General features: G+C 44.4%; 2 protein-coding genes across 5 annotated transcripts; one reads left to right on the top strand and one right to left on the bottom strand.

Moving 5' to 3' along the window:
- Positions 1 to 15492: 15492 nt before the first annotated feature.
- Positions 15493 to 46280, bottom strand: LYRM7 (LYR motif containing 7). Of its 4 annotated transcripts, none has more exons than XM_070076088.1 (7): positions 46116 to 46280; positions 40552 to 40680; positions 39971 to 40228; positions 30344 to 30416; positions 27317 to 27387; positions 24268 to 24349; positions 15493 to 16297 (listed from the first exon to the last, which is right to left on the bottom strand). In XM_070076088.1, the coding sequence occupies exons 3-7, from the start codon at positions 39986 to 39988 to the stop codon at positions 16227 to 16229; spliced, it is 315 nt and encodes a 104-aa protein (XP_069932189.1). In that variant the 5' UTR covers positions 39989 to 40228; positions 40552 to 40680; positions 46116 to 46280; the 3' UTR covers positions 15493 to 16226. The 4 variants fall into 4 exon arrangements, 3 of the variants coding, with proteins under 3 accessions (XP_069932189.1, XP_051700153.1, XP_069932190.1); XM_051844193.2 differs by lacking the exon at positions 46116 to 46280 and adding an exon at positions 42200 to 42359 and having other exon boundaries at positions 27317 to 27380; positions 30340 to 30416; XR_011389713.1 differs by lacking the exons at positions 40552 to 40680; positions 46116 to 46280 and having other exon boundaries at positions 15493 to 15731; positions 15883 to 16297; positions 39971 to 40195.
- Positions 46281 to 46373: 93 nt separating this feature from the next.
- On the top strand, positions 46374 to 59239 carry HINT1 (histidine triad nucleotide binding protein 1). The gene is given in 3 exon segments (NM_001082623.1): positions 46374 to 46542; positions 48780 to 48884; positions 59062 to 59239. Coding segments are annotated over 3 exon segments (381 nt in total). The 5' UTR covers positions 46374 to 46431; the 3' UTR covers positions 59227 to 59239.
- The last annotated feature ends 12324 nt before the right edge of the window (positions 59240 to 71563 follow it).

Raw genomic sequence — 71563 nt, 5'->3', positions numbered from 1 at the left:
GAGACCAAGTCAGCCAGACACTGAGAAGAAACAGCCAGAAAGTCAAAGGAAAACCCAGACTGTGCTTCCCTGGAAGCCAAGTGTAGAGGATGGGGGGCACTTGAAAAGGTTTGTGGAGAGGCAGGCATCGTGGCACAGTGCATTAAGCCACCACATGGGATGATGGTACCCCATGTTGGAGCGCCTGGTTTGAGTCTCAAATCCTCTGCTTCATATCCAGCTTCTTGCTAATATGTATCAGGAGGCAGTAGATGACAGGTCAAAATACTTGGGTTTGTGACTCTCTAGGAGACCAGTTCTGGGCTCTTGGCTTCTGCTCATTCCAGTCTTAGATACTGCAGGCATTTGGGGAGTGAACCAGTGGATGGAAGATCACTCTGTCTCTGATGCTGTCACTCTATCTTTCAAATAAATCAAATCAATAAACCGTTTTTATATTTTTTTTAAAAAAGGGTTTGTGGACAATAGAATTAAAAGGTTAAAATTGGGGTCAGTGCCATGGCATAGCGGGTTAAGTTGCCGCCTGCAGTGCCGGCATCCCATATGGGTGCCGGTTTGAGACTCGGCTGCTCCACTTCCCATCCAGCTCTCTGCTATGGCCTGGGAAAGCAGTGAAAGATGGCCCAAGTGCTTGGGACCCTGCACCCGCATGGGAGACCCAGAAGAAACTCCTGGCTCCTGGTTTTGGATCAGCACAGCTCCGGTTGTTGTGGCCAATTGGGGAGTGAACCAATGGATGGAAGACCTCTCTCTCCCTCTGCCTCTCTTTCTCTCTCTGTGTAACTCTTTCAATTAAATAAAAAAATCTTTTAAAAAAAGTTTAAATCCATGTATATAGAGGTCTTTAGAAGGTTCAGGAAGGAGACGGGATCATGGAACAGTGCATTGAGCCATTGCCTGCAATGCCAGCATCCCATATCGGAGTGCTAGTTCGAGTCCTGGCTGCTCCATATCTGATCCAGCTCCATGCTAATGTGCCTAGGAAAGCTATGGAAGATGGCCCAAGTGATTGGGTCCCTGTTACACATACAGGAGACCTGGTGGGAGTTCCTGGCTACAGGCTTTGGCTCAGCCCTGGGTGTTATGGCCATGTAGGAAGTAAACCAGTGGATTCAAGATCTCTCTCTCTCTGTAACTCTTTTAAATAAATAATTCTTTAAAAAAAAGAAAAATGGATACTATGAAAGAAACTATGCATGGATTTTGAATTTTTTTTCACCAAAATAATCTCTAAATTCTATTTCCCTCTAACTGTTTGAAGTGTATGGTCAGACAGTGCTGCTGGTCAGGTGAAACGAAGACTGAGAACTGACCATTGGAATGATCAACATGGAGGCCACTTGGTGACTTTGACAAGAACAGTGCTGGTGGAGAGATGTGCACAAAAGCCTTGTTGGAACAGGTTCAAGACAGAGTGGGAAGGAAAACACTGAAAACAGTTTACAGATGGCTGCCAAGAAGCTCATCTGGAAAGAAGCAGAAAGAGCGGAAAGGAGATCAAAAGGAGTGTTTCATTCATCTTATTGAAGATGGTACAAACGATGGCGTCCTTGCATGCTGACGGCAGCGATTCAGTGCAGAGCGGAAGGTTGGTAGCATGGTTGGGCAGCAGAAACTACTAGCGACATCCTTTGCTGGGCAAGAGGATAGATCTAGTGCATTAGTGGAGGAACGGGCTTTTTTATTATTCAAGAGAAATAGTTTGTCTATGGAAATAATCCATTTGGGGGGAGTTTTTGTTTTATGTAAAAAAATTGATTTTTTTGGATCTGATTTATAATATTGATCACAGGAAAGTCAGAGTGTTGATCAGATCAATGGAAAGTCAGCTTCAAAGGCAGCAGCTGCACCATCCAGGACCCTTCCCCCAGGAGTCTCCTGCAGAAACACGCCCTGTTCCAGCAGGCCAGGTCAGGGCGCACGACCAGACATGTGCTCCAGGTGCCTGCAGGGCAAGGCCAGACAGGAGCCTGTCTGATGGTCAGTGGCATTCAGTTCTGGTCTAAGGATGCTCCACATAACACTGAAATGTCAGCTAGGAATAGTGTAAAGAAATACTTATGTTTTACAGCTGGTTAAGTTCTATTTAGGACTGGAAAGGAAGGAGAAAGAAGGGGTAGGAACAGTTTTCTATTTTAAAATCAGTGGATAGGGCGATGACGAGTCAATTAAATTAGCTAAGAAACAGTGCCAGGAAGAAGGAGAGAAAACCATCTGCTATTTTAAGAAAATGGATGTGGTGACGATGATTTAATTACATCAGCTAAGAACCAGGCTGTGCTGGTTTCAGGGTGAGAGAGCGAAGACCTGAATCTAGGACAAGGCTGGAACCTCAAGAATGAGAAGGCAAGACTGGAGAAGGTGGGGGGAGGAAACCGGGCGCTGACGCTGTCCTTCCTCCGTCCTGAGGGAATCGAAGGGACAGGTGCTGGGAAGTGAGTGAGGCTGTGCCCCTTCACACCCTCCTGTGTCCACACCAGCAAACACAACTCGGGTTGAGGAAGCCTGTGGAGATCAGATAACTGGACAAGGAGCAGACTGCGTGGATCTAAGTCTGAAACTGGATTGAGGGGGACTCTATTGGTAGTGCACTCGCAGTAGACACACAAAGCAAGTGCAGAGGCGGAGAGTGTCTTCACTTCCATGCGTCTTCAGATGTTTTCATTTCTGTTAAGCAATAGTTCTGGTCTCTCTGAATCAGTGTTCCTATCAAAGAGTGCAAAGAATATCTAACTAGTACCTGTTCACAATGTGCCAGATGCTGTTCTAAGTAGTTTAAATATGTTAATTAATTTCACATAAGCAGTATTGTTTTCTCTTTTACAGATGAGAAGAGCAAGGCACTGAGAGGTTAGGCAAACTGCCTGTGTGCACAGCCAGTGAGGAATCAGGGAGTCCACCTAGGCAGTCTATAGCAAAAATCTATGTTTTTTTTTTTTTTTTTTAAGATTTACTTATTTGAAAAGTGGAGTGATAGAGTGAAAAAAGACAGAGAGCCTCCATCGTCCAGTTCATGCCCCAAATAGCTGCAATGGCGGCAGCCAGAAACTCCATGTGGGAAGCAGAGCAACCGGCACTTGAACTGACTCTCCCTTATGGGATAACGGCAGTGCAAGTGGCAGCTTAATCTGCTGCACCACAACACCAGCCCCAAAAGCCTATGCTTTTGACCACTGAATAATTTATGTCAGGACTCAGGGACTTTTGGATTGCCAAGAACTCCATACAGGTTTTGTGTGTGCTTGTGACAAGTCAATTTTATCTTTGTATTATGAGAATGCATCCCGAATGAATGAAATGTTTGAGTAGAAATTTCTTGTCATCACGGAGATATTAAAGCAGCACAACTCAGCTACTGTTTCCCACGAGTTCATATAATTTCTGGAACACTCTCCCATGTGAGCATTATACAATGATTAGTCAGAACTCTTTGAAAGGTTTTGGAGGGGGCGATACCTTATTCACACTACTGATTGCTTAATCATGCAAAAATTATAACTGTACACAATGCTTACTGCACATGGTCTTCATAAATCTGTTAAATAATTTCCGGCTTTACATGTACATACAAATCAACAGTAATTCACTGTGCTGTTTTAAACACCAATATTTAACAATTCATAAAATATTAAATTGACACCTGATGGGAATGGGAAAAGGGAGAGGAGAAAAGAAATTTACAAATGGAGGGAGAAAATGAAAAGAAGAATTTATTTTTTACAAGTAAGTGGAGATATTTCCTCTTCACTTTAGAAAGTGTTACAGATCAGGGAGGAATGGAGCACAGAAGGCAGAGGAGGGCTGCTGTGGGCTGAAGCTTTTCCATCCTGCAATAATCAGAAGTGGCACACAGAGCTTCAGCCTCTGGGAAAACAGAGTGAGCATTCCGGGGTTGCCTGGTCTCTTCCCACTGGTAATGTGTTCATGCAAGAGAACATTACAGTGTGAACTCTGGTGTGTGCACGTGTATGCCATTTCTCTCTCTCTCTCTCTCTGTGTGTGTGTGTGTGTGTGTGTGTGTATTTTGCACAGTATCTAGAGCTGTGCTTTGCATTTAGGAGGTTGTTAATAAATATTGATGTGGCCTGGAGACAGACTGGATAAACAGAACATTTAAAGTCTCCAGTGAGGTGCTCTTGGAGACGTTTTGGTCTTGCAGACACACAAGCCAAGTGTCTACAACTTGGACATGATACTGTAGTCAATGTGAACAGGCACCCATAGTGGAGTCCTGTTCCTGTAAATTAGGTCATAGCATAAAATTCACAAAAGCACCACCTGGTGCATGGCTCATCCTGAGCAAAATTGCAGTAATAGCTCTGACCTGATTTGCTTTGTGTTCCTAAATAATGCATCATCTTCTGTCATTCCATCTCCTTTTCTACATCTTTAATAGAACATTTTATAAAGGTGCCATCAACTCACACTGGCTAAACGTGCTGTGGCAGATGGAAATAAGCTATTTGTTGCTTGCTTAGAAATCTCTTCTGAGGAAAAAATCTAAAGTATTTTTAAAACATAGCTATTCTGGAAACAAATGACATAATTAAACACAAGCATATGACCAGAGAGAGCATTACATGCTGACAACTTACATTTATAGAAATTCAATACTTCTAAGCAATTCCTGTATCAACCATTACTCAGTTATACTGACATAAAATATAGAGGAATTAGAGTGATCATAAATAGAAGTAATTAAAACCTTGTTCCAACAAATACCCACATTTCAGTTGCTGTGGCAACCCACAACTTTTCTTCTCAGGCTTTGGGTGTGTATCAAAGCCACAAAATGGTGTTTCTGTAAGTGATGTTACAGGAGCCCAAATTCTGAGTCTAATAATGAATGATCCATCTTACTGAATTGTGTCTTTTAGTCTCATTTGTTCACTATTGTGGAAAGAAGTAATAAAGTGCAATAGTTCCTGCAGAAAAAATGGCCAGCCTTTATTTTCACTTTAAAGGATCAAAATTGTAGTCTTCTGAAAAGGAGAGTGAGATATATTCAGAATAAGCAACAAAGATGGCGTTATATATAACTGCCTCTGGGGAGCTTCCTAGTACCAGGCTTAGTTAAATGGTAATTGATGAAAAAAAATGTTTAATTACTTATTTAGAGAAAGACAGAACTGCTCTCCTCTGGTTCACTCCCCAAATGACCACAATGGCTGGAGGCCAGAGTCAGGAGGCAGAGATTCAGTCCAGGTATCTCACGCGGAGAGCAGACAGCCAGCTATTGAGCCATCACAGCCGCCTCCCTGGATGTGCATTACCAAGAACCAGGAGCCAGAGCTGGGCATTAAACCCAGGTACTCTGATGTGGGACATGGGTTCCTTAACCACTAGGCCAAACATCTTCCCTTAACTGATGAGCTTTAAGTCTTTTTCTTTTCTTTTCTTTCTTTTTTTTTTTTTTTTTTTTTTTTTTTTTTTTTTTTTTTGTCGTCAGGCAGAGTTAGTGAAAGAGAGAGACAGAGAGAAAGGTCTTCCTTCCGTTGGTTCACCCTCCAAAAGCCCACTATGGCTGGCACACTGTGCCGATCCGAAGCCAGGAGCCAGGTGCTTCTCCTGGTCTCCCATGTGGGTTTAGGGCCCAAGCACTTGGGCCATCCTCCACTGCCTTCCCAGGCCACAGCAGTGAGCTGGACTGGAAGAGGAGCAACCGGGGCAGAATCCGGCGCCCCAACCAGGACTAGAACCTGGGGTGCCGGCACCGCAGGCAGAGGATTAGCCAAGTGATCCGCGGCGCCGGCCATCAAGTCTTAAAATATAACAGAACTGTAGGCTCAGTGGTGTAATCCATACCATTTCAATATTAGTCTTTTTTTTCAACTATGTGTTATAAAGTCATTATGCCAAGATCACGAGGTCTAACAATCTAACATAAATTACACTTTTTTTTTTGTTGTTGTTGACAGGCAGAGTGGACAGTGAGAGAGAGAGAGACAGAGAGAAAGGTCTTCCTTTGCCGTTGGTTCACCCTCCAAAGGCTGCCGCGGCTGGCACGCTGTGGCCAGCGCACCGCGCTGATCCGATGGCAGGAGCCAGGTGCTTCTCCTGGTCTTCCATGCGGGTGCAGGGCCCAAGGACTTGGGCCATCCTCCACTGCACTCCCGGGCCACAGCAGAGAGGTGGCCTGGAAGGGGGGCAACCGGGACAGAATCTGGCGCCCCGACCAGGACTAGAACCTGGTGTGCAGGCGCCGCAAGGCGGAGGATTAGCCTAGTGAGCCGCGGTGCTGGCACACCGGGTTCTAGTCCTGGTCGGGGCACCAGATTCTGTCCCGGTTGCCCCTCTTCCAGGCCAGCTCTCTGCTGTGGCCAGGGAGTGCAGTGGAGGATGGCCCAAGTGCTTGGGCCTTGCACCCCATGGGAGACCAGGATAAGTACCTGGCTCCTGCCATTGGATCAGCGCGGTGTGCCGGCCGCAGCGCGCTGGCCGCGGCAGCCATTGGAAGGTGAACCAACGGCAAAGGAAGACCTTTCTCTCTGTCTCTCTCTCTCACTGTCCTCTCTGCCTGTCAAAAAAAAAAAAAAAAAAAAACCACGAAAATTAATATACACAGAAAAGATTTTATATGTTTCATAGGCAGAATTCCAAGAAGACAACCATACTTCCCTCCCTTCCTCACTCTATCAATACCCCCTCCTGTATCCGTTTTTTCCCTTTAATTTTTGCAATGACATACTTTCTATTTACTTTATAATCACAGGTTTCATGTATCACTAAACATAATGTTCAACAAGTATAAAGACAACTATTCCAAAGGATTATAAACAAGGGCTATAAACAATAATCAAATTACAAGACATCAGTTAACTCATACTTTTTTTGGTATTCTATAATAACTACCACATATCAGAGAACACATGATATTTGTCTTATTGAGACTCGTGTATTTCACTAAGCATAATTGTCTCCAGTTGCATCCATTTGGCTGCAAAAGACAGGATTTCAATATTTTTGTGGCAGAGTAGTAATCCATTGTTTATATATACTACATTCTTTTTTTAAGATTTATTTTATTTATTTGAAAGACAGTTAGAGAGAAATAAAAGAGAGAGAGAGAGAGAGAGAGAGAGAGAGAGAGAATCTGTCCACTGGTTACTCCTCAAATGGTTGCAATGGTTGTAACTGGTCAAATCCAAAGCTAGGAGCCAGAAGCTTCTTCCAGGTCTCCCACGTGGGTGCAGGGCCCCAAGGACTTGGGCCATTTTTGATGCTTTTCCAGGCACATAAGTAGGGAGCTGATTGGAACTGGAGCATCTGGGACTTGAACCAGTGCCCATATGGGATGCTGGTGTTGCAGGCCGGGGCTTTAACCTGCTGTGCCACAGCATTGGCCCCATCTTTCTTATTTTTTGAAAGATTTATTTGAAAGGTGGAGTTACAGAGAGGGAAAGGCAGAGTCAGAGAGAGAGAGAGAGAGGTCTTCCATCCACGGATTCACTCCCCAAATGGCTGCAATGGTCATGCTGGGCCAGGCCAAAGTCGGGAGCCAGGAGCTTCTTCTGGATCTCTCATATGGATGCAGGGGCCCAAGGTCTTAGTCCATCTTCCACTGCTTTCCCAGGCACATTAGCAAAGAGCTGGATCAGCAGTGGAGCAGCTGGGACTCAAAATGGTGCCCATATGGAATGTTGGTGCTGCAGGCGGTGGTTTAAACTGCTACACCACAGTGCTGGCACCACCACATTTTCCTAATCCAGCCATCAGTTGATGGACATCGGGGTTGGCTCCATGTCTTAGCTATCGTGAATTGAGCTGCAATAAACATAGGGGTACACATAACTCTTTCATATGCTAATTTCGTTTCATTTTTGTAAATTCCCACTAGTATGATGGTTAGGTCACTTGGCAGGTATATTTTCAGATATCTGAGGAATCTCTGTACTGTCCTCCATAATGGTTGTACTAGTTTATAGTCCCACCAGCAGTGTTTTTGGGTACCTTTTCCCTACAACCTCACCAGCATTTATTTTTTTGATTTGGGGGTTATAACCATTCTCACTGGGGTGAGGTGAAATCCCATTGTGGCTTTTGTTTGCATTTCTGTGATAGCTAGTGATCCTGAGCATTTCTTCATATGTTTGTTGGCCATTTGCATTTCATCCTTTGAAAGAAGTATATTCATGTCCCTAGCCCCTTTGTTAACTGGATTGTTTTGTCCTTGTTCAGTTCCATAAGTTCCTTAGCTATGCTGAATATTAACTTTATCAAACACAGTTTGCAAATATTTTCTCCCATTCTGTTAGTTGCTTCTTCACTTTGTTGAGTGTTTCCTTTGCTGTGCAGAGGCTTCTTAGTTTGATATAATCCCACTTGTCTATTTGGCTTTTATTGCCTGTGCTTCTGGGGTCTTTTCCAACAAGATCAGGCTCCTATCCTCTGGTGTACTCCCCAAATGCATACACAGTGGCAAAGGCTGGGGTAAGGCTTTTGGGTAGGCACTCAATCCAGGTCTCCTGCTTTATTTACAAAACAGGTGGAGGTTACATTTGGTTTCAAGTCCTACTCTAGTTTGTCATCAAAATTACCAAATACTTGTGCATTTGACTACTTCCTTGCATGAATGAAATCCTGGTGCAGGAAGAGACCTCAGGCAGACTCCTGCTCAGATTTTTTTTGGTGATTTTGCAGTGGAATTGGTATTGATTCACCCAATTGAAGCTATGTTAGCTCCTTCCTGAGTACTGATGCTGAGACTCACCTCCAGGAAACCACCGCAGGCCGCCACATGGCGAGAGTCTTGGAAGAGTTCATGTGGTATAAATTCTGTTCAGTTAGAAGACAGTGGACTTCTGGAAGCCGCTGCCTGGATCATCCCCCCATCAGGTCATTTTATTGGCAGTTTGACATCTCTGTGGGGACCTGAAGGTGAGGGAACTGTGTCCTTAGGACTGGAAACTCTACTGTGGCCCCTCTGTGTGTGTAGATGAGCTGTGTCCTCCACCTAAGGGAGACTGTGTCATCACCCGTGCCCATCTCTCTACAAACCCTATGATAGCTCCACTCCTACTGACAGATTATGATCTTCATGGGAAGTGATCAGCAACTGCAGTCAGCGCTGTGGCACAGCAGGTAAAGCTGCTGTTTGTGATGCTGGTATTCCATATGGGCACCGGTTTGAGTCCCGGCTGCTCCACTTCCAGTAAAGCTCCTTGCTAATGCGCCTAGGAAAGCAGCAGATGACCCAAGAACTTTGGCCCTTGTACCCACATGGGAGACAGGGAAGAAGCTCTTGTTCTTGGCTTCAGCCTGGCACAGCCCTGACCATTGTGGCCATTTTGGGAGTGAACCAGCGGAAATAGGATCTCTCCCTCTCTGTCCTTCCCCCTCTGCCTCTCCTTCTCTGTAACTCCACTTTTAAATAAATAAATAAATAAGAGCAGCAATTAGAAGTCATAAATCAATCAGGAAAACCCATTTCCAGTCTAAGTGGTTTAAAACATTCAGCCTTTCCCTGCTCTAAGAATGGGCCTAGCGTGCTGCCTGCTATTCATTGACTTGACTGTGTCAGTTCAGCTTCTGAACAGGAAAGTGAAGTGCTGCATGCGTTCTGCTGAGGGCTTCTGCCTTAGCTTCCCTCATTGCCACATTTCCTTTCGTAATTTGTACATTTTATTTAACCAGAATGATTTTTTAAAAATATTTATTTGAAAGACAGAGTTAGAGAGAGAGAGAGGTATAGACACAGAGAGGTCCTCCATCCACTGGTTCACTCTCTCAAATAGCTGTAACGACCAGAGCTGGGCTGCTCTGAAGCCAGGAGCCAGGAGCCTCTTCCAGGTCTCCTACATGAGAGCAGGGGCCCAAGCACCTGGGCCGTCCTCCACTGCTCTCCCAGGCCCCAGCAGAGAGCTGGATGGAAACAGGAGCAGCCGGGACTAGAACCAGTGGCTCACATGGGATGCCAATGCTGCAAGCAGGGGCTTTAACCTGCTGCACCACAGCTACCACAGCTCCAGCACTCATCATTTCTTTTTTCTTTTCTTTTTTTTTTTTTTTTTTTTTTTTTGACAGGCAGAGTGGACAGTGAGAGAGAGAGACAGAGAGAAAGGTCTTCCTTTGCCGCTGGTTCACTCTCCAATGGCCGCCGCGGCTGGTGCGCTGCGGCGGGCGCACCGCGCTGATCTGAAGGCAGGAGCCAGGTGCTTCTCCTGGTCTCCCATGGGGTGCAGGGCCCAAGCACTTGGGCCATCCTCCACTGCACTCCCGGGCCACAGCAGAGGGCTGGCCTAGAAGAGGAGCAACCGGGACAGAATCCGGCGCCCCGACCGGGACTAGAACCCGGTGTGCCGTCGCCGCAGGCGGAGGATTAGCCTATTGAGCCGCAGCGCCGGCCAGCACTCATCATTTCTAAGTGTCACTTTAAAACATCATTTAAGGATCAGGGAGACTTTAAGTTTCTTATTTTCTTCCATCAAATCAGAGGATTTTGCAGATGATAGCAGTGCACTTGTTGTCAAGAATTCCTCTAAACCTTTTCTAGAAACTTCTCCTTGAATTCTTTACCTAGACACAAGTGTGGAATCAGAAGCTGTTCCTTTGATCTAAATGAAGCCAATACACTCTTCTTAGACAACTTAGAATCGCGACTAAGGGATTTTTAGTGTAAGTGTAACTGAGTCAAAACTCAGGAGCTACTGCTAACAGTTATTTTCCTCATGGAAATTGAAAAATGGTGTGAGCTGGACCACAGCTATAGTGAAGAATGACAGTGCAGAGGTAACGGCAGGGGCTGCCCCTGGATTTCCTGCTGTACTCCAGGCTGCTCCTAAAGCCCAGATCCAACCCTGAGTCCACAAGGCACAAATTTATTATTTTTTAAAAATTAATCTACTTGAGAGGTATTGAGCCAGATGGAAAGATGGGTAAGAGTTGCGGTTACAGGGGCCGGCACTGTGGCGCAGCAGGTTAACACCCTGGCCTGAAGTGCCGCCATGCCATATGGACGCTGGTTTGAATCCCAGCTGCTCCACTTCAGATCCAGCTCTCTACAATAGCCTGGGAGAGCAGTAGAGGATGGCCAAGTCCTTGAGCCCCTGCAGCCACGTGGGAGACCCAGAAGCTCCTGGCTCCTGGCTTCGGATCAGTGCAGCTCTAGCCATTGTGGCCAAATGGGGAGTGAACCATCAGATGGAAGACCTCTCTCTCTCTCTCTCTCCCTCTCTGCCTCTCCTCTCTGTGTGTAACTCTGACTTTCAAAATAAATAAATAAATATTTTAAAAAAAAGAGTTGGAGATAGAGACAGACAGGGAGCCTATTCATCTCTCAAATCAAATGCCTCCAGCATCTGGGACTGGACTGCGGCAGAAGCCAGGAACAAAGACTTCAATCCAGGTCTCCCACATGGTGCCAGGAATTCAATTATTTGAGATATTACCTGCTGCCTCCATGGAGTGCATTGGCAGGATGTTGGAGGCAGGACTGGAGCTGAGTGTGCAAACTAGGTACTCTGATATGGAACATGGGTGCCTTAACCAGTATTCTAGTTGCTAGGCCAAATGCTTGCCCCATAAATTTATTTTTAAACCAATTATTTCTTCTCTCTCTCTCTCCAAAGTTAAATGAAATATCATTCACAATGAAAGTAACTAATTCTTCATCTAGTCCCAACTTCTCATTGTACAAGAACAGAAAACAGAAGCCCAGGGCTGATGAATGGTTTCCTCAAGACTCCATTTTCAGTGGCATAGCTGTGAGCAGAAGGCAGTCTTCTCTCTTTGGGCTTTCCTCTAGATAATGCGAGAGAGAAATTTACTGAATGACTCCATGCATTAACTGACCCTGCATCTCAACTTGTAATGATGTCAAAAAAAAAAAAAAACCACTTATTTTTGAAAACTTCTTTGAAAAGCGGAGTGACAGAGAAACAGAGATCTTCCACCTACTCATTCATTTCGCAAATGGCACACAATGTGGGATGCTGACACTTCAGTGTCTTAACCTACAGCATCCCAACGCACTCCAAAGAGCTCTTTTCTGATGGCCTTGCCCTCTTTTGGTCTGTATTGCTAACAAACTGTCCCTAGAGCACTTAACACTCGGAGGAGAAACACTCAGCTTTAGGGTTCTGCTTCCAGTGCCTACACATTTCAGCCCACGAAGGAAAAGCCTTCTGTGGAACAGTGGATTCTGTGCTCTGTCCTGAAGCCCCTTTCAGGAGACAATCACTCCCTGGGAGTGTTGGCCACCGAAGGCTCACGGCTATCACTCTCTTGGAGCTGCCCCATTGACAGGAACCGCTGCGCCAGTGCTGGGGTAGCCCTGCTCCCTGTGCCAAGGAACCAAAGCTCAGTCCCTTTGCCTTCATTCAGAATGATTCTGAAGGTCAGTTCAGCCCCAGGCCACCTTTGGAACTGCACTGTAGTCCAGCAGCTCCCGTCCGCAGCGTTCCGGCCCTCCCTTCCAGAGAGCACTCCCAATTTAAACCTCCTGCCAGCAAACCTCTGTCTCAGAGTCTGTTTCTCTGTGAATTCCACCTTAAACAGTAGCCTTCTCACTTTTCTACTAGAGTAAAAGATCACCAGGAGAAAAAAGTGCTACATGAAGCAGTTTGTGACAGAAAGCTTAAGGTCCCTCAATCACATCACAATTCTGTTTTTCTCTTTCTAACGGTGTTTTATATGAGTTATACCTGGTTAGTTTATTTCAGAGGCAGAGCTACGCACAGAGAGAGGGAGTGACAGAGAGAGAGAGGTCTTCCACCCACTGGTTCACTTCCCAGATGGCCACAATGGCTGGAGCTGCGCCAATCCGAAGCCAGGAGCCAGGAGCTTCTTCTGGGTCTCCCATGTGGGTGTGGGTGCCCAAGGACTTGGGCCATCTTCCACTGCTGTCCCAGATGTATCAGTAGGGAGCTGGATCAGAAGAGGAGCAGCTAGGACACATCTCTACTGCAGGCGGAGGCTTAGCCTACTACACCACAGCACAGGCCCCTGGTTAGTTCTCTGAGACTAAAAACATATTATGTGGTACACTTATAATAATTTATAAGCCACATTCTAATAAATTATTTTTATAGTTTTAACACCTTGTGTTTAATCTCTGGGTAGCACTTGTTACATTACAATTGCCCACTTCTTACCATTCTTCTCTGGTAGTGTCTCGTATGTGAATCCCTCGTATCTATCTGTCCCTGAGATGGATCCTGGGCAAGTATTCAGTTAATGTTGCTTGAAGAAATGCAGAGACTGCACTTAGTTGAAATTCGAAAGATTACAGTAGGAAAAAAAAAAACTAACTAAACTGAAGGTCCAAAACCTATTTCACTAAGATTTTTCATCTTCAGAAACCTAGAGATATTAACATTGTATTTCCAGAAAGACATTTGAGAAACACATTTTCTCTTAAAATAATTGGTATCTGAATTCTAAGTTGGGCCACATGTAAACCAAATTAATATAGAACCCTTCCCACAATAAGATGCTGGATGAGATTCAATTTTAATTCCTGACAGTACTTTATTTCAGAAATTTCAAAGCTAGGGGAGAGTTGAAAATGAGGAGGAAAAAAGTTTACTTTCTTTTCTCTTTTTCCCTTTAATTTTTACGCAATATATTAGCCTACTATTATGGTTATTATTTTGAGACACATGGAGTGGAGGGGAGAAGAGGAGAGGAGAGGGGGAAAGTGAGGGGAGAGAGGAAGGGAGGAAAGGAGGGTGGGGAGAGAGGAGAGGAGAGGAGAGGAAGGAGAGAAGAGGGGGAGGGGAGGTGAGGGAGGAAGGGGGAGGGGAAGAAGGAGAGCGGAGGAGGGGTGAGGGGAGGGGAGGAGAGAAGGAGGGAGGGGGTTGGAGGAGGAGGAGGGAGACAGAAGATAGCTCCCGTCTGCTGGTTCACTCTCCAAATGCCCACATTAACTTAAATTTAGTTTCCATAACTTTTGAAGTACTCTTGTATGTGATTTACTTTCTCTAGTTTTTCAAAGTAAATTAATATTAATTTGCATCTACCCATTTTTGTCGTAGAAAATATAGGATATTTTCTATATTTCTGAATTTCTAACATAGAATATATACTAAACTATTTCAAGAAAATTTCCTCAAAATACATCATATAGACACTTCTTTAAATAACAGTAAGTCAGCATATCTATAGTGATTGTGCTATGATGACTTTCAGCATTTGTCTTACAAAAAATTTTAAATCTGAAACAACTTTTTCGTTAGGTATAACTCTATATACATAAAAAGAAACATAGAAGAGATGAAAATTACATAATTTTTTAAAAAATTTATTTTATTAGAGAGAGAGGTAGATACAGAGAGAGATCTTCTATCTGCTGGTTCACTCCTTAAATGGCCACAATGATCAGAGTGGCTATGGACCGGTACATAGCCAGGAGCCAGGAGGTTCTTCTGGGTCTCCCATGTGGGTGCAGGCTTGGGCCATCTTGTGATGCTTTCCCAGACACATTATATTAGCAAGGAGCTGGACTGGGAGTGAAGCAGCTGGGACTTCAACAGGTGCCCATATAGGATGCCAGCATTGCAGGCAGTGGCGTAACCTACTAAGCCACAATACCGGGTCCCCTGAAGTTAATCTTTTGACGGGTATAATCCACCTGATCTCAAAAGTATGAGGAAGCATTAAGGGTAGTCTCAGGTTTAATGTTTAAGCGTATTATGTCTAACTAATTTTGATTTTATCTCCTAGATTTGCAAAGATGATAATATTTGATATTTTGAATATCCAGTATGGGTAAACTAGTAAGTTTGCCATCAAAGAAAGCTTACATGGACAATCTTCAAATTTTCAAAGTTAAAAAACCCTGTTTCATCATGAGATGGGACAATTCATCAGTGAATGAGATAAAACACACTGTTCACTGAGAAAACAGAATGAAAAGGAAGCAAAGATAGAAGAGAAAAAAAAATATGAAACATGATCTTCTAGTTCCAAGCATTAGATGGTAGAAGAGCTGATCCTTCAGTGATACTGACAATCTCAACAGGGAAGGAACATGTGTAAAGCGAAGTCATTTAAGTTTTATTGATGAAAAAGAGGAGAAAACAGCCATATATTATATCTTCACAATGAAGTCTGTGGTCTAAACATCGCTTACTCTACTAAGTCTGCATTATAAAGTCTGATCAAGAGCCACTTTTCTTATAAAAATGAGGATTGCTTTATAGTAATTCTGGGAGGTTTTTATATTTTACTTATTTGTCTTCAGAAAAGTGATAAAGAAAATGTCTTTACAAGAACACAAAGACACTGCCTATCTGTAAAATGAAACAATACGATTATTTGTTACCTGCACAAATAACTACAGCTCTTTAGGAAACAGAAGCCTGTTTCAGTAGAAAGCTGTCACACACTATGATTTTTGATCAATTAAAAGTTTGTGAGTATGGGCAGGAGGGAGGGAAAGGTGGGAAGAATCATTATGTTCCTAAATTTGTATATATAAAGTGAAGTTTGTTTACCTCAAATAAAAGGTTTCTAGGTAAAAACAAAAAATAATTTTTGTGGGGCTATACATCATTTTAATCTATTTTTTAAAAATATTTATTTGAAAGTCAGAAGCGTACATAGAAAGAGAGGCAGAGAGAGAGAGAGAGAGGTCTTCCATCCACTGGTCCACTCCCCAATTGGCCGCAACAGCTGGAACTGCACCGATCCCAAGCCAGGAGCCAGGAGCTTCTTCTGGGTCTCCCACGAGGGTGCAGGGGTCCCAAGGACTTGGGTCATCTTCTACTGCTTTCCCAGGCCACAGCAGAGAGCTGGATTGGAAGTGGAGCAGCCAGGACTAGAACCGGCGCCCATATGGGATGCAGCACTACAGGCGGTGGCCCCACCCGTTATGCCACAGTGCCGGCCCCAATCTAATAATTTAAACATAATCATTGCATTTCACAAGAGAGGAAAACTCACCAACTTGCCAAAACACTGCATTCTCAAATAGCTGTTTTAAGTCCAAAATACTATTAAGGTAAAAAAAAATAATGCAATATGCCTCCTTAAGCATTTATTTTACTTTATACGGTTTGATTTTCAATGAAAATGAAATGTGTTCTTATCTAATGTTCTTTAGAAGCACTTATGTTCTGCAGTTCTCAGCAATGTCTTTTTAAAGTGAAATTTAATTATGAAGCTATTCTTTAATTCATCAGTTTTCAATATGTCAGTTATGAGAAGAATGTCTGTACATCTAGGACTTCTGCCAGAGTTATCTCTTAAAATCAAAAGGTACAAAGATTTGGTCCATCCTAAAAAATTCATCGCTTCTGAGTTGGTGCATCGCAATATGGCACATTTTCTAAAAGAAGGTCTTTCCTGGGGACCAATTCTGAAAGAAAAATAAAAAGAATAATTCAAGTTATTAAAACAGGCTAATCATGAGATTATAATTAAGTGTAAATGTACTCATTTCCCCCTAAATTTTTTTCAAACTTCTTTTTTTAAAGATTTACTTATTTATTTGAAAGTCAGAGTTACACAGAGAGAGACAGAGAAAGAGGTATTCCATCTGCTGGCTCACTCCCCAGTTGGCCGCAATGGTTGGAGCTGCGCCAATTGGAAGCCAGGAGCCAGGAGCTTCCTCAAGGTCTCTCACGTGGGCGCAGGGGCCCAAGGACTTGGGCCATCTTCTACTGCCTTACCAGGCCACAGCAGAGAGCTGGATAGGAAGTAGAACAGCCGGGCTTCTAAATGCCGCCCATATGGGATGCCGGTGCTTCAGGCTAGGGCATTAACCTGCTGCGCCACAGTGCCGGCCCCTTCCTCCTAAAATTTATAAAAGTAAAATACCTTGAGGTAAACCTTCCAAGGGTATTTTATTTCAGTTAACATTTAAATTAGAGTCCTTGATTCTAAATGGAGACAGTAAATAGTATTCTCATTTCAGATTATATAAAAACACAGGGGCAGGGCCAGTACTGTGGATTAATGGGTTAAGTATTATGGCAATGGATTAAGCCTCTGCCTGCAACATCAGTATCCCATAGGAATGCTGGTTCAAGTCCCAGTTGCTCCACTTCTGATCCAGCTCCCTGCTAATGCTCCTGAGAAAGCAGAAGACAGCCCAAGTACTTGGGCCCCTGCCACCCATGTAAGAAGCCTGGATGGAGATCCAAATTCTCGCCTTTGGCTTGGTCCAGCTCCAGTTGTAGCTATTTGGGCAGTGAACCAACAAATGGAAGATCGATCTCTCTCTCTCTCTCTCTCTCTCTCTCTCTCTCTTTCCTTCTCTAATTCCACCTTTCAAATAAAATATGAATCTTAAAAAAAAAAAAAACAACAGGAGTGGGTATTTGGCAAACAACAGGAGTGGGTATTTGGCTCAGTGGTTTTTATTGGTCTGTGTATGTTTTTCTTTGTCTCACCAAAGCAAAACATAATCAACTTGATCTTTTATCATTTATTAAATTTAACTAATAAACTAAACAGAATTCAGATAAAATATATTACTGACTATCCAATTATCAATTTCTGAAACTTGAAACTGTCAAATGGGGGGCTGGGCACTGTGGAGCAGTGGTGCAGTGGGTTAAGGGGCCATCTACAGTGCAGGCATCCCATATGGACAATGGTTCAAGTCCTAGCTGCTCCAATTCCCATCCAGCTCCCTGCTAATGCTCCTAGGAAAGCAGCACAAGATGGCCCAACTCCTTGGACCCCTGCACCCACATAGGGACCCAGAAGAAGGTCTTGGCTCGGGCTGCTGCAGCCATCTGGGGGTAAACCAGCAGATCAAAGATCTCCCTCCCTCCCTCCCTCCATCTCTCTAATTCTGACTTATAAATAAATAAAATAAATTTAAAAAAGAACTGTCAAATGAGAAATCTGTTTATACTCCTTACTATAGAAAAAGAAAAAACACTCTCCTAATTTAAAGATTCCAAATTTTAGAGGACAATGGTTGATAACCAAGGGTGTTTGAGTTGTCATACCAACTGGAGAATGTTACTGGAATTTCGTGGGCAGAAGCCAAGGATGCAAATCTGCAATGAATGTGTGGGACAGTCTGGCATGGTAAACAAATGTTCTGTGCAAAAATGCCAGTATGTCCTCACTGAGAAAAATCATTACACAAAAAACTGTTGAGTCCTAGGCATGATATCTTAATGAAGTCAAGAAAAAGATCTTAAGATAAAAAAAAAATCCTGAGGACATAAATGCTTCTCTGTGTATTCTCCAGAAAAGCTAAATCCAGGTAAACTATCATGGTCCAAAAATGCTCACACAACATTCTGTGAAATAACCTGCCTGTATTCTTTTTTTCCCCTATATTCTTCAAAACATCAAGTTTCAGAGAAGTGAACATTGTGGTTCCGCAGGTTAAGCCACTGCTTGGGACACCCAGAGCCCATATCAGAGTACCTGGTTTGAGCTATGGCTACTCTGCTTCTGATCCAACTATCTGCTAAAGCACACTGTGGGGGGCCTGAGTGCCAGCATCCCATGTGGACACTGATTTGAGTCCTGGCTGCTACACTTCCCGTGCAGTTCTGGTCTAGCACAAGTCCTTAATACCACTAACCACCCTGGCCTTTTTCCTTCTCCTCTTCTGCTATACCCCATGTGTGATTTTGTTTTCACCAACGCTGTCACATCACATCTGCACTGCATGCAGAAAGGAGAGGAGAAAAGGGCAAAAGGAGAGCTTCAGCTTAGCCTTTTTTTAACAGGAAAACAATGCTTTCTTGGTTCCAGTAGACAGTTGCTTATGTAATCCAGAAAGATGTTATTGGCTCTAGGAAATTACCTTAATTTTCTGCTTTGCATTACTGCACCTTGAATATAATTTTTTATTTTTTTTATTTTTTTTTTATTTTTACAGGCAGAGTGGACAGTGAGAGAGAGAGAGACAGAGAGAAAGGTCTTCCTTTTGCCACTGGTTCACCCTCCAATGGCCGCCGCGGCTGGTGCGCTGCGGCCGGCACACCACGCTGATCCGAAGCCAGGAGCCAGGTGATTCTCCTGGTCTCCCATGCGGGTTCAGGGCCCAAGGACTTGGGCCATCCTCCACTGCACTCCCGGGCCACAGCAGAGAGCTGGACAGGAAGAGGAGCGACCGGGACAGAATCCAGCGTTTCGACCGGGACTAGAACCCAGTGTGCTGGCGCCACAGACGGAGGATTAGCCTAGTGAGCTGCGGCGCCAGCCCACCTTGAATATAATTTTTCAGCACCTGCCCATTGATTACACAACACGCAAAACTAGCCATCTTCTCATTTATGGAGTACATCCATTCACCTCCTGTCCTCTCAAGTCTCAGCCAGATTAAAATCAAGGATCTCTAGATGATGTGCTAGCCTTTTCATCAGGTTCAGCTGTTGCTAACACGGTAGAGAACCTACAAGAGCTCAGTGAAAATAAACAAAAACGATACAGGAATAAAAGCCTGGAATGAGAAACACACAGCATCACTGGTCTACAGAAAATCTAAAATTCTGCTGGACAAGAAGGACAAACACCCTTGCTTTAGTAAAGGAATAAATTCCTTGGATGGCTAACCTGGCAGTACTTAATTCTATTTGCTGGGAGATCCTCCCTAGTCCACTCTCGTCCTGGTTCTGTCCTCTGCAGGATTCTCCTTGTCTGGAGGTAGAGATGCTGGGCAAATACCCTTCTTTGGAGCTCCGCAAACTTTCATGGTTCACTTGTTGATATTTCAGGAGCTTAGGGATGGTCTCAGCATTAAAGAGAACTAGCCAAACTGTGATTTCTTGGTAATGCAATTTACTAAAATTTTTTTAACTAAAAATCTGCTTCCAGTCATTTCTATATGCAAATTGCCACGAGCAAACAGCCTGACATAATTTTTTATTAATGAAGATTCTCATCTTTTGGTATAGCCTCTATGTTCTGCCCAATCCCTAATTCTTACTGGACAGATACTTCTTAAAGCAATGAAAAATAATCAGCTCTGGTAAGTAGGTCATATATCTGATATGAGAAAGCCTTGGGGCAATGATCTTATTTCATAGTAGAGCCTACTTGTACTGGCTTTGGTTTTAGTGGATATGGGCAACTGGCATTTTCAACTTTGCAAGGCTCTCAAGTATGGGACTCTTAATCAGACTTCAGAGTGCACATAGAAGAGTGGTCCCCCGCAAAGTGATATTTCATTCTATTTCTGCTTTGCAGATGCACTAGCTGAATCTGCATTCATTTTCTTTTGCAGTACTTTGCTGGAAGCAGGAAGAATTTTCCAGCATATACTAACATTCTGGCTATTCCTCTTATTCCTGTAGCCTCAGGTAGTACTCAGTCTATCTTCCAAGAAATAGGAGGCACTGACTTCATAGTTTACCAGCTTGGAGCCTATAACGGTCAGGCCCATGATAATCACACTGCCCTGTACCCTTACCTTCCATTCAACTAATTTCACATTTTAGGTTGTATAGTTTTTGGGAGCTCACTTCTGGGAAAAATTTCTGTTGGTCTTAGTTATAAGCAACAGAATTGGACTCTGGTTAAGCAGAAAAGCCATTTATTAACAGGTCCTTGTCTAACTCATGGATTTGTGAGGCCCAAAGAACCAGGCAAGTTAGAGATTGAGATTCAGGAATGATGACCAAACCCATGCCACAGAACTGGCCTAGTAATAGAAGTTAGTGTCCTCCACACAGCACCCGCAGAAACTGCCACCATTTTTGCCTTACAGAACACAAGGTGCTGTATTTCAGATGTTGCCAGACATTCACTTTTACTACACCCCCTTTTGCCACCACACCAATGCCACTTCTCTGTGAAGAAGCTGATCCTGTACCCACTGACCATTCCTGCCAGAAAGCCAAATTCTGTCCAAGCCTCTTTCCTCAATTTTACTTACCAATATGGGTAACTGTGCTGAATTTTTATCAAATGTCCACACCTGAGCTGCAAAGGAAACTGAGGAACTGAATTTTCTAGGTTCTGTCCTTGGGATGGGGAAGTCATAAAAGACTGAAATTCTCAAAACAAAGGAAGGAAAACCAACGAGTGGTAAAGAACCACAAAACTGTCCAACAGCCATTACTCCATCTCTTCACTCAATGCACCTTATTAAGTAATGTCTGGAATCAAAAACATACTCTACTCTTGAATTTTTCTGGTTTAATTAACTGCTGACACTTAGGCTAAATGCACCCAACTGTATTTAAATATTATGCATTATTTTCACTGTAATGTTGCTTTATTGATTATGAAAATCCTTGACTTTGCTTTCTACATTAGATCTAAGTATTAGAACATTACTTTATTGAAGCTGGAAGATCCTTCATAAGCAACTGTACTGAGATGATGTTTTATTTCCTTATTTAGGCCCCTGAAAAGCCTTATTACTCTGGTGACATTAAATTTATCATTTAAAATAATTTATTTATTTTATTTATTTTTAAAGATTTATTTATTTACTTTGAAAGTCAGAATTACACAAAGAAAGAAGGAGAGGCAGAGAGAGAGGGAGGGAGGGGTCTTCCATCCACTGGTTCACTCCCCAGATGGCCGCAACAGCCAGAGCTGTGCTGATCCAAAGCCAGGAGCCAGGAGCCAGGAGCCTCCTCCGGGTCTCCCAAGTAGGTGCAGGGGCCCAAGAGCTTCAGCCATCTTCCACTACTTTCCCAGGCCATAGCTGAGAGCTGGACCAGAAGTGCAGCAGTCAGGCCTCGAACCGGCACCCAAATGGGATGTCGGCACTGCAGGTGGCTGCCCTACCTACTACGCCACAGCGCCAGTCCCTAAAAGAATTTTTTTTAAAGTAATATTAGGGGCCGGCGCCGCGGCTCACTAGGCTAATCCCCTGCCTTGCGGCGCCGGCACACCGGGTTCTAGTCCCGGTCTGGGCTCCGGATTCTGTCCCGGTTGCCCCTCTTCCAGGCCAGCTCTCTGCTGTGGCCCGGGAGTGCAGTGGAGGATGGCCCAAGTGCTTGGGCCCTGCACCCCATGGGAGACCAGGAGAAGCACCTGGCTCCTGCCATCGGATCAGTGCGGTGCGCCGGCTGCAGCGCGCCGGCCGTGGCGGTCATTGGAGGGTGAACCAACGGCAAAGGAAGACCTTTCTCTCTGTCTCTCTCTCTCTCACTGTCCACTCTGCCTGTCAAAAAAAAAAAAAAAATTAAAAAAAAAAAAAAAGAAAATCTAGTTAAAAAAAAAAAAAAAAGTAATATTAGGGGCTGGCACTGTGGCTCACTTGGTTAATCCTCTGCCTGTGGCGCCGGCATCCCATATGGGTGCCGGGTTCTAGTTCTGGCTGCTTCTCTTCCAGTCCAGTTCTCTGCTGTGGCCCAGGAAGGCAGTGGAGGATGGCCCAAGTGCTTGGGCCCCTGCACCCGCGTGGGAGACCAGGAGGAAGCGCCTGGCTCCTGGCTTCGGATCAGTACAGCGCCGGCCATGGCGGCCATTTGGGGGCTGAACCAATGGAAGGAAGAACTTTCTGTCTCTCTCTCTGTGTGTATATCTCTGCCTATACAAAAAAAAAAAAAAAAAAGTAATTTTAAAAAACATATTAAAAGAATCTAATTTATTACATCCTCAAGTTGGAGTTTTTGCTGTTCCAGCTTCCTGCTAAAGTGTATCCTAGGAAGCAGCAGGTGATGGCTCAAGTAGTTGGCTCCCTGCCATTCATGTGGGAGATCCAATTAAGTTCTGGGCTCCTGGCTTCAGCCCTGCCCAGTTCTGGCTGTTATGGGAATTTGGCAGTATATAGGAGGACAGGAGATCTCTCTCTGACTTTCAGATAAAATACGGTAAAATAAATAAATAAATAAAATTTAATGTAGAAGCAATATACTCTAAAATCATGGTAAATGGTATGTATTTTTGGTGTAGCAATTAAGCTGCCACTTGAGATGCCTACATCCCATATTTGAACGTCTGGCTCTGCTTTCAATTCTAGCAACCTGTGAATGTGCACCCTGGGTGGTAGCAAGCAACGGCTCATGTACTTGGGTCCCTGAAACCAACGTGGGAGAGCCAGATTGAGTTCTAGGCTCCTAGCCTTGGTCTGGCCCAGCCCTGGCTATTCTGAGCATTTGGGGAGTCAACCAGCAGGTGGAAAATCTATCTCTGCCTTTCATATAAAATGAAAAGAAGTAAAAATTTAAAATAATATTAAAATAGTAAACACATAAATAACAGCCAATTATTATCAGATATTACGTAACACACCTAAGTGTATGTACTATAGTTTTATATAATTGATGGTTCAGAATGTTTGTTTATACCAGTATAAGCAGAAACATGAGTAATGCCATGGGCTATGATATTATTAATACTGTAACATCACTATGTGGCAGGAATTTTTCAATTCCATTATAACCTAATGGGATTATGATCACGTTATGCACTATGATGTCAACCCAAACACTATGTAAGACACAACCATACATACACTTTTCCCATCAAAAGGCACATACAGGAATGTTCATAAAATTATTCATTATAGTCCAAAACTGTGAACTACTCAAAGAAAAGGAGGATAAATTTTACTATGTTTAAACAATCTTCACAATAATGCTGCTACATACAACAATAAAGATGAATCTCACAAATACAATGTCGACAGAAAGAAGAAGAGAGACAAAAATCGCCATCCTACATGAAACCACTGACCTAACAGTCAAATATTTTACTATATAAAGTTCATAATCTGTAGGGTTAAAAGTCAGGATCGTGGTTATCTTTGCAGAGCAGTGGTGAAGAGCACAAAAGTATGAGGCACTGGCGAGGTTATACAGCTTGATGTGAATGTTGGTTATTCAGGTATTACTGCTCTATTTCAATGGTTTACTTAAACAGCAAAGTCTTTCTAAAATTTTAAACGTCATCTTTTTTGTTGCTGTTACTGATGTCCCCAAGACACTGCAGTGCATGAAAGTGAACTATAATTGTGCAATGAGGTTCTGCTGAAGGCCCAACAGGAAACCTGGGGTAAAATGGAGGATATTCAATTATAGGTCCTTTTCTTATAATTCCAATTCTGAAGCAAAATAACTAATTATAGAGGAAAAGGTATAGAAATAGACTTTGTCTAGGTAAGTAATAAATGATGCCAGAAAATTAAGACTCTAAAATAAATGATAAAAATAATCATATCATCACTCTAACTGCAGTTTTGTAATATAACCAGGACTTAGGATAAAAATAAAGAAGGGAAAAAAGACTGGTAAAACAAAGTTTTATAATTTAGCATCCTTATATTGTACCTATACATATGTATACAGTATATACCGTATTGCCTGGTAAAATAAAGCTGTTTTATTAGGCATTAAAAGTTATAATTGTTCAATGTTTTAAAACATAAGGCAGTCAGAAAGCATTTCTTTTACTTACTCAGTGTATTGTGGTCTGTATGAATACCTTGTATAACAGATGTTCTGAGTAACAATTCCACATCAGAACCTATTTTCATTAGCTGTTAAGAAAAGCAAACAAGTAGAATAAAGCCTTTGAGTATTTTACATGAATATACTTTTCTGAAAGCTATAGTTTTACTTTTAAAGTTATATTGCTTCTACCTTTCTGTAACTATCTAAGTGGTATAGAGATAGCAGACATGCATATGGTTTTAACTTTCATCAATTCATGATTTATTCTTTTGTTAAAACTTGAACTTTTAAATGTTTAAATGTACACTGTTGAGGGAAGATTAAATCTTCCTTTTAGACAGGTGGCTTTTCTGAACACTAGAAAGAGTACTGGATCAAGGAGTCAGAATATTTGGAATCCAGCTCTAACAGTAAGCGGATGGCTTTGGTTAATTACCCGCTCACTCTGAGTTCCAGACCTTGCCACATGCAGGACGAAGAACTGGACTAAACAACAACTTTCAAAGCCAGGGACCCTTGAAGACCTTGAGAACCTTTCAGGGAGCTGTATTTTCACAGAACTGTACAGCCTTTTGCATTTTTTGAATTGTGAACAGAAGTAGAGCTTTCTTCATGGAAAGTATCACCCCCCCCCCATTTTTTTTTTAATGTGAAAGTATCACTTTGATAATTCAGACTTGGCTATTTGGTAGACACTTTCTTGAAAAGGAATAGAGTATGTCACTTCAAGGGAAAAAAATACAACCTAATAGACAGTATTTGCTAAAAATGATAAAATTTAAGCTTTAAAACAAAAACTGGAATTGTGGAGAACATGTTTAGCTTTATAACTTCATAACACTTACAGATTTTTTTATGTTTTTAAGATTCTCCATGACACATTTTTATTCAAATACACAGAATATAAGGGGCCGGCGGCGCGGCTCACTAGGCTAATCCTCCGCCTTGCGGACCGGCACACTGGGTTCTAGTCCTGGTCAGGGCACCGGATTCTGTCCCGGTTGCCCCTCTTCCAGGCCAGCTCTCTGCTGTGGCCAGGGAGTGTAGTGGAGGATGGCCCTGCACCCCTTGGGAGACCAGGAGAAGCACCTGGTTCCTGACTTTGGATAAGCGTGGTGCGCTGGCCACCTCACGCCAGCCGTGGCTGCCACTGGAGGGTGAACCAACGGCAAAAGGAAGACCTTTCTCTCTGTCTCTCTCTCTCACTATCCACTCTGCCTGTCAATAAATAAATAAATAAATATAAGGATGCTCCAAAATATTGGGGAAAACAGAATTTAAAAATGTTTTAGAGCAAAGCAGGTGCCGTGGCTTACTTGGTTAATCCTCTGCCTTGCAGCACCGGCATCCCATATGGACGCTGGGTTCTAGCACCGGCCTGCAACTAACCTTTAAGACATTATCAGTTGTTGTTGTTGTAGTATAGTATCAAAGAATACCCACAATTATCTGAAAAGCCTATTAAGCACTTCTACCCTTCTCCAATTATTTACTGAGATGGGGCTGGATTTCCTTTATGTATTTCAACGTAAAAATTGCATCAAACCAGACTAAGAAGTAGATATGAGAATTTAATTGCTGCCTGTTAAGTAAAACATTAAAGAGATTGGCAACAATGCCACTCTTCTCACTAATTTTCTTTTAGAAAATATAGTTGTTTCTCATAAATATTATGCTATTTGTGAAAAAAAATAATGGGATTATTGCTATTTTAAAGTAAGTTCATATGTATTTAACAAATTCTCAGTTCAAATCTAGTACGATAAATACTGGCAGAAGCAGAGCCTTCTGAAGCCCTCAGTTTTTAAGGGCAAAGGCGTCTTAGGATCACGAAGCATCAGCACTGCTTGTCTACAGGATGCTTAAGATTTCTTTTGGTATCAAGACTTCATAAACCCTCAATACATGAGAATGTAATTATCTAAAAAGTAGTCCATCTGTAATACTTGCAGAATCGCAAAAATACAAAATATACATTAGTAGATGATAATATATACTTTTTAGATTATTTAATTTTTTTTTTGACAGGCAGAGTAGACAATGAGAGAGAGAGAGACAGAGAGAAAGGTCTTCCTTTGCCGTTGGTTCACCCTCCAATGGCCGCCGCGGCCGGCACACTGCAGCCGGCGCACCGCGCTGATCCGAAGGCAGGAGCCAGGTGCCTCTCCTGGTCTCCCATGGAGTGCAGGGCCCAAGTACTTGGGCCATCCTCCACTGTACTCCCTGGCCACAGCAGAGAGCTGGCCTGGAAGAGGGGCAACCGGGACAGAATCCGGCGCCCCGACCGGGACTAGAACCCGGTGTGCCGGCGCCGCAAGGCGGAGGATTAGCCTAAGTGAGCCGCAGTGCTGGCCCTGTACCTCCCTTTTTACAAATTTCTTGGAATCATAACTACCTCTGCAGGTCACTTTCCATTTTTTGTTTTCTTCCTATGGATTCTTTCCCTGCCCTTTATAAAAAGTTAAGACACAGGAAACTCAGACAATGTCTATTTGCTAGAATATACAATGGCACATTTTTTCAATCAATATGTATTAGAACTGTTAGGGAGCTCACAGGTTAGTGTCATCGTGTCTTTAATTACAGCAAGCGACTAAAAATGTTAACACAGAGCTCAAACTACGAAAAGTTCGTAAACTGTGGCTGTTTATTACCCTTGCCCAGATAGGAATTGGGACTCAAACTGCTCGGATGAGATAAAAGAGAGGTTCCTTTGCCGTTCTGAGTTCCTACAACTCAATCTCCTTGTCTGAGTCCCTTGCCTCAGGCGAAGAAAGGTTTTCGGTGGGTTTTGGGGTTGGTTCAGATGCTCCTGCTATGACCACGGCTATTTCTATGTTCTTTTCACTGGGCAACTGGCTGTCTTTGGAGTATAGTCAGAGGCCCTGAGGAGGTGAACCACACCAAACAAGTGAAGGTTTCCTACAGCTGGGATGGCTTTCACTAGCAATTAGTGGGTTTCATTTTACATCAGCCCTCCATTTTCATCACTTCCTCTATGCCAAGAGAATTTGTAATAGCTTTATTGTAACTGAAAAATGCAACTACTGTACCTCTTCTATTTTCTTGGAAGAAGTCTCACTTTTATGACTTTTGAATTCTTCATTTATCTTTATTCTGGCTGCTGGAGAAAGAAAAACACATTTATTAGCTTTTCTAATTTATAATTCTGGTTCTAATAATTTACATGTTATTTATTATGATAGTATAGGAAACGGTTTTACCTCCATGTAAAACAAAGCATAGGAATAAGAATTTGGGGTGGGTGTTGTAGCTCAGATTAAGCTGCTGCTCTGAATGGCTATATCCCATATCTGAACGCCTGGTTCATGTCTCAGTTATTCTGCTTCCAATCCAGCTCCCTGGAAAGGCAGCAGATGATATCTCAAGTTCTCGGGTCCCTGCCACCCGTGTGAAGACCAGGGTGGAATTCTATGCTTCTGGCTTTCATCTGGCCCAGCCCTGGCTGTTGTGGGTATTTGGGGAGTGAACCAGAGGATGGAAGAGCTCCCTCTCGCTCTTCCTGCCTTTCAAGTAACAGAAAACAAAAACAAAAACAAAAACAAAAAACCCTACTAGCACACACACACAAAAAATTTATTAAGGAAGTCTCTGGGAGAGTTTTGACAGGCTGGCAAATTTGCAAATAAACCTAACAGAAACTTTTGTACTCTAAAACTTATGGCTTCATTTGTGGACCTATAGCTAAAGGATTCTAATAAAACCAATTCAATGCTTGATTTCTATAAATCCAAGGATTTGGATTAAAATGCCTTTTAAAAAATAAACAGAATCAACATACACACAAACATTAAAATAAAAATCACAGAAAACAGGAAACATAATTTTGAGTGTTTTGACTGAAAAGTAGAATGAGTGATAAATCAAACTCTTATTCACATATGTCACTGAGATGCTGGTAACATTACAGGAGTGTGACTGAGTCCAATCTGACTTTATTGTGCTGTTTGAGCATTTAATGGAACAGTCACACAAAGTATAAATGAAGTGTGTATATATATATACACAAAGTATATATATATAAATAACATATATATATAAAACATGCAGACATGTTAACTGTTCTTAATATGTATTTATCTTAAAAAATTTAAAGCAAAAAATATACCATGCTGATGGAGAATAGCAATAGCCATAAACCTTCTGTCCAGATACGTTAGAAGGTGAAAATTTCGGGCTTCAGATCAGACTGCTGAGGTTAACTCTCAGCTCCACCTCTTCCTAAATATGATAGGGGACAAATCTTTTCATGTTTTGTCAGTTTTTTTCATCTGAAGAAGTAGGATTATAATTGTAACCACCTCACACAGAGCCGTTATGAGAATTAAATCAAGAATTCATATTAAGTACACATAAAATGGTATATACACTAAAATATTTAAATTATTTTAGGTGAATTACAGAAACTGAATTCCTAGGGGGCAATGGGACACTTTACCCAGGTGCCCTGTTAAGGGGGTTTACAAGTACATGAGGAGCAGACTGAACATGACTAACACAAAACTTAAGGTTTAGAGCTGTGACTTCCACTTGACAGAAGCTACTTAAACCAGTGGAGAGAGTGAATTTGGAATCATTTGGGATGATTCTCTTTCACAGCTGCTGTGACTTGCAGACTAATACACAGCATAACAATATATGGTAGCACGTGGCTCTAGAAAATGTGAAATTTGATTATATAATGGAGGAATGGTGTAGCGTTAGGGAATCATTTTTCTGCCAAGGGCCATTTTGATATTTACATCATTTGTGGGTCATACAAAATTATCAACTTAAGACTAGCCTGCTACAGATTTATTAAATTTTTAGTCCCACTAGTGGCTGCCTTGGCGGGACCACACCAAATGATTATTCAGGCCTTATACAGCTTGTAGGCTGGACGTTCCCCACCCTAGAAAGGCTTGAACAAAGCAATAGAGTGTGGGGAGCAACCCGGACTAGACTAAGTTACTGGAATTAAGACTTATTCTATGCATCTGCTCTCCCACAATGTGGCGCTGGGAGAGGAGCGTACAGCTTCTACCCAGCTGCCCCTTACCAACTTGATAAGTGCAAGAGCTGCTCCTGATTGGAGGAGAGCAGCGTACTCGGCGTGTGGGCAGCCGAGTTGGGATTGGCGGAGGAGGACTATAAAGGAGGAGAGAGACAACATGCACCAGGAACATCTAGGAGGAACATCTAAGGGGAACACCTGTGCAGCCCCCGAGAGAACCGGCCGGCAGTGTGCCGCTCCCCTGCGGAAGTGGGGAATGTGGCAGGGGGAACCGCCCTTCCACGGAGGTGGAAGGGACAGTAGCCAACCCGGGAAGAACCAGCAGCAAACCCGGGGAAGGCCGAGCAGACGAAAGAACAGCGCAGGGTCCTGTGTCGTTCCTCCACGAAGACGGGGAGCGACATAATGGTGCCGTGACTCGGATATGAAGCCTAGGCAGGGCTTAGTGTCGTTCCTCCATGAAGACGGGGAGCGACAAGAGAACACTAAAATTCTTGTTCATTTTTGCTGATTCTTTATGAAAACTTGATCTTTAAAAATTTTCTTTTTGGGAGGCTGCCGCTGTGGAGTAGCGGGTAAAGCTGCCGCCTGCAGTGCCGGCATCCCATATGGGTGCCGGTTTGAGTCCGTGCTGCTCCACTTCTAACCCAGCTCTCTGCTGTGGCCTGGGAAAGCAGTGTAAGATGGCCCAAGTCCTTGGGTCTCTGCACCCGCATGGGAAATCCAGAAGAAGGTCCTGGCTCCTGGCTTCGGATTGGCGCAGCTCTGGCCGCTGCGGCCATCTGGAGAGTGAACCAACAGATGGAAGACCTCTCTGTCTCTCTCTGCCTCTTCTCTCTCTGTGTAACTCTTTCAAATAAATAAATATTTTTTTAAAGAAGTTCTTTTCTAACTAGATATTCCTCAAAGAAGTGTCATGGAAATGAATCTTTAAAGCACACCACTAAGGGAAGGACAGTGAAGGTCATTCCCTGAGAAGGGTCTTGACCATACAGGGTCTTGTGGATAGATCAGCAGCCACGTAAACAATGGACTTGCTTCCAAGGGTAAGAAAAAGTACACTTGCCTTCTAATGCTCTGGCATCATTTTTAAAAACTTGCTGTCTGGTCCTGTGCAGTGTTTTAAAAAGCTGCAAAACCTGTAAAGAAAAATCGGAATTTGGGTCTTACCTCCAAAGAAAAAAAATTCACCATTTACCTAACTGTATAACAAAGATTAAGCAGGATTATTTTTCTGTTTGTTCCTGAGACTATTTTTTCAAAATAGCTGGTGAAAAACAGGGCTTGACAAAATAACTTTCCCTTGTTATTTGTCTTTAAATTAAAAACTACTTGCTTTATTTTTAAAAATTACACACAAAGTTCTCAAAAAGTTAAGAATAGGGGACAGGCAGTGGGATACAGCAGGTTGGGGTACCATTTGAAATACCTGCAGCCCATAACGGAATGCTGGTTCTAGCCCCGGCAACTCTACTTCTGATCCTGATTCCTCCTAATGAATTCAGGAGGCAGTAGATGACAGTTCATGTGCTTGGGCCCCTGCCACCCACATGGGAGACCAAGAGGGAGTTTCAGGCTCCTGGCTTAGGCCTGGCACAACCCCGGCAGCCACCTGAGGAGTGAATCAGCAGATGGAGGATCTGTCTGTCTCCATTGCCTTGCTGTTGAACACAAGCAAGCATTTTAAAGAAGTTCACAGCCGGTACTGCGGCGTAGTTGGCTGAGCCTCTGGCTGCGGTGCCAGCATCCCATATGGGCACCAGTTCTAGTCCTGGCTGCTCCTCTTCTCATCCAGCTCTCTGATATGACCCGGGAAAGCAGCAGAAGATGGGTCAAGGCCTTGGGCTCCCACACCTGTGTGGGAGACCCATTAAAAGCTCCCGGCTCCTGGCTTCGGATTGGATCAACTCTGGCCATTGTGGCCATTTGGGGAGTTAATCAGAAGACGGAAGACCTTTCTTTCTGTCTCTCCCTCTGCTTGTAACTCTTCCTCTAAAATAAATAAATAAAATCTTTTAAAAAGTTTATCAATTGGGGACAGGCATTTAGCCCAGTGGCTAAAATGCCACTGTCTCACAGTTTAGTGCCAATACCAGCTGAAGCTACTAATTCCAGCCATCTGCTAATGCAGAGTCTGGAAACTAACAGGTGATTTGTTCACATGAGCAGGTTCCTGACACCCTGGGTTGAGCTCCTAACTCCCACCTTTGGTTCAACACACTCCAGGCGGGAAAGCATTACGAGTCAGCCAGCAAATGGGAGCGCCTTCCCACTGCCTCTCAAGTAAGTTAAACAACAATAAAAACAAAAATCCTAAGAGATATTTTATCTCATCTGAAGCAAAGCCCAATTCTCAAGTCAAAGATGCATGTCCACTTTGCCTATAAATGAACTGAAACACACTTCTTGAAAAAAGTTTGCAATCCTCTTGCCAGAAACCATTCTTCCAAAATAGCCAACTCGACCAGTCTAGAGCAGTCTCGTCTCGTCTCTTCTCTTCCTCCCTCCCCCCACCTCTTATTTGACAGATAAGAGTTAGTGAAAGACAGAGAGAAAGGTCTTCCTTTCTTCCTTCACCCCCCAAATGGCCGCTATAGCTGGAGCTACGCTGATCCGAAGCCAAGAGCCAGGTACTTCTTCCTGGTCTCCCATGCAGGTGCAGGGCCCAAGCACTTGGGCCATCCTCCACTGCCTTCCCGGGCCACAGCAGAGAGCTGGACTGGAAGAGGAGCAACCGGGACTAGAACCCGGCGCCCATATGGGATGCTGGCGCCGTAGGTGGAGGATTAACCAAGTGAGCCACAGCGCCGGCCCCGAATCATCATTTTTTTTTTTTAATTTTTTTAAAATTTTCATTTTATTTGAAAGGCATAGAGACTGAAAGAAAATTCTATCTGGTTCACTCCCCAAACGCCTTCAACAGCCAAGACTATGTCAGGGTGAATTGAGGGGCCCAGAATTCAATCCAGTCTCCCACGTGGGTGGCAGGACCCCAAGTACTTGAGACATCATCTGTTGCCTCCTCGAGTGAGCCTGAGCAGGAGGCTGGATCAGAAATGAGGAGCTGGGATTCAACCTGACACTCCGAGATGGGATGCAGGTATCCCACACAGCAATGGGGCTGCTCTGCCAAATGCCTACCCCTGATCTTTCTTAATATATTGAGGCTTTCACCTTCTCTTAAAATAATACAAACACAAAATCGGGAATTTATTATATTTTAAGGGTCCCCAAAAGGAAGTTTCTAACAATTTAGGCAAATTTGATTTAGAGTTCTCAAGAGCAAAGAGGAAAGCTGAGATTCAAGAACATGCTGAGTCTGTGTGGGAAAAAATGGAGAGAACACAGTCTGGAATTTTTGCAGAAGACAGATTGTGAAGAGGCTTTAGCGAAAGGGTGCGTTCATCTCACACTTCCTTTCACAAAGCACCTTTCACAAAGACACTTAAAACTGTTCTCCCAATGCTGCTCTTTCTCACTTACAGTTATTACAGGTCACTGAGTTCCTCAAGTCAGAAATCTGAAGGTCATTTTTTTTCTTTTTTAAAAAAAGTTATTTATTTCTTTGAGAGGCAGAGAAGTAAATATACAGAGGAGAGGGGGAGAAGGGGATGAGGGAAGAGGGAGAGAGGGAGAGAGAGATCTACCTGCTGATTTACTCCCCAATGACCCAATCCCTGAGCCATCACCACCACCTCCCAGGATCCCCATTAGCAGGAAGCTGGAGTCAGGAGCTGGGATCAGGTATTGAACCTAGGTGTCTTAACTGCTAGGCCATCTGCCTGCCCTATAGGTCAAGTACCTGACCGTACTTGTGGAAACCTTAGGATTTTCACTCATCTTTTTTACATCCTCCAACCCTCCAATCCCCAAACCTTCCCTGTATCTCCCTGAGATTATTGATAAAGGTTTGCCACGCTGCCATCAATGCCTTTTTCCTCCAGGCTGCTCTCCAGAGAGCAGTATCCAACAGGGACATAGCACAGTGTGCTAAGCACCGTCTTGTGTTTCATACACAGTCATATGTTGCTTAATGACAGGGATATGGTTTAAGAAACGTGTCATTAGGTGATTTTGACATTGTGCAGACATCACAGAGCATGTTTACACAAAACCAGGTGGTACAGACCACACAACGTGCTCTCGATGCAATTAAGAAACCTAATAAACACAAGACATAGATGGCTACTGCTGCGTAACGTGGCAAACTACTTTACAATGACTTATTTTTATAAGTAGAAGGAATACCTCTAAAATGAGAACAAAAAGTCTAGTATAGTAAATACATAAACCAGTATTCCAGCGTTTATCATTACCAAGTGTGAGGATCATGGACTGTATATAATTGGATGTGCTATACTTTTATTTGACTGGCAGTACAGTAGGTTTGTTTACACTAGCATGACCACAAACATGTGAGTGATGTGTAACGCTTGCAGACAGGACATTTTCAGCTCCACTACAGTTTTACGGGATTACATTTCTGTGCAGTCATCATTGACCAAAAAGTCATTATGTTACGCATGGCCGTAATAATAAATCCATAATATCAAAGGCAGACACCAAAAGAGAAACAGGGAATGGGGAGAAAACTTAAAAATAAAATAAAACAAAAAACTAAATAACCATAACAAACTTCTTTAGAAACTTGAATTATTGCAAACATAGAATAACAACAAATAAAAGCTATAGTAAATTTAAAAAGGAATATTCAGAAAACTCACCAGAATTAGATATCAAGTGAGTGACAGTGAAGATGAAGAAGGAAACTACCTCAAATGCAGACTAAACATTTAGAGGTACAGATCGAGGAGGGAAAAGATAAGAAAACAGAGAGTAGTCTAGAAGGTCCAACCTATTGCCAGGAGTACCAAAAAGACAGAATAGACAAGTAGAACAAGTTAAAAGGTAAATCAAGAAAATTTCACTAAGTAAACCACTTAAGTTGCTAGACACAAAGGATTCCACCAAGTATCCAACATAAAAGTCACATCATAGCATTTCATGATATAAATTCTGCACATTGCTGATAAAGAGAAAAAAAGAATTTATATGCAGAGGATTACAAAGTCAGAATGGCATTTGACTTCAAAATAGTATCCCTATAAGAAAGAAAATAATCTAACAATAATTTCAAGTTTTGAAAGAAAAGGCGCAGCTCAGAATACCACACATAAACTACCACCCAATACAAGGGCAAGCAGACATTTTCAGAAAGGTCAAGTTTTTTAAACTGTTGTATATCCTTTATTAAAATGCTGAAGAATATGCTTGACGAAAACAAGAGGGTGACTCACGAAATCTAACAACGTGTGATTTAAAATAGGAGACAAAGAGAGGAGGGGGAAGGACAAATAAATGCCCACAACTGGTCCAAAGGACAGGAAAAGGCTGGCCTGCTCCAGAAAAGATACTGTTGGAAGTTGTTAATTTCAAGAAAAGCTAAGAACTAGAAAAGAAAGGCAATGCAATCATGTACTATATTAGAGGGCCCAGCTAGGGACAATTTTTACATAGGAATAATAGGATCAAAGGTGAAAAGTGAGTGACCACCTTTCATATACTAAGAAGACAGGAGGTAAAGGGGGAGATTAGCCCTAATCTTCCATGGTTAAAAGTCAATAAAGGGTAAGTCCAAAGGGGAAAGCAACAATAAAGAGCAGTCTAAACATGTTGTTTAGAAGCAGGGAGGCAAGATAAAATGGCCTTTCCCTGCAGGAATTAAGAACCAATAGAAGGAGGTAGGTAATTATCAGTTTTCTGTAACACCTTTTAGCACCATTTATGCATTCACATCTTTATAAACATATATTTTAAACAGGGAAAGAGAGGGTGCAGTGATTAAGACACCACATGGGATGACCACACTGCACATCAGAGTGCCTGATTTAAGTTCTGCCTCTGGTTTTCATTCTAGCTTCCTTCTGATGCATACGCTGGGAGGCAGCAGATGATGACTCAGTGTTTGGGTCCCTGCCACTTACTCTGGCTTCAGCCTGGCCCAATTATGGTGAAATAATAATAATGAAAATACATTAATTACCTTAAAAAGAAAAATAGGACACTATTAAAAACAACTCACAGAAGGGGAGAAAATATTTGCAAATCATACATATGAGAAAAGTCTAGTAGCTACAGTATATAAACTCTTACAACTCAATGACAATTTTGAAATCCCTAACTTTAAAACATACAAATGTTTGTTTATTTTTAAATTTATTTAAAAGGCAGACAGAAACAGAGATCTTCCACCTGCTAGTTCACCACCCAAATACCTGCAATAGCCAGGGAAGCGAGTGCCAGGCCAAAGCCAGGTGGCAGCAATCAATCAAGATTTCCCAGGCAGGTGGCCAGGACCCAACTATTGAGCCATCACATGCTATCTCCCAGGGTGCATATTTGCAGGAAGCTGGAACTGGAAGTGGAGCCAGGATTAGAATCCAGACACTCCGTTATGGCATGCAGACATTCCAACTATGTCTTAAAATACTAGACAAAATGTGTACCCCTAGGCAAAAGATTTAAAAGACATGCTTATTTAACTGAAAGACAGGGTGACAGAGAGAGGCAGAGACAGTAACAGAGCAAAGAGGGAAGAAAGACACAAAGTATCTTTCATCCACTGGTTCACTCCCTTGAATACCTGCAACAGCTAAGACTGGGCCAGGCCCAAGACAGGAGCCAGGAGGTTAACCTGGATCTCCCATGTCGGTGGGCAGGGACGCAACTACTTGGGCCATCATCTGCTGCCTTCTCAGGTGCATTAGCAAGAAGCCAGACTGGAAATACAGAAGCTGAAAGTTTAACTGACCTCAGATATGGAGGCTTAATCTGTTGCACCATAAATTCTGCCCCTAGGAAAAGGATTTGAATAGAAATTTTTCCAAAAAAAGAATGTACAGTCAATGAGCCATGAAAAGATGCTCAACATCATTTTCCGTCTGGGAAATAGAAACCTAAACCTTGATAAGAAACCCCTTTACTCCAATATGATGCCTAAAGTAAAAAAGATAGTAACAAGTGTTGGCAAGGATGGAAAAATTGGAATTCTTATACTTTGTTGGTGGGAACGTAATGGTGTAACTGCTTTGGAAGAGTTTGGCATTTGCTGAAAAGTTAAATATACCACATTATATGACCCAGTAATTCCACTATTGGGTGTAAATACAGGATACACAAAAGCTTGTACATTAATGTGCACAGCAGCAATATTCATTATAGCCAGCAAATGGAAAAAAAATGTCCATTAACTCATGAATGCGTAAATAAAATGTGGATTTCCCACAGTGTTATGGCTTGAACTGTGTCTTCCCAAAGGTCATGGTAAAGTCCTAATCTCAAGTACCAGTGTGACTTTATTTGGAAATAGGGTCTTTGAAGACATAACAAAGGTTATGTTATTATCATTGAGGTTAGTATTACAACCACACCAAAACTGGACAAAGATATCAAACAAGTCCTCAATAAGTAATAGCAGTGAAGATCCAACAACATAAATTACACAGCATGATTAAGTGAGGTTTAGCTGAAGAAAGCAAGATGCTTTAACATCTGAAATAACTGAATATCAATCCATGTTAATACACCATATTAACAGAATAACAATGAAAAAAATTAGGTTATTAGGGTGACTCTAATCCAATATGACTAATGTCCTTATTAGAAGAGAAAACGCCACATGAAAATAGAAACACACAGGAGAAATACAGTCGTGTGAAGACAACAAAAGCAGCCACTGGTGTGATACAACAGCAAGCTAAAGAACACCGAGGATTAACAGCAGCCAAGAAGAAAAGAAAGCAAAGATTCCAGAATTTCAGAGGGAGCACAGTGCTAACAGCATCTTGATCCAGGACTTCTAGTTTAAAGATCTGTGAAATAATAAATTTCTGTTGTTCTAAGCCACCCAGTTTATGGCACAGATTGAATACTCTTCACCCAAAATATCTGGGACAAGAAGTGTTCCTGATTTCAGATTTTTAGAATACAGATGCTCGACCTGCACCCTTAATGACAGCCATAGAAAATGAATACAGATTTCAGTACTATGACATGGCCTGCTTGTAACAGGTAACTTAAAACAGGAAGTGGCTGTGGAACTGAGTAATGGACACAGAAAGGACGGTTTCTGGGACTAGCACTGTGGCACACTGGGATTAAGCTGCTGCTTAAGAGTCTGGCATCCCGTATCAGATTGCCAGTTCTTCCTGATATTCCACTTCCAGGGAGCATACGGGAAGGCAGTAGAAGACAGCCCAAGTACTGGGGCTCCTAATACCCATGTGGGAGACCAGATTAGAGTTCCGGCTCCTGGCTTCACCTGGAACCAGCCCTGGCTGTCGCTGTCACTTGAAAAGTGAACCCGTGGATGAAGATTTCTTTCTCTCTTCCTCTCTGTTTTTCAAATAAACACACAATCTTTTTTTAAAAAAAAATTTTGAAGTGCTAGATTGTAAAAGCCTACACTGTTTTTGTAGAAATATGCATTTAAAAGCATTATGGAGTGTAGCAGGTAAAGCTGTTGCTTGCAGTGCAGGCATCCCATATGGACACTGGTTCAAGTCCCAGCTGCTCCACTTCCAATATACCTTATTGGAAATGGCCTGGGAAAGTAACAGAAGTTGGCCCAAGTCCCTGGGACCTTGTACCCCTGTGGGAAACCCAGAAGAACCTCCTGGCTCCTGGCTTCAGATTGGCACAGCTCTGGTCACTGCAGCCATCTAAGGAGTGAACCAGTGGATGGAAGACCTCTCTCTCTCTCTCTCTCTCTCTCTCTCTCTCTAACTCTGCCTTTCAAATAAATAAATCTTTAAAAAATATATAGAAATCCAGGGAGTTTAATTATGCAAGAGTGGTAAAAGACAGGTACATAGCACTAGGAAAGTCTAATGTGTATAAACCTAACCACTTCACACACTACTTAAGGGGAAAAAAGAGAAAAAAATGACTCCATTAATATAACAAATTCTATCTCTAAGAACTTGTGTAAGAAAAAGAAAATTTTACTATTTCTGCACAGAACCATTGCAGCTAATATAATCTTGGAGCTTATAGATTTTATTAAAATGCTGAAAGCTAGGTCACAGACTGTCTTCCACTTTTACTTAGGTTGATTGGATAAATTTATGCATCGTATATGGAAAAAGGATTCTTTATAGTCAAATCAGTATGAACCCAACATTGTCATTTATTATAAGCCTGGATAAACTATTTACCCCTTCGACCTCAATATTCTTGAGTAATGGGCCAATTTGAACAGTGTGTAAGTATGATATAATTTCTGTACTAGATTCCACTGTAGACAGCCGTATTCACGCATCCCTTCTAAGTCTCTTCCCTGGTACAGCCATGGCTGTGGGCACTTAGTACACTGTTTGCGTATTAAATGCTTACCTACTGTTGTCCCATATTTCTTCAAAGCCTTCTAGGTTACCTCTGTATCCTCCACATTTACTTAGTATAGGTGCCAACTAAAGATGGTATGCCTTGGCAAGTGTTTGTGGAATGAATCCTACTTAATTTCATTTGTATCCATGCCCTCCAAGCAACCTGCCATTTCAACAGCTTCCCATATGCTAGTTTCTTTCTGAAATACTTGTTCTAGCTGATTAGTGTCAAACGTCAGGCCTCACCTTATTTACACCTCCTTTTCTTTTTCTTTTTTTTGTATCCCTCCAAATAGAATAAATCCTGGTTATATGCTTACAAAACACACTGTATTTTCATTCTGAAGCACTTATTACAATTGTAATTAAAAACTTGTTCAAAATCTTACTACCAGCTAGACTTCATAAAGGCACCCCGGGGCAGTTTACTTTTGCTCCATGAAGCCTGGTCGATACGGGCTGCACGCTGGCTCGGCATTAAACCATTATTAATAGCTTTCACGGGCAGTCACTGTATTCCTCACATGGATAACGCTGTACAAGTGTTTCTGTTGGTGCCGTGACACACATTGAAGTCTGCTGATAATCCAAGATCAGAAACACTGAGGACAACCTGGCGGCTCCGTCACGCACCAGCCCAGCGCACTGCTCTCCCTCACGGGGCTGTAGCAGGCCTCTTCCCCTTCCCAGGCCGATTCCTGCTCACCAGCAGCAACCGCGAGTTCCAGCTGGCCGTCTGACGGCGTTAACCTAAAGATGCGTGCCCGGTCAGGAACAAGCATCGGCTGGACAAGAAGCGAGTCAGAGACCAGGTACTGAGAGGGGTGACCGGGGAGGGGCCGGGCCTCCCGCTGCAAACTCAGATCTCGCGGCTCTCTGCTCTGTCTTGCTAAGGCAGTGGTACTCTGGGCGAGTCATGTCAATGCAACTCGGTTTCCTTGGTTCCTGGGCTTCTGTGCACCTGTTTATCCCCACCAACTCTGCCCATCAGCATAGGGCTGCAGCTCAGGACGGCCCGCGCATCTCCCACGCCTCCCTGAGCTGGGCCGGGCTGAAACGGGGGCGGTGCTCGACGGGCTGGCGTGAATCAGATGCGCACTCCGCACCCTATTAGGAAGCAGAAGTACGAGCCGCCGGGCAGCCTCCCTCCCACCTCCTCCGCCCCTGGCCATTCGGCTCCTATGAGGCAGCGGCCGCGTCCGCCAAGGCGGGTCCTGCGCCCAGCCTCCAGACTCCAAAAACCTTCGAAAGGCCACCCCCTGACCCTCCCAGTCGGCACCACCCCACCCCCTCCTGAGCCCTGTCACCTTCGCCGCCTGACCCATGGCTCTCCTCGCCACGGCGGCCACTTCAGTAGCGGTCGCGTCGCCCCGCCTCTTGGCAACCAGTTAAAGCCGAGCGTGGATTATCCAACTCCCTGTAGCCACGTTCCTAGAGCGCCGCAACCAATCACTAGTCAGCAATTCCTTCGTTGCCCCGCCTTCCTCGGGAGGACGACGGAGAGGTGTTGCTTACACTGGCGGCAACCCGTAAAACCGCGAGAAGCTGCGGAGCCCAATTACTGGCTGGAAGAGAACGGAAATCACCTTTACGCCATGTTAGTTAGGGGCACAGACACTTCCGGCCCAAGAAGCTTCTGGTGCATAGATTGGGTTATTTAACGGATAGCTACTGCACTTGCGCGTCATTGACGTCCTCTTTGGAGGTCAGGCTAGTGTGTTAAAGAGCCCTTACTTGAACGTTCCCGGTTGCAACCATTTCCAATGAAATGTGCATCAATAAGAGCAGAGCCCTCACCACTACAACCTGGTTTCAACACTGACTCCTCAAAGTTTTATTTGTACTTTCCCTCACTTAACTCATGCAGACACTGAGGTTGAGAACTTACTCAAGTTCACGTGGCTACTAAATGGAAGTCTGCGGTACAAATCCACTGTGTCCGGCCCCAAAGCTTCGAGTCTCCCTCTGCATCCTGCCTTCTAAGCTTGTCTCGTTACTTGGTTCTGCTGTAAAGAGGCTGGAAATGGGTGGTTTATTAGTAGCATCATGGTCATAAACAATCATAAAGCACTTCAGTGTTTTACCTTATGTCTTTACAAGCGTCAAGAAAAACAGCAACTTTGTGCTGATTTCATATCTACTTGCACAGCATTCCTGGTAGAAAGATTTGGACCAATGGGTCCCCAAGGCCCTTTTCCTTGGTCTGTTAAAGATTATTGTAAGTCATCACAAAACTAACGAGATAATTGTTCACTTTTAAAAAAATATTATTAAGGTGTATTAGACGTACAGAACATTTAATGTGAGTGATTAAACAAACTGAACTGGATAATGCCTTTTATCTAGGGAATCATGAAGCAGGTGTGGGAAACCTATGGCCAGGGGCAGTGTAAGTCCAGCAAAGTCATTTGGTCTGCCCCTGCCAAGGCAACCACAGGCAGGACTCTTAAATTCAGTAAATCTGGCAGGCTAATTTTCAAGTTGATAACTTTGTATGCCCCAGGTGTGATGTTATAAATAGCCAAAAAGGCCCTTGGCAGAAGACAGGTTCCCCATATGATGCTGAATTACAGCATCTTCTGAATGCTGACAATGAGGAAAAGATGCTTTTCTCCATTTTCCAGTTCAGGATCATTGCCTAATTTCTGGCTAATCAAAACTCCTTGTCTGCTGATATCTGGAAATAGTTTCTATAGTGCCAAAAAGTCAATTCAGTCTTGGGGTTTCTCTTCTATTGATCTATGGAGTTCCTTCAATGGCTCCACAAATGAGGTGGCTCTTTACTGTTTTGGTTGTTACTGGGAATATGTCCTGATCTGTATGCATCTCCAATTTTATGGCATAGAACTGCATAAGAAATTTCATGTATGTATGTGGTACTGTGTAGTAGACAGAATAATGGTTCCAAAAATGTCCATGTGGCTGGTACCACAGCTCAATAGGCTAATCCTCCACCTAGCGGCGCCGGCACACAGGGTTCTAGTCCCGGTCGGGGCACTGGATTTTGTCCTGGTTGCCCCTCTTCCAGGCCAGCTCTCTGCTGTGGCCAGGGAGTGCAGTGGAGGATGGCCCAAGTGCTTGGGCCCTGCACCCCATGGGAGACCAGGAGAAGCACCTGGCTCCTGCTTTCAGATCAGCGCGGTGCGCCGGCCGCAGCGTGCCAGCCGTGGCGGCCATTGGAGGGTGAACCAACAGCAAAAGGGAAGACCTTTCTCTCTGTCTCTCTCTCTCACTATCCACTCTGCCTGTTAAAAAAAGAAAAAAGAGTCCATGCTTACATCCCTAGAAGCTATGATTATGTTACGTGACAAACAGGACTTTGCAGGTATGATTAAATTAAGGATTTGGAATGGAAAAGTTATCTTGGATTGTCTGGTAGGCCAAATGTAAGCACAAGGCTCTTTGTACGTGGAAGAAGGAAGGGAAGGAAGTTGGAAGAGCCTCCACTGTGGGTCTTAGAGATTAAGGAAGGTGCTGCAAATCATGGAAAGCAGGTAGTCTCTGGGAGCTGGAAAAAGCAAGGGAAAGGATTTTACCTAGAACTTCTGGAAAGAAGGGAGCACTGCTGGAGACCTAGACTTTAGTTCAGCAACACTCAGTCTCACTTCCAGAATGCCACCGCCTCTTCATGGATCTGCCGTTTTCAAAGCCAGTATTGAAAGTGCTGTTTCCATCATCACATCTGCTGTTTTCACTCTGTATTCTTTCATTTATAAAGGTCCTGGTCCTTACTTGAGGCTTCCTTGGTTAATCCAGCAATCTTCTCATTTCATGATCCTTGACTTAATCGTATCTGCAAGAATCTCCTTTGCAATGTAAGGTAAGATATTCACAGGTTCTAGGGGTTAGGCCTTGGGCATCTACTGCCTTACCTACCCCTCCCAGTTTGGGTGAACACATTCAAAAAGGCTGACATGGAAGGAAATGAGGTAGGAGAACAGACATGTTGCTGATCACATGGGGCCGTAAGCCACGGTAAGTATGTTTTCTTTTCTTTTTTTTTTTTTTAAAAAAGACATATTTATGAATTTGAAAGTCAGAGCCACACAGAGAGAGAGGGAGAGGGAGAGGGAGAGGGAGAGGGAGAGGGAGAGAGATAGGGAGAGAGATAGAGACAGAGAGAGAGACAGAGAGGTCTTCCATCCGCTGATTCACCCTCCAGCTGGCCGCAATGGTCTGAGCTGCGCCGATCTGGAGCAGGAACCAAGAGCTTCCTACGGGTGTCCCATGTGGGTACAGAGGTCGAAGGACCTGGGCCATCTTCCACTGCTTTCCCAGGCCATAACAGAGAGCTGGATAGGAAGTGGAGCAGCCGGATCTCGAACTGCTGCCCACATGGGATGCCGGCACCGCAGGCTGCAGCTTCACTCGCTAAGTCACAGTGCTGGCCCCCAGTATGTTTGTTTTCATTCATCCATGGGATGCCATGGAATAGTACTAGCAGGAGAGTCGCATCATGATTTATATGTTATAATTTGGGGTGCTTTTTGGCAAACTTGTGGGAGGAGAAAATCTCTCCCAACTAGGAGGATCTCAAAGTACTTCAGGCAACTTATGGTACAGGTTTGGATACAGTCTTTGAAGGTGGAGGAAGTGAGAGGTGATTAGAATCCTGATATGTGTTGAAAACAGAAGAAAGATTTAGAGATTTTTCTAGGTTTTTAGCTTGACCAGCTGGGTGAATGGTGATAGAGAATGCTGCAAGAGGAAGTTTTTGTTTGTTGTGGAGGAAGTAAAAACAAAGTTGAACTTCCTGATATATATCCAAGTGGGGGTTGTGAGTAGGTAGCCATGTGTTTCATAGACCATTTTGAAATTAAGTTAACAGGCAGATCAGGAGACAAGTACTTTGGAGTAATTTCTCTATAGGTATTTAAGCTTTTGGATTGAGTGAGAGTTGGCTGTATTTATTATTTAAACCAGCACACTTTTTTTAACATTTAAGAAAATAATTTCCAGTTTCCTGCTATTGAATCCTTGGGAGATAGCCGATGATGGCTCAAGTGCTTGGGCCCCTGCATCCATGTGGGATACTCTGTGTAGTATGGATTCCTATCTTGGCCTGGTCCATCCTGGTTGTTGCAGGCATCTGGGGAGTGAACCAGCACACTGAAGCACGTGCTCTCTCTCTCAGTGTGGCTCTGCCTTTTAAGTGGATGATTAAAAAAAAAACTTAAAAAAGTAGAACTCCAATTTAAAAAAAAAAAAATTTGAGTCACACACACACACACACACACAGAGAGAGAGAGAGAGAGAGAGAGAGAGAGAAGAGACATATAGAACAATTTTCCATTTACTGGTTCACTGCCCAGTGGCCACAGTGGCCAGAGTTGAAGCGGACCACAGCTGGGATTGGGAAACACAATTCAGTTCTCTAGGGCCGGCGCCGCAGCTCACTAGGCTAATCCTCCGCCTTGTGGCGCTGGCACACCCGGTTCTAGTTCCGGTCGGGGCGCTGGATTCTGTCCCGGTTGCTCCTCTTCCAGTCCAGCTCTCTGCTGTGGCCCTGGAAGGCAATGGAGGATGGCCCAAGTGCTTGGGCCCTGCACCCCATGGGAGACCAGGAGAAGCACCTGGCTCCTGCCTTCGGATCAGCGCGGTGCGCCGGCTGCAGCGCGCTGGCCGCGGCAGCCATTGGAGGGTGAACCAACGGCAAAAAGGAAGACCTTTCTCTCTGTCTCTCTCTCTCACTATCCACTCTGCCTGTCAAAAAAAAAAAAAAAAAAATTCAGTTCTCCCATATAGGTGGCAGGAACCCAATCACCTGAGCCATCACCACTGCCTCCCAGGGTCTGTGTCAGCAGGATGTTCACTGAAGTCAGGAGGCAGAGCCATTCAACTACTGTGGAATGCAGGATCTTAACTGCTGGTCAAACGCCCAGTCTGTGATTTAACCTTTTACTTTGACCATTTCAAAGGTACAGAAAAGTGGCAAGAATAATACATAGAATGAGCATATACTTTTTACTCAGATTGCACAAATGTTAACATTTCACTGCAAATGCTTTTGTCCTTTCTTCTACTTTTGTATATATGGAATCTCTCTCTCTCTCTGAGCTGTTTGAAATCAAGTTGCAGACATAAACTCTGCAACTCCTAAATACCTCCATGGGTTTTTGTTCCTCTGCAAGCAAAGGCATTCCCTTTCAGCAGCAGTACTCAAAGTATGGTTCCAGGGCCAGCAGGAACTCCAATTCGTAGGACTCTATCCCAGACCAAATGATTTTGATAATTTTGCTGTGGCTATGAAAGGAGATGTTAACATGACTTCCAATTTCTTACTATCTTAGTAAGAGATGAACATTATTTAGATTTCATCAAATGTCCCAGTAATGTCTCTGATAGCAGCAAATGGGAGTTTTGAAATGAAAGTGAATCACTAATTTAAGAGACAATTTCACAGGTAAGCTGTAATCACACAGGGCAGTTCAGGAGGTATAGCTGATTTTCCTAAAGAAGGACACTTGGAAACTGGGTGTTCGCTAGAGAAGAGGGCCAAGCGTACACCCACTGAGAGGTCTGGAATTGGAGGCTCACGGGGAAGGAGACAGAACATTCAGACAGGTGGGAGCATGAAGACTGTCGCTGAAGGTCAGTAGTGGCAAATAATGCCGAGAGGTCTAGCATGATGAGAACTGGAGCTGCCTGTAGGATTTTGTAAGTGGAGGTCCCTAGTGACCTCAGCAAGAGGGAAATGGGCTCAAAAATCAAAGTTGATGAGCTGGTGTTAGGGTACACTGGATTAAGCCAAAGCCTGTGCTGCTGCCATCTCATACTGGAGTACCGTTTGAGTTCTGGCTGCTCCTCTTGACACCCAGCTCTCTGCTAATATGACTGGGAAAGCAGCAGATGATGGCTCGAGTACTTGGGCTCCTGCCACCCATGTGGGAGACCAGGATGGAGTTCCTGACTCCTGCCTTCTGCCTGGCCCATCCGGGGCTGTTTCCACCGTATGGGGAGTGAACCAGTAGATGGCAGATCTCTGTCACTCTCCTTCTAGCGTCCTGCCTTTCAAATAAATAAAATAAATCTGAAAAGAAATGAGAGATGAGCAAAGTAGACACAGTATGTGGAAAACTAAGAGATAGGGAGGGAGATGCAGGACTGAGGAAGGTTTCGTTCCGTTAAGGTGGAGCATCTTACAGTATGAAGGGCGGCTGGGCAAACTACTTTGTAGAACATTCTAGGGAGGCTTGCAAACTACTGATGCCTGAGTCGCCCCACTGGATACTCTGATTTAATTGCTCTGGCGTGCAGCCAGGTTCAGGATTTTGAAAAGCTCCCCAAATAATTTTCATGTGAATTCAAGGTTGAGAACCACTGCTAGACAAAGAGAGCTGAAGCATGGAGGGTTTAACTGCCCTGGCGAAGACCTTAAGCTGCAGAGAAGTGCAGCTGGGGCCTCAGCCAGCCTGAATTATCAAATCTCTTACAGGACTCAGTTTTTCCCACCAACGTGCCTAGGCGAATTAAGGGCTTACATCCGTGACTCCACTTCCGCGGATCCAAGAAAAGAATAAGTAAATACGGCGCGGGTGCGTCTCCCTGGAGCCACCTCGGCCAGTCCCTGGGGGCGGCTCCCTCGCGGCTCCCGCGCGCCGGCCGCACCCGCCGCCCGGGTCGCCGGTGCGCACGCGCGGGCGCGCTCGGGCCCGGGAGCTGCGGTCGGTGCGCAGGCTTGGCCGCGCGCTCCCGCCCTCTGCCGGCTCCGCGGCTTCCTCCCTTCTCTGCGCTTCTCCCGTGGCCGGTGCGCGGGAGGCAGCCCGAGATGGCAGATGAGATCGCCAAGGCTCAGGTCGCCCGACCTGGTGGCGACACGATCTTCGGGAAGATCATCCGCAAGGAAATCCCAGCCAAAATCATTTTCGAGGATGACCAGGTAGGGACCGGGCGTCGCGTCGCCGGGCGGGGGGCAGCGGCCCGGGGACACGCTGGCTTTCCGCCGAGGGACGGGCCCCCCGCCAGCGGGCAGGGCCGCGGGCGCCCGGAGGCGGCCTGCCGGCGCGTGCCGGCGCTCCGGTTACGCGTTATCAGCGGCGGGCGCGGGCCCGGCCGCCGGGCGTCCGCAGAGCCGCGCCGCGGGGCCCAGGCGCGTGTGCGGGTCGCGCCGGCTCCCGGGCGTGCTCGCCCGCCAGCTCCCGGCGGCCTGGGACCTCGCCGGGGTCAGGAATCTCGCAATCTCGTCAGCGCTCTGCCTGACAGGGAGAAACCCGATCGCGCCCTGACTCGGGCCCAATCTCCGCGATCTCCCGCGCACAGCCGGCCTGCCCTGGCCGTTCCGGGGCGCTGCTCCGCCTGGCGTGCTGCCGGCGGCCTGCAGGCTGCCGCGGCGGGGCCGCTCGGCGGGCCGACCCGGAGATAAGCCCGCGCCCACGCCCGGGACTCGCTTCCCCTCCACGTTCCCCGCCGAAGGTTTCCGCGCTTAGAAGCGGTCGGAAGATTGCTTTTATATTCGACAGGAAACGCTTGTACGTCGAGGAGCTAAAAATGAAGGTTTTATTTGGTTGGTTTCGTTGGAGGTGGAGTCCCTGTTGATGGGTAAATTGCCAGTGTGTAGCGGACTTTGGTATTTGTGGGTGTGGATCTCAGGTACTCAGCTTGGCCAGACGCTTGGTTCGTTTAGTTAGGAAGTTTCTGCAAACATATGTCAGAAATGGGCAGTATAAGAAAACAATTCATCTGACGCTGCTAGTAGTGTTTACTTAGATTTAAAGCGTTAACTAAGATTGAATTCGGTGCCTTAAAAGTGAATTTCGTTTAAATTCGTTTAAATTAAATTATCTGTCGCTCGTTAGGAGGGTCTTTTGTTTTAGAAGCATGATTTCTATCTAAAAGTCCACAGTTAAGTATTATGAATGATATTCGAAATACTGACGTTTGAACCACAGCATGAAGCATTCTAAATGATGCAGCATTTTGTAGGGCGTGCCCGGTAAGGTTTCCCCAAAGACACATACACACGGGTGGCTTTAAGCATCAGTAGAGAGCCGAGGGCACGAAAACAATCATGTCGTAGGTTTAGGAACAGACGCTTCCAGTGTGGTTGCGAATTTGTCTACATGCTACTTAAACTGCTCAGTTCCACAAAAGAAAATGGGCCTATTTCTTTTCTTTCTTTCTTTTTTTTTTTTTTTGACAGGCAGAGTGGACAGTGAGAGAGAGAGACAGAGAGAAAGGTCTTCCTTTGCCGTTGGTTCACCCTCCAATGGCCGCTGCGGCTGGCTCATCGCGCTGATCCGATGGCAGGAGCCAGATACTTATTCTGGTCTCCCATGGGGTGCAGGGCCCTAGAACCTGGGCCATCCTCCACTGCACTCCCTGGCCACAGCAGAGAGCTGGCCTGGAAGAGGGGCAACCGGGAACAGAATCTGGCGCCCCGACCGGGACTAGAACCCGGTGTGCCGGTGCGGCAAGGCGGTGGATTAGCCTAGTGAGCCGCGGCAACGGCCGTGGGCCTATTTCTTAAGTAGTTGAGTAGAATGGGTGGGTATTAATAGACTATCAAATATGTGACTACCAAGCTGGCACTACAGTAAAGGGAAAAAAGCAGAAAACCAAGACTTTGACCTTGGAAAGATGGGGGAAGGGAGAGGGCAGGGAGAGGGACAGAGGGGAGTCAGAAGAGTTCCTTCAGAAATTGTGTGTGTTGGGAAGGCAGAGGTTGGAGCTGAGGAAGAGAGCACTGCGGGAGAGTGGAGTGGGCGGTAGCTGGAGAGGCCCTGAGGGTGGCGCCCTGAGAAGGACCCCAGATCAGCCTGGAGGGGTAGACGACCAGGAGGCTCATTTCTGCTCATCCACTGGCTCTGTTTAAATGCCACTTCCCTTAGAGTGGCTGTCCGTCACCACTCAACGTAAATCAGGTTTTGCGAGGTAATCATGTATTTCACCCTTTGCTCTTCTTTCCCAACATGCATGACCTTTGGTAATTACACTTTTATTTGTTTAAAGTCAGTGTTCCATGAGACTCACAGGTTCCACAAGAAAAGACCTTGTGAATCCTGTAGATTCCTTAGCATCTAGTACAGCGAGTTCCATGTGGTTAGTGCTCAATATATACTTGAAGTGTTAGCCTACTAGATGATGTACTGAAACTTGGATTTTTTTCCTTTTTCCTAGTGTCTTGCTTTCCATGACATTTCCCCTCAAGCACCAACACATTTTCTGGTGATACCTAAGAAACATATATCCCAGATTTCTGCAGCAGAGGATGCTGATGAAAGTGTAAGTAAATTCCTGACACAGTTTATTTTCTTGCTTTTTAAAATGGGAGATAAAACTTTGTCCTTAAAGTGATGTCACATTTTCATCTTCCTAAGGGTATTACCAAAATGAGTTCAATGTGCTATATAACGTGTGATTTTTCTAAAGGGGGAACATTCAGAAATAAGATACATTTTATTAGCCTGTCTTCAGACCAGGAATTGGCATAGTGTGATTCAATCAGACAGAAATATATGAATGGAAAATATTAAAGCTATGAAATTCTGGTGTTTGAAAGGGTGATTTGCACTGGAACATTGGAGACCTCTTGAAAGCCAATACTATGTACCTGAAACCCCACATCAGACAAATCACCTCCTCCCAAAATAGATACAAAGGCAATGTATATAACTCAGTGAACCTCTTCAATCCTTAATTATGAATACACATACTTAATATATGTAAAGACTTGATTACTAAAATCAATCAACAAATTAAAGCAGGGATTGGCAACCTGTGGCCTGTGGGCCAAATCTGACCAGCTGCCTGTTTGTTTAAAGTATTACTGCAGCACAACTATTCCCACTGTCTAACCATTGTCCGTGGCTGCTTTTGCACTAGAAAAGCAGGGTTGAGTAGTTGTTTTATTTTTTTTTTTTAAGATTTATTTATTTCGGGCCTGGCACCGTGGTTCACGTGGTTGGTCCTCCGCCTGTGGCGCCGGCATCCCATATGGGCACTGGTTCTAGTCCTGGTTGCTCCTCTTCCAGTCCAGCTCTCTGCTGTGGCCCCGGAGGGCAGTGGAGGAAGGCCCAAGTCCTTTAGCCCCTGCACCTGCATGGGAGACCAGGAGGAAGTACCCAGCTCCTGGCTTTGGATCGGCGGCATGAACCAGGGGAAGGAAGACCTTTCTCTCTGTCTCTCTCTCACTGTCTGTAACTCTACCTGTCAAATAAATAAATAAATAATCTTTAAAAAATATTTATTTATTTCATTTGAAAGAGTTACACAGAGAGAGGAGAGGCAGAGAGAGGTCTTCTGTCTGATGGTTCACTCCCCAGATGGCCGGAGCTGCGCTGATCCAAAGCCAGGAGCCAGGAGCTTCTTCTGGGTCTCCCATGAAGGTGCAGGGGCCCAAGGACTTGGGCCATCTTCTACTGCTTTCCCAGGCCACAGCAGAGAGCTGGACTGGAAGAGGAGCAGCCGGGACTAGAACTGGCGCCCCTAATGGATGCTGGCACTTCAGGCCAGGGCATTAACACGTTGTGCCACAGCGCCGGCCCCAGGGTTGAGTAGTTTTGATGGAGGCCATGTGACCCATAAACTTTACAGTATTTACTATCTTTTTGTAGAGAACGTTACTGACTCTTGGAGGGACTGCTAGAGCTAGTCAGAATTGATTACTTAACTGTAGAAGGAATGAAGAAACCTGTGACATAAAGATGTAACTTGTAAAGCATAGTAGTCCAGAAACTACTCATAAAATAAATAGGTTTTAATATCTTACATCCTACTGGATGGGACTGGATAATATGTAAAAATTTCTTTTTTTTTTTTTTGACAGGCAGAGTGGACAGTGAGAGAGAGAGACAGAGAGACAGGTCTTCCTTTGCTGTTGGTTCACCCTCCAATGGCCGCTGTGGCCAGCGCACCACACCTATCCAAAGGCAGGAGCCAGGTGCTTCTCCTGGTCTCCCATCAGGTGCAGGGCCCAAGCACTTGGGCCATCCTCCACTGCCCTCCTGGGCCACAGCAGAGAGCTGGCCTGGAAGAGGGGCAACCGGGACAGAATCTGGTGCCCCGACCAGGACTAGAACCTGGTGTGCTGGCGCTGCAAGGTGGGGGATTAGCCTACTGAGCTGTGGTGCTGGCCTTTTTTTTTTGAATAAATTTCTAATTGTTATAATTAGAACTCTGAGTGGTCACGAAAAGGTAAATTATCTTGAGTAAACTCAGTAAGATGGCATTATATGACATTGAAAGATTTTGTAAATTTCCATCATTTCACCTGTACTGATAAGTTGCTCCTTCTGTGAGGATTTATGACATTTGTTTACCTATCAGGGTTTTTTAGACCTGTAGAGTAAATATTTTTCCAAAGGAAATCTTTACTAAAAGCTTGAATTTCTCAAGCTATTTTAATCTTCATTATTTTAGTGAACATCATTTTGTTGTTTATAAAACTTTATAGAAATACTTTTTCTGGCTGGCACCGCGGCTCAATAGGCTAATCCTCCACCTAGCGGCACCAGCACACCGGGTTCTAGTCCCGGTCGGGGCGCCAGATTCTGTCCCGGTTGCCCCTCTTCCAGGCCAGCTCTCTGCTGTTGCCCGGGAGGGCAGTGGAGGATGGCCCAAGTCCTTGGGCCCTGCACCCCATGGGAGACCAGGAGAAGCACCTGGCTCCTGCCTTCGGATCAGCGCGGTGCGCTGGCCGCAGCACGCCAGCCGTGGCGGCCATTGGAGGGTGAACCAACGGCAAAAGGAAGACCTTTCTCTCTGTCTCTCTCTCTCACTGTCCACTCTGCCTGTCAAAAAAAAAAAAAAAAAAAAAAAAAAAGAAAAAGAAATACTTTTTCTTTTTCTGGAACCTAGCTGTAGATTGCTAACTTACATGTAAATGAGAGGAATTGTAACAATTTTTGTCATCTATGTTGGAAAACAATATTTTAGAACTGGAAGGTGCCCCAAATCTTATATATAAGCAATTCATCTCATTATACTTGAAAACCAAATATTTAGAAGGCTGATAAATGCTCTAAACATTTGTTTTTTAAACAGATTATTTGAACCATTATGCTTAGTGAAAAGAGACCAGTCCGAAAGACAAATAACACATTTTCCCTGTGATAATTAATAGAAAACAAAAAAATGTAATGTAGATGAGCAAATTTGACATTTTGAGATGTGATTATTGATTACAGTGCTTGTCTATTGCTGAAGAACAGTGGACTTTTTCTTCTATTTATTGCACTCTTAGTGGGATGTTAGCCTTACGATTATAAGATAAACTGAAAGTATGTCACTGGAAAAATTAAAAGAAAAAATAAGAAAGGAAGGAGGAGGGAAGGTAAGGTGGAAAGTATCACCATGCTCCTCAATCTGTATATATGTAAATAAAAAAATTAAAATTATTTGAGAAGCAGAGGGTGCGCCTATCTACTGGTTTATTCCCCAAATGCCCATAGTGTCCTGGTAGGGAGCCAAAGCTGGGATCCAGGAGTTCAATCCAGGTCTCCTATATGGTGGCAGGATCCACATTAGCAGTAAGTTGTAATCAGGAGCCAAAGCTAGGATTCAAACTCACACACTCCAGTGTGGAGCTTGGGCGAAATGGTGATGGCTTACCTGTTAGGACAAAAGCCCACTCTATATCTTTCTTTAAACTATGTTTTCTGGTAATCCTGATTTTAATTATTAATTAATTTATTGGTTCTAAATCTATATTCTACTTGAGTTTCATTATCCTTTAAGATTGAGTAGAAAAAAGGGAACAAAATTCCCTGATATTATATAATAATAAAAAACTGTAAATACTTCCCTAATTCAGGGTAATGGTATTACTTGAATAATACTTGCTTTCTGACAAAACTTTTTATGATATATCTAATTTGAGTAATGTCAAGCTGGATAGTTTTAGGTAGTAGCTGTGAATGCCAGGGAAGGTCAGGTGTTTTTTTCAGTGCTTAGTATCTGTTCATTTTCCTTTGTCTTGAGAATTCCTTTGAGATTGGGTTACTAAGTGTAAGTTTTTGGGGTTTTATTTGGTCTGCAAAAGATGTGAATGATTCTTGGGAGGACTAGAGTTTATTTCAGTTCTTTCAAAGCAGAGAGATGAACATTTCAAGGACATCAAAAAATACGTGAGCTGAAGAATCTCACTTATTTTATTCTTTTAAGAAGAACGATGACCAAATATTCGTCTGTTTACTTGCCAGCAGCCCTCTTTCTGAAGGCTGCATCTTTAATATTTTGATGACGTTTTCCTTTGGTGATAGAAAGTGAATGCCTTTGCTGGCTCTACTGTGCTGCTGTTCCGATAAAGAAAAAGGATATCTTTGTCCTTTTTATTCCCCTTTACAGGGCATAAGCCGGTAGTCTGTGATGAAATCCATTTCATTTTGCTGTGTTTTAAGGGTGGACAGTAGGTTTCTCCCTCTTTACTACTAAACAAAAAGTTTTGGCCAACACTTGGTAGGAGATGGTGGTTTTCCCTCAAGGCAGACAGGAATGGCCTGTTACTGAAGCACAGTGCTTGCTATTTTTTCACTTATTTTCATAAAGAAAAAGTAGGATGATGAGCTTGGTAAGGGATACTTCTCTCAAGGATCCTCTCTGTTTACTACATGAAGTGACTTAACTGGAGCAGTTTGGATAGACACAGGTGAAAACAAAGCAACTTTACTGATGTAATTCACGTCATATGCTCCACCTATTTTGAGTATGCAGGTCACTGATTTTTGCTTTGTTCACAAAATTAGGCAACCATCACCTTAGTTAGTTTCAGAACATTTTCATTCCAAAGGAAACTCCAAAGGTATTAGTAGTCGCTCTCCATTCTGCCTACTTCTCCATGTCCCCCGCCACTGCACCGAAGGGGACCTGTAATCACTTTTTGTCTCTAGATTGGCCTATTGCACATTTCCTAGAAATGGATCCACTATATGATGTTTGTAACTTTTTTTTTCACTTAATGTTGTCAAGCTTCACATAGGAGATGTTTTGGTACTTCATTCTTTTTTTTTTTTTTAATGACCAAATAATGTCCCATTGTAGAGATAGGCCCCATTTTATTTTTCTACTTTTTGGCTGTTATGAATAATGCTGCTGTGAACGTTTGTTTCACATATTTGTATGGACATATATTTTCATTTACTCAGATATATTCCTAGGACTGAAATTATTGGGCCCTAGGGTAACAGTGTTTATTCTTTTGAGGAGCTTCCCAGATGTCTTCCAAAGCTGCTGGGCCATTTTATATCCTCCCCAGCAACGTGTGAATATTTCAGTTTCTCCACATCCTCACCATCGCTTTTCATTATTTTTCTGTCTTTACTTATTTGAAAGGCAGAGTCAGAGAAAGACAGATGGAGATCTTGATCTGCTGATTCATTCCCTAAATGCCTGCAGCAGTTGGGGCTGGGCCAGCCTGAAGCCAGGAGCCTGGAACTCAGTCTAGTTTCTCACATATGTGGCATGGGTTCAAGCACTTGAGACTCCATTTGCTGCTTCTCATGTGTGTATTAGCATGAACCCCAAATTGGTAGAGAAGCCGGGACTCACACTCAGGCACTTTGTTATGGGATGCTCTTGTCCCAAGCTGTATCAACTGCGAGCACCAATTGCTGCCCTGCCCCCTAGTTATTTGTTTTTTTTTTTTTTTTTTTTAAGCAAATCATGGACATAGCATAATGTTGGGATAATTATTATTCCTATCAAAAAATAAAACCGGACAGCTTATTACTTTGTACAAAAATCATTTCAGGTCCACTAAAAATCTATTCGGAATGCTTTTTCTAGTAGCCAAAATTAAGAGTATCTTTATGACCTTGGTGCTGCGAAGGATTTCTTCACAAGAAACAAGAGGTACAGTCTAGAAACAGAAAAGGTTAAATTGAGCACATGAAAATTTAAGAACTTAATATTCACCAACAGATTCCATAAAGAGAGTTAAAAGTCAAACCACAGAGAGAAAAAGATTGGTAACCTTTGGAGTAGGGACATAGGTGGAGAAAGTGTGACTGAGTTGGGGCACTTGGAATCCTGTAGAGTAAAGTTCTATTTCTTGATCTGGAAGGTAGTGTTCTGTTACTGTTCTTTATTTTGTTCACATGTTTTCATTTTTATCTGTATGTAGTATCTCACAAAATATTTAAAGATATTGAAATTAAGAAATTGATATTTTGTGTTCAGCATTTTACCTATTTATTTGGGGGGTACCTTTTCAAAGCAAGATACTTTTGAAACTTATAACTTTAGGACATTAATTTTTTTTTTTTTTTTTTTGACAGGCAGAGTGGACAGTGAGAGAGAGAGACAGAGAGAAAGGTCTTCCTTTTGCCGTTGGTTCACCCTCCAATGGCCGCCGCGGTCGGCGCGCTGCGGCCGGCGCACCCCGCCGATCCGATGGCAGGAGCCAGGAGCCAGGTGCTTTTCCTGGTCTCCCATGGGATGCAGGGCCCAAGCACCTGGGCCATCCTCCACTGCACTCCCTGGCCACAGCAGAGGGCTGGCCTGGAAGAGGGGCAACCGGGACAGAATCCGGCGCCCCGACCGGGACTAGAACCCGGTGTGCCGGCGCCGCAAGGCGGAGGATTAGCCTAGTGAGCCGCGGCGCCGGCCTAGGACATTAATTTTTAACCAGAGTTCAAAGCTTACAGTGAGTGCTTAATGGTGAAATGCCTTCTTACTTGCCATAAGAAGGTTGAAAACATCAGAATACTGTTTTTAACATTCAGTCTAATTGCACAATTCTGGCATTTTGAAGCCAGACCTTATTCAAATGCAGCTCTTGTCTGTAAGGGTAGACTGTGAATTTTTACTCAGTTAACATTCTTAATTGGAGATTTAAGGTCAGCTCTTTTACAAAGAATACACTGTTCCTTGTCAGGAATAATTTACTGGACGAGCTTTAAAATTTTGCTAGCTCATAATTAAATTTGTGACCAGCACAGGTACATGCTGTATATAGTTTAACACTTTAAAATAAGGAATTTTTTTTTTACCATTTCAAAACCTGATTTCAGAGTTAACTCACAGAAATCTTCTTTCTTGAATTTGGGCTTTTAATAGTTAAGCCTTCTTGGAACTGATTGGAGACTTCTTTGGTTATCAGAATGTTTAGTGACAGAATATTCTGCTTTGCCCAGTAACTTCCTAGTGTCTGTTGGTAGCTTTTCCTGAGGACCTGTCCAGGTCCTGAGGCAAATAGTTGGTGTCACCCTGGGCCATCTTGTTTCTGTTTCTTTAATCAGCCTATGGGCAGTTTGCATTTGCAGATGGAGTTTATTTATGTATTGCCAACTTTCTTCTCTAATAAAAGTTAAAGGTGGGAGGGTTGGCCAGAGAAAAACCTGAAACTTTCAGTTCATGGTTTATGGTTTCTCAGGGAAGAGAACAGTGGCGCAGGTTAACCTTTCTTCCCAACGTTCTGTCAAGCCCTCAAGGAAGGAAGCTGCTTTCATTTCTATGGCAAGAAAAGAGGGAAGGTAGACAGAGTCATGTGTTTCTATTCCCATTGCCCTCTAAGCCCAGCACCTGTGAACTATGTTGTAAATGCAGTAAGGTCTATTGTAATCTGAATCTTATGGTTGTGTCCCTGTTCTGGTCAAAGGCATAATTTGACTCTTAAAATGTCAATGAGGCACTGAAGGTCACAAAAGACAGAGAAAATGTTTCACATGCATTTGTTCAGTATTAAATACAGTAGGGAAACAGTATTTAGCAAACAGTATTGCCATCCTGTATTCGATCTTCTACTTCCAGAAGCGCCCTGATTTCTGGAGCAGGCTTTGCTTTCTCAGCATTTGGGGACAGTGGCAAAGAGGAGCTTCTGTACCTGATAGGTAGGGTTCTCCTGTGCCAGCTGGAGTAAGCTTCCACCAGTGGGAGATGTGAGACTTTCACATTCATTTTTTGAGGCCCAACCTTTAGTTTTTGGTTAATTTTGAATGTACAAGTTGTTTCTCATCAAATTATGTATATATACATATCAAAAGAACAAGTGAAGAAGATTCCTACACAAAAGCATCCCAAACAAGGATTAGTTGGTCAGACTGGTTTTTTGTCAACATAGAAGGGTACAGTTGATTTCACAGGGAGCAGAAAGAATTCCTTGGTTTTGCCTTGGAGCACATGTCTCAATTAAAATAATAATGTTCTTCGTGGTAGATTGTATCTAGATTGTTTGTAAGTACTTATTACTCTTATTTATTAATTGAAAGGATTTATTTTTTATTTATTTCAGAAGCAGAGTTAAGGAGAAAGAGAGGAAGATAGAGATCTTCCATCTGCTGGTTTACTCCCCAGATGGCCGCAACAGCTGGGGCTGGGATAGGCCAAAGTGAGAGGTCTCCTGTGTAGGCGCAGGGGCCCAAGTACTTCAGCCATCTTCTGCTGCTTTTCCCAGCACAGCAGCAGGGAGTTGGATTGGAAGTGGAGCAGTTGGGACCCAAACTGTCACCTACATGGGATGCTGGCATTGTAGGTGGCAGCTTTACTTGCTACATCACAACACCAGCCCCATTATTTATTTTTTTAAAGATTTATTTTAAAGGCAGAGTAACAGAGAAAGAACCTTTCATCTGCTGGTTCACTCCCCAAATAGCTGCAGTGGTTAGGGTTGGGCCAGGCCAAAGCCAGGAGCCTGGTCTCCCACGTGGGTAGCAGGGACCCGAGCACCTCAGTGATCTTCTGCTGATTCCCCAGGTGCAGTAGCAGGGAGCTGGATCAGAGGCATAGCAGCGGGGATCCAAACTAGTCCTTCAGTATGGGATGCTGGTGTCCCAGGCAGTGACTTAATCTGCTGTATCACAGTGCTGGCCCTCAGCACTCTTTTTTTTTTTTTTTTTTTTTTTTTTTTTTCAGGGGTAATTATACTTCCTGCCTTAGTAAAGGCAGGCCTAGTTGTAAGATTTGATTTGGCCAGTGAATCCAAGCAGAAGTGATAAGTGTCTGTTGAATAGAAATGTTAAAAGCCAGTACTTGGTTTGCTTTATTCCCTTTTTACTCTGTTACTGCTTTATCAGTCTAGATCAGAAACTGAAAAAGATGTGGAATCTATAGCCTAGTTAGCTTGTGATGAACATGTAGAGAATGTGAGACGCTTCTGTACATTTTGTTGTTAACCAAACTTCAGGCTGGTTACCACAGTACAACCAAACCTATCCTGATTGTTACACTCCCCCATACAAAGAAAGCAGGATATCTTGTTTTATTTAGAAAACTTTAAATACCTCTTGGAGTATAAATAGGAAGCTTCAGGGGGCCAGTACTGTGGCTTATAGTAGGTAAAGCCTCTGCCTCGGGTGCTGGCATCTCATATGGGCGCCAGTTCACATTCTGGCTGCCCCACTGCTGGTCCAGTTCCCTCTTCATAGCTTGGAAAAGCAGTAGAAGATAGCGCAAATAGCCCAAGTGCTTTCTTGGATCCCTGCATCCATGTGGGAGACACAGAAGGAGCTTCTGGCTCCTGGCTTCAGATTGGCCCAGTTCTGGCTTTTGCAGCCATTTGGGGAATAAACCAGTGGACGGAAGATCTGTCTGTTTTTCCCTCTCTCTGTCTGTAATTCCGCCTCTCAAATAAATAGATCTTTTTTAAAAAAGTTTTTTAATCTGGGGGCCAGCAGGTAAAGTATTGCTTTATATCAGCATATATTGCTGCCTGCAATACTGATATCCTACATTGGTGCTGGTACGTGTCCCGGCTGCTCTGTTTCAGATCCAGTTCCCTGCTAATGGCCTGGGAAAAGCTTTGGAAGATGGCCCGAGTGCTTGGGCCCCTGCTACCCATGGTGGAAATCTAGAAGAAGCTCCTAGCTTTGGCGTGGCCCAGCCCTGACTGTTGTAGCCATTTGGGGAGTAGAAGATAGTAGTAGTAAAGGGGAAGATTTCTGTTTCTGTCTCTCCCTGTCTGTAACTCTGACTTTCAAATAAGTAAATAAATCTTTAAAATAAAAAGTTTTTGGAGCTGGTACTGTGGTATAACAGGTTAAGCTGCCCCTACAGTGCTGGCATCCCATATGGGAGCCGGTTCGAGCTGGCTGCTTGACTGCTTGCAATCCAGCTCCCTGCTAATGTGCCTGGGAAAGCAGTGGAAGATGATCCAAGTCCGTGGACCCCTGCACCCACATGGGCGACCTGGAAGAAGCTCCTGGCTTTGGATTGGCCCAGCATAAGTGGTTGTGGCCATCTGGGGAATGAACCAGTGGATGGAAGATCGCTTGCTTGCTTGCTCTCTCTCTGTAATTCAAATAAATAAATCTTTAAGAAAAAATATTTTCAAATTGAGTAACAAATGTATGTCCTTATTGAGATTAGTATTGAATAAATACATAATCTTAATGAATTTTAAATTATATAGGGATTGAGTTTTCCAAATATTTGCCCAAGCTTGGAGTTTTTTAATTTGATATTTTGTAATTCAATGCTAAGAAGTCATAAATCCTTTGTTCTTATTGTTCTTTTTTTTCTTTTCCAGCTTCTTGGACATTTAATGATTGTTGGCAAGAAATGTGCTGCTGACCTGGGCCTAAAGAAGGGTTACCGAATGGTGGTGAACGAGGGCTCCGATGGTGGACAGTCCGTCTATCACGTTCATCTCCACGTTCTTGGGGGTCGGCAGATGAACTGGCCCCCTGGTTAAGCACGTGTTAGGGCCAATTGTTCCTTTTCCAGGCAGTGATAAAGTTTGCAGTCCAATGTCAAACAGCATACTTTTGCCTATGTATACAGATTGAGGAAATACTGGAGAAAAATAAAAACATACATAATAAAAGACATTATTGCATGGTTTTTATAGCCTCTCTGAATTGATTATTTTAAAAAATGTATTTGTTGGAATGTAGGGAGTTGGGCTCATAGTTTTAGAGGTTTCATTTGCCTAGCACGACTCAACATATGAACATTGGATTCATAGAATGATAATAGCTTGACTGGTCTTGGAAAACAAATTGTAAGAATTCCTAAATTCAGTGCTTTGACTTAGGAATATCCTTTCATCTCAAAATATTAGTCCAGGAGGAGATTTTCTACTCTTCATTGTCGTATTTTCTAAGAGCATAGGCTCATTGAAGTGACTGGTCCAGAAAATGACAGTGGATCTAGAAACAGGGAATGCTTTATATCCAGCCCACATTTCTTCTCATCTTGAAGAATCTGGAAGGGGTGAAAGTCTGTCATGGAATCTTTCACTGGAAGCTACACATTGCTATATGGAATTGAGGAAACATCAGAATCTGAGTTCTTTTGTAGATTGCCAACCAACCCTTCTGGTTTTAGTCTCTTTTTTTTGACAGGCAGAGTTAGACAGTGAGAGAGAGACAGAGAGAAAGGTCTTCCTTCCATAGTTCACTCCCCAAATGGCCACCATGGCTGGCGCTGCACCAATCCAAAGCCAGGAGCCAGGTGCTTCCTCCTGGTCTCCCATGCGGGTGCAGGGCCCAAGCACTTGGGCCATCCTCTACTGCACTCCTGGGCCACAGCAGAGAGCTGGACTGGAAGAGGGGCAACCAGGACAGAATCCAGTGCCCCGACCGGGACTAGAACCCGGGGTGCTGGGGCCACAGGTAGAGGATTAGCCTCGTGAGCCACGGTGCCGGCCCGGTTTTAGTCTTGACATGGACCCTTCCTAGAGTTCTATAACTGGTGTAGTTTTCCTTCATGTAAGCAGTTTGCAGCTTCCAAAGTTCACTTGACATTTCTTGTTTGTTTTTGTCTCCTCTTCCATTCTCTTTGTGCATATGGATTTCTTCTAGATCTCTAAAAAGATATTTAGTAAGGTTTTGACATATTTAATTGAAAATTGTTTTTCTAATTTTCTTATACTTAGTGATTATTTTAAAAAAGATTTATTTATTTTTATTTGAACGAATTACAGATAGACAGAGGCTGAGAGAGAGAGAGGGAGAGAGGTCATCCATCTGCTGGTTCACCCGCCAAATGGCTGCAACGGTCAGGGCTGGGCCAATCTGAAGCCAGGAACCAGAAGCTTCCTCTGGGTCTCCCACATGAGTACAGGGACGCAAACACCTGGGCCATCTTCTACTGCTTTCCCAGGTCATAGCAGAGAGCTGGATTGGAAGTGGAATAGCTGAGACTCAAACTAGTGCCCATATGGATGCTGGCACTGCAGGCGGTGGCTTTACCTGTTATGCCACAGCACCAGCCCCTCTTAGTGGTTTTTTTTCAAGTTTTTTTAATTGGGGAAATTGGCCCTTGATGTGTAACAATTTTTCCCCTAGTTATTTGCCTCCTTACTTTGTTTATGGTGTTTAAAATATTTGTATAGCTAACACATCCATTTGTAATGAATTTAATTAAAAAGCCTTTCTCAATCCCAAGAGGATTTTTTTTAGAGATCATTATTTTTTTTTAAAAGATTTACTTATTTATTTGAAAGTCAGAGTCACACAGAGGAGAGGCAGAAAGAGAGAGGTCTTCTATCCGGTGGTTCACTCCCCAATTGGCTGCAATGGCCAGAACTGCACCAATCTGAAGCCAGGAGCCAGGAGCTTCTTCCGGGTCTCCTACACAGGTGAGGGGCCCGAGGACTTGGGCCATCTTCTACTGCTTTCCCAGGCCATAGCAGAGAGCTGGATTGGAAGTGGAGCAGCCAGGTCTCGAACTGGTGCCCATATGGGATGCCGGCGCTTCAGGCTAGGGCATTAACCTGCTGCGCCACAGCGCCGGCCCCTCCCTACTATTTTTATGGCTGTATATTTTTTTCTTGGGGAAAGATCAAGGGAATTAATGTCACAATAAAGAATGACTTAAAAAGGGGGCCAGCATTGTGATACAGCTGCTCTGCTTCCAGTCCAGCTTCCTGCTAATGAACCTGGGAATGCCACAGAAGATGGCCCAAGTGTTTGAGCCCCTGCCACCCACCTAGGAGACTTGGAGTTCTAGGCTCCTTGCTTTAGCCTGGCCCAGCCTTGACTGTTGTAGCCATTCAGGGAATGAACCAGTGGATATAAGATTCTCTCCGTCGCCGGCGCCGCGGCTCACTAGGCTAATCCTCTGCCTGCGGCGCCGGCACACCGGGTTCTAGTCCCGGTCAGGGTGCCAGATTCTGTCCCGGTTGCTCCTCTTCCAGTCCAGCTCTCTGCTATGGCCCAGGAGTGCAGTGGAGGATGGCCCAAGTGCTTGGGCCCTGCACCCCATGGGAAACCAGAAGCACCTGGCTCCTGCCTTCGGATCAGCGCAGTGCACCGGCCGCGGCAGCCATTGGAGGGTGAACCAATGGCAAAGGAAGACCTTTCTCTCTCTCTCTCTCTCACTGTCCACTCTGCCTGTCTAAAAAAAAAAAAAAAAAAAGATTGTCTCTGTCTCTGTCTCTCTCTCTCTGTAACTCTGCCTTTAAAATAAGCGCTGATCCGATGGCAGGAGCCAGGAGCCAGGTGCTTTTCCTGGTCTCCCCATGGGGTGCAGGGCCCAAGCACTTGGGCCATCCTCCACTGCACTCCTGGGCCACAGCAGAGAGCTGGCCTGGAAGAGGGGCAACCGGGACAGAATCCGGCGCCCCGACCGGGACTAGAACCCGGTGTGCCGGCGCCGCTAGGCGGAAGATTAGCCTAGTGAGCCACGGCGCCGGCCTAAAATAAGCAAATTTAACAAAGATTTTAAATTAACTTATTTGAGAGGAAGAGAATGAGCGAGTAAGCCCTTCCATTTGCTGGTTCACTTAGCAAGTACCCACAATGACAGGCTGGGAACTCAATCCAAGTCTCCTATGTGGATGGCAGGAACTGAATTAGCTGAGCCATGACTTGCTGCTCCCAGGGTCTACTCTAGCAGGAAGCTGGAGTCAGGATCCGGTAGTGGGTATCAAACCCAGATACTCTAACATGGGATACAAAGATCTTAACCCCTGTCATACCAATAGGCCGAACACCTACTGGATGCTGCAAAGCCTAACCTCCGATTGGCGGTAGGATCTTAGCAGATCATTAGATGGTGAGGACAGACTCTCATCAATGGGATTAGTGTCCTTACAGAATGAGACTGCATAGCTCCTTATGAACCAGGAAGTGGGCTCTCACCAAAACTAGATCTGACAATTTACTTGATCTTACCAGCCAAGAGGAAGTAAGAAGTAAATGTTGTTTATAAGCCACCCTGTTTAGTACTAAGACACTCAGGTAAACCAGCCACTACGGCCAAGGACACTTGAGCAGGTCTGTGTTGAGAGCAACGGAGGCCTGCCACCAGTCAGCAATGCTGTCAAGCTGTGTGGACAAACCACCTTGGAAGGAGACTGCCCAGCCAAGTCAGACCTCCACATGACTAGGATCCTAGTCAACATCCCACTGCAACCTCATGAGTCCCCGGGTCAGAAGTACCTGGCGACGCTTCCAAATTCCTGATCCACAGAAACAGAGAATGAATCCTGTTTTAAGGCACTAAATTTTGAGTTAACTTATAACATTGCAAAAGCTAACCAAAACTCTGTTCTTTTTTCTTCCCATAAAGCTAGACTGCATTTCCCTGCCTCCCTTCAGCTGCGTGGGGCCGTGTGTCTGTAGGCTGGTCCCTGAGATATGTGAGGAACTGATTCAGACCATTGCCAAGCCCCTAAAAGATCTCCCTGTATTTTCTTTTCCTTGATTGGCAAGATGCAGAAGGGGTGCAGCAAAGAATGAGCTGTTTGGTGTCTCAGAACTTGGAGATACTGGGATGGTAACTGGCTCGTAAGCTAGTTTCTATGGGGACTATGGTATTATAGCTTGATTGATCTGATCTGTGAGGGAAGTAACTCTTACCCTTAATATCAAATGTCAGATTTTAGATTTGGGGACTTGGTTTATCACTGAATAAGCCACTCACAAAATCAAAGTGGTCATTTATCCTTATTTTCATTATTTTGTATTTTTCATTTGTGTAGGTTAGAAGTAGCCTACAAAATCCATAAAACAGTTGCAAGCCATTGTGGCCAATTGGAGAGTGAACCAGCAGATGGAATACCTCTCTCTCTGTCTCTCTGCCTCTCCTTCTCTCTGTGTAACTCCGACTTTCAAATAAACAATAAATAAATCTTAAAAAAAAAAGCAAAGAAGAAAATGGCAAAAATCATGTCAGCATTAGACTCCCCCCTCCTTTTTTTAAGACTTATTGTTGGAGAGAAGGAGAAAGAGATCTATCAGCTGGTTCACTCCCCAGATGGCTGTAACGGCCGGGGCTGGGCCAGGGCAAAGCCAAGAGCCAGGAACTTCATCTGAGTCTCCATGTGGGTGCACAGGCCCAAACACTTGGGCCATCCTCTGCTGCTTTCCCAGGCACATTATCAGGGAGCTGGATCAGAAGTGGAGCTGCTGGGTCTTGAACTGGTTTAACTCACTACACCCCAGCCCTGACCTTTGAAGATGTTTTAATATCTTGTCTTACAGTGAGAGATCAATGTTTGACTGCAGTGAAAAAAATTTATTATTTCTCCTGCTTTTGCTTAGTTCTTATTTCTTTCTCATTATTTATTTAGGTAGTCCTGCTTATCTCCCCGGGTTAACTCATGCAGCCATATCCAATGGTGGAGTTGGCAGCATGATGCATTTATGGTAGATGCTTCGGTCTCTCCCTATGTTGTCTTCCACCCAAGTTTCATCACAGAATATGGTTCTCAGGAACACCATTCCAAGAGGGCAAACATGCCACAGGGTCTCCTGAGGCATGGTCTTCAGACCTCACATAGTGGTACTGCCAGCACATTCTGTTGGTCAAGGCTAGTTAGCAGGGTAGATTAGTAGACATCACTCCTGCACACGAGGAGAAAAGTCACATTGCAAAGGGATGTGCATACTAGGACTGCAGGAACATACAGCTAATAAAAAGTTTGTCCTACTTCTATTATGTTGTTGACTCAGCTACTTTCTTTCTGTCCTGCCATTAAGACTGTTTCTAGCATCAGTGTTATGGCATAGCTGGTTAAGCTGCTGCCTGCAATGCTGGTATCCGATATGGGTGACGGCTGGAGTCCTGACTATGCCATTTCCCATCCAGCTCCCTGCTAATGCTCCTGGAAGAGCAGCAGAAGATAGCCCAAGTACGTGGGCCCCTGCACCATGTGGGAGACCTGGAAGAGTTCCAGGCAGGAACTCTTGACCAGCTTGACCCAGCCCTGGGCATTGTGCCCATTTGGGGAGTGATCCAACGGATGGAGTGTCGCTCCCCCTCTTCGTGGAGGAACGACACTAGACCCTGCCTAGGTTTCATATCCGAGTCACGGCACCATTATGTCGCTCCCCGTCTTCGTGGAGGAACGACACAGGACCCTGCGCTGTTCTTTTCTCTGCTCGGCCCTCCCTGGGTTTGCTGCTGGTTCTTCCCGGGTTGGCTACCGTCCCTTCCACCTCCGTGGAAGGGCGGTTCCCCCTGCCACTTTCCCCACTTCCGCGGGGGAGCGGCACACCGCCGGCTGGCTCTCTCGGGGGCTGCACAGGTGTTCCTTCAGATGTTCCTCTTAGATGTTCCTGGTGCATGTTGTCTCTCTCCTCCTTTATAGTCCTCTTCCACCAATCCCAACTCTGCTACCCACACGCCGAGTACGCTGCTCTCCTCCAATCAGGAGCAGGTCCTACAGTTTATTGGTTGAACTGGAGGCAGCTGTGTAGAAGCTGTTTACTCCTCCCAGTGCCATATTGTGGGAGAGCAGATGCATAGAATAAGTCTTAATTCCAGTAACTTAGTCTAGTCTGAGTTGCTCCCCACAATGGAGGACCTCTTTCTCTTTCTCTCTGTAACTTTGCCTTTCAAATAAGCAAAAAATAAGTTTTAACAAAGACTGTTTCTGTCTGACTTGAGTTCATGCTTCCTAAGGGAGATTACAGGGCTGCCAAGGCATGAGTCTGGGGTCAGGACATCTCCTGGGCTGCAGAACATCTTATTGACTGTCTTCTCCTGTGGTGAGGCAAGCTGGTGTGGTGGCCAGTGTGTGAACTCTCACGGAAAGCAACAGGGGGTGTGGCAGAACTTCTGATTAAAAAAATTATTATTTATTTGAAACACACACAAAGAAACACACACACAGTCCTTCATTCATTAGTTCACTCCCTAATGCCCACAACAGCTGGGGCCAGACCAGGCTGAAAACAGAAGACAAGAACCCAATCCAGGTCTCCCATGTGGTTGCCAGGGACCCAACTAGTTGAGCCATTACCTGCTGCCTTCCAGGGTGCACGTTAGCAGAGAACTGGCATCAAGGACAGAGCCAGAACTTAAACCTAGGGATTCAGATATGGGACCCTGGTGTCTTAAGTGGCATCTTAACTGCTATACCAAACACAAGCCCCTCTCATTTGATTCTTGTTCATTGCTCTCTATAGGTTGACATTTTGTAATGATGACAGTATTATGATAGCAATTACCAAACCATTACAATAATATTAATACCAATTGCTAATTTTTAGTGCCTGCTATGAGACAGGCACTGTGCTATAAATATTAAACGTAGTACTACATATAAACAACTTGAATATCTACTATATCATGTGGTATTTGCTCAGAGCATCTTATGTGTAATGGATACTTGTAATTATTTTTTTATCTCACAGGGTTTCTATATTGTGGTTCATTCCCCAAATGTCTGTAATGGCCAAGGCTGGGCCAGGAGGAAGCCAGGAGCAAAGAACTTAATCTAGGTCTTCTGCATGGGTAGCAAGGCTCCAACTACTCGAGCCATCACTTGCTGTTTCCCCGGGTGTGCATTAGATGGAAGCTGGAATCAGGAGGGGAGCTGGGATTTGAACCCAGGCACTCTGAAGCGGGAAGTGGGTTAATCCCAACTGCTATCTTAACCAGTAGGCCAGATGCCTGCCCCACTTGTAATTATTGAAGTACAGGTTTTGAATCTCCTCTCTGAGAGATTCCTTGCCTCCCCAAAGGGAAGCTGAAATGAACAGACACCTAGTATCTTAGCTTCTGTGCCAGCTGGGATGTAGGCCCTTGACTCAGGCTCTGCCGATCAGATGCACTCATCTGGGATTTTGAATCTGAAACTAACGGCACAAAGGAACAAGGACAATGGAGACTTCTTTCTGGTGTCAGTGGCAGCAGCATCAGGTTGGCAGGCACAACAGTGTCTGTGCTGCCAACTCTTGGATCCAGTGTTGACTGTCTGGGATGACAACAGTGCAAGCTGGGGTTCCTGTGTGCACTAGCAGCTGCAGCAGCTTTGCAATACACCAGTGCTCTGTTTTTATTTATGGTCCTGGTATTATCTGCAGAGCTTATTTTTATTCTATTTTACTTGTCAGGAGCGACCCATCAGAGAGTGTTTCAAGATGGAGAAATTCTTAATAGGAATGTGTGTAAGTAATAGATTCTCAGGAAAAGGTGGCATGGGCTGGTGGAGAGCTGGGATTTTCATGACCAGTGGCAAACAGCAAAAACAGCTATTTAAATCAGTCCTTTAATCCCATCTTTATTGATGTACCAATTGAAGGCAAGGCTTTGGGCTTCTAAAAGCTATTGCCACTGGGCCTTATAAACTGTGGGAGGAATTAAAGGACTGTGGAGATGCTGCTACTGTTTCTAGTATCACAGGACGTTTTAAAGAATGAAGCTGGGGCTGGTGCTGTAGCGTAGCAGGTAAAGCCACCGCCTGCAGTGCCGGCAGCCCATATGGGCACCGGTTTGAGTCCCAGCTGCTCCTCTTCTGATCCAGCTCTCTGCAATGGCCTGGGAAAGCAGTGGAGGATGGACCAAGTCCTTGGGCCCCTGCATCCACGTGGGAGACCTGGAAGAAGCTCCTGGCTCCTGGCTTTGGATTGGTGCAGCTCCAGCTGTTGCAGCCAATTGGGGAGTGAACCAGCGGATGGAAGACCTCTCTCTCTCTCTCTGCCTCTCCTCCTCTCTTTGTGCAACTCTGACTTTCAAATAAATAAGTAAATCTTAAAAAAAAGAATGAAACTAAGTTTTCCAAATTACTCACTCAAGTTATGAGATGAAACCCAAGAACTTTTGCCATATAAATCTGTAAGAGATTCTGCAAGACGTAAACTCTGAAAGAGTTGTAAGCCAAGCAATGTTTGCTCCTCAAGGTTGCCAAATTTTATTATTTTAGTTCATAACTACATAGTCTCTTAAGAGGAAATCAGGATAATGCCAGCCAAGAGTAGGATCCAAATATCTGGGATGTGCTATCTGGAGAACTCGGAACACTCGTATTCCCAACCTCCTGAGCCGCCCACGTCTGCAGAAGTGGCCTCTCCGCAGGCGTGGAGGCTTGAAGGCCTTTCTCCATCTCTCCCTACACTGCAGCTATCCCTACGCTTCTCTCTTCAGAGAGAAAAGGAACTGTCTCATGCCTGATTCACTTCTTGCATGCACCTCCTGCATTTCTCGTCTTTGTAATTATCAGAAAATCCAAGAGACCCAAGTTTTCCTGTTGAGACTACCCCTAGAACTGGACAAAGAGAAGTTGCCAGGCAAAGGTAGAACCTTCTACTGATACGGATAAAGAAGTGTTGGAGACACCGAAAAGTGAGTAATCGGGAAGTACGTTACAAAAATAAAAACACAGACCCTGAAGTCCAATATGAGAACCAAGTAAAGTCAACTGAGTATAAATACTGCAGACATAAACGCACAGAGAGTGTTATGCAAGAAACTGTGAACACAGCACACTGACCTCTAAGCATAACTTCTAAAGACCAGCACCAACACAAAGAAGTCTTGTACTTTACAACCTGGGCTTGTCCTAGGTGCTGTAACTTTGTGTGTGTGTGTGTGTGTGTGTGTGTGTGTTCTGTGGGACAAATAAGTAAAGATACTAGTGAGAATGGGAGAGTTATCATGGTGCAAGAAAGGAGATAAAAACCAAAATGGGGGGTGGTGAGAAAGAATACCTATGAAGTTGAGAAGAATCAGGATACACTGATGACTGAAAACAAAGCCACTGGAAATGCCTAATAACAGTCAGTGCTATGTGACACCCTGCTCGTGGTTTCTAAATGCCATCCTCAACCTGAAGGTACCAGGGTTCCTTGAAACACATGACTGCCTCCAGGTGTTGTCAGGGACAGTTCAAGGTTAACACGGGGTATCTGTGCCTGCAGCCTGGAGAGTGGAAGTGCTTGAAGAATGAGGAGATCACATCAGGGGTTCAGAGGAGATGGGCTGAAGGGGCTTCCAGTGGCCAAGTTTGAGCAATTAACAAAATTCAAAATTTATTTTCAATTTATTGGAAAGGCAGTGTCGGGCAGGGAGAGACAGAGATCTTCTATCTGCTGGTTCATTCCCCAAATGCCTTCAACAGCCAGACCAAAGCCAGGGACCCAGAACAAAACCCGGCCTCCCAGGTGAGTGGCAGGAACCCAAATACCTGAGCACTGACCTGGTGCCCCTCGGGGTCTCCTTCAGTAGGAAGCTGCAATCCGCAGAGGCCACTCACTGCCAAACGCCTGTCCTGAAACTGTGGCCAGCCCGAGTCTAGGAATACATGGGAGAAATAAATCTGTGAATCTGTACTGCGTGACCCTTTAAAAAAAAAAAAAGTGCCGTTTAGTAAATATAGAAGAAATGCGCCAATTAAAAAAAAAATCCTTTTGCAATTCACTGTAAAATAACTGATCCAAGCAAGGCTCGCCCATGCTAACGCACCACTGGATGAAAAAGCCGGGCTCAGCCTCTGCCCAATCATTTCTTAATTACAAAGCTCCTTCTTGCCGACGTTGCCTCCCGGGGCTTCTCTTCCCGCCCAGCCGAGGCGCGGAGGCGCTGGGCGCGCCTTGAGCGCGAAACACCCGCGCGGCGCTCGCGCCCTCTCCCGGTGGCGCCGAGAGCGCTCCGGACCCCGCCGCCGCGGAGCCGCGCAGGGCCTGCCCACGCTCTCAGCCCGGCCCCCTCGGACCTTTGTGCCCGGCCTCTGCCCGCACGCACTCTCTGCGACTCCCCGGAGAGCCACTTCCCAGATGGGGTCGCCAGGAGATGGCAACCGCCTGGCCTGGCGGGGCGGGGGTCTTTGGGGAGGCTCGCCCCTGACCACCGCTGGCAGGGCCTCTGCCTCAGCCTCTGCCTCCAGCAACTGGGCAGTGTCTTACACCCTGGAGCCTCTCCATGGGCCGTGGCCCAAATGAAATGGAAGGCTTTCTTTTAGAAATAAAAAAAACAACACCCCAAAACAAAAACATCACTGGGACCAGCATTTGGCATAGCGCATAGCCCCCGGCTTGGGATGCCCACAGCCCATATCTGCATCCCACGACAGACTGCTTGGGTTCCGGCCCCAGCTGTGCTCCTGACTCTAGCTTCCTGCTAACGCACCCGCACCCCGGAGGCAGCCGGGTGATGGCTCAAGTACTTGGGTCCCTGCCAACCCCGTGCGACACCTGCGTAAAGTTCCGGGCTCCAGATCCAGCCCTGGTTCAACTCAGACTGTTGGGGGCATTTGTGGAATGACAGAAAATGGGAGATCCCCACCCCCACCCCGATGCTATTACCAATAATAACTGAGGAAGATGCAAATAACACCTAGTATAAGTATTGTTCTTGCCAGAAATGTTGAATCTGAATCTAACAATGAGGAAATGATAGAGAAACTCTCAAGTCCAAAATGCGGGACATTTTTAATAAGAAAATTGGGTTGAACTCTACAAAAAAAGTTCAGTGTCAAAAGCTGAATATTCTCCATTTTCCACCCCAAATTATGCCAGTCACAGTATCCAATGTAGCATGTCAGAGATTCTACAAGAGAATGGATGGGAATATTAAGATACTCCAATAAAAAACCTGAAAATCTGGAACTGTGCCAGATGTGAATATAAATTCTCTCTGAAATTCACAGGAAGAAAATGCAGTGATTCAAATCCTCTTACAAATTTAATCCCACAGACACGTAAGGTCAAAGGAATAAAAATCCAAAATTAAATTCTCCAAAGTCTAGAATTATTTAACTCCAAAATTCATTTCTTCCTAGTTGATGTTAGCGCGGGGCTGTAGGCTTTGGGGAGGACCCGGTTCCTTTCAGAGCCACAGCTAGCGGGCAGTAATGGGAGCGGTAAGCTTCCTTTAGGATTTCTGAAAAGTACCCATCCAGAGCCAAGTCTCTCCTGAGCTTCCCGCTTGAAAGAGTTGGAAGCATACATTGGCCCTGTTTTAGACACAGACTTTCAGACCCTAGTCTGCTGTAGAGCCAGTGGGCTCAGAGGGTGGGGAGTGGCTAAGTCTCCCAGTAGAGAGACTCTACCCAGTCCCTCAAAACAACTCAGTGCAGGTCTTTCTGCTTTGCTTCTTATGGAGAAATAATGTAGGTGGCCAGTCCTTACACACAGATTCCCTAACAGAAGTTTCTAAGCAAGTGCCTCTGGTGGCTTCGTCTCCATGTACTTTGTGCAGCGGACCGTAAGCCATATGTAAGTCTGAAACCAGGTCCCATAAATTTCGTGCCAACTTGACCCCAGTCCTTGCATCTGTTCATTCCCAGATGTAGTTGTAAACTGTCAGCATGAACACAGTTTAAAGTTGGGAATTTTACTAAGTGTGAACTATATAGGACATCTTGATCTTGAAAATGTTGCCAGGGCAACGATGTTCAGGTTAGTGTGCCATTCTCAAAACGAATTTGAAAACCAGACTGGAAAGTACAAACCTAACTGATGGCAAGAGCCTAGTGACCAAACAAGTCAGCCAAACCCAACCAAGCCAAAACACAAACAAAAAACTAAAGAAAGCCAAATCCGAAAGCAAGCAGGACACAGAGACCAGGCAGAAAGCAGACCGAGCCACAGGAGCCCCTTGGGAACTCTCATAGGCATGGCTAGATTTTAGCAACAGGGTTCAAGCAGGTCAAATCAATGAGGGGGAATGTGTGCATTTCGGGAAAGCAGAACCATCTCAAGTTCATTTGGGGCCTTCAAATGGGACTTGAATGCTAAGTAATTTAGTTTAAACTGAGCCTGCTTAATGTGTAATAGAATAATTGCATCTTATTGTTTTCAGAGTTAACTCAGCTTTTTTCTTTCAATATTAAAAAAGAGATGGGGCCAGCGCTATGG

The sequence above is a fragment of the Oryctolagus cuniculus genome, chromosome 6, assembly GCF_964237555.1.
Source record: "Oryctolagus cuniculus chromosome 6, mOryCun1.1, whole genome shotgun sequence".
Classification (NCBI taxonomy): Eukaryota; Metazoa; Chordata; class Mammalia; order Lagomorpha; family Leporidae; genus Oryctolagus; species Oryctolagus cuniculus.
Note: the sequence above shows the minus strand (reverse complement) of the source record. Positions and strands in the feature narration are given on the sequence as shown.

Coding starts and splice junctions, on each gene's coding strand:
- LYRM7 (XM_070076088.1), bottom strand. Junction 27,388..30,343: donor TGATGCCAGAGCATTAGAAG/GCAAGTGTACTT, acceptor TTCTTTCTCCAG/CAGCCAGAATAAAGATAAAT. Junction 24,350..27,316: donor CTTCCAAGAAAATAGAAGAG/GTACAGTAGTTG, acceptor TTTTCTTAACAG/CTAATGAAAATAGGTTCTGA.